The sequence below is a fragment of the Mus musculus genome, chromosome X (assembly GCF_000001635.26).
Source record: "Mus musculus strain C57BL/6J chromosome X, GRCm38.p6 C57BL/6J".
Lineage (NCBI taxonomy): Eukaryota > Metazoa > Chordata > Mammalia > Rodentia > Muridae > Mus > Mus musculus.
Genome location: NC_000086.7, coordinates 152,526,472 through 152,598,560, shown reverse-complemented (window position 1 = coordinate 152,598,560; position 72,089 = coordinate 152,526,472). Strand labels below are relative to the sequence as shown.

General features: G+C 41.2%; 1 protein-coding gene and 2 pseudogenes across 4 annotated transcripts; 1 reads left to right on the top strand and 2 right to left on the bottom strand.

The window, feature by feature from the left end:
- Positions 32,760–33,349, bottom strand: Gm8475 (predicted gene 8475; annotated as a pseudogene).
- Positions 34,363–61,033, bottom strand: Cldn34a (claudin 34A). 4 transcript variants are annotated; one of them, XM_006528963.3, is made up of 3 exons: positions 60,897–61,033; positions 55,782–56,014; positions 34,363–35,249 (listed from the first exon to the last, which is right to left on the bottom strand). In XM_006528963.3, exon 3 carries the CDS (start codon positions 35,225–35,227, stop codon positions 34,592–34,594), a length of 636 nt encoding a protein of 211 aa, XP_006529026.1. In that variant the 5' UTR covers positions 35,228–35,249; positions 55,782–56,014; positions 60,897–61,033; the 3' UTR covers positions 34,363–34,591. The 4 variants fall into 4 exon arrangements, with proteins under 4 accessions (XP_006529026.1, XP_006529023.1, XP_006529024.1 ...); XM_006528960.3 differs by lacking the exons at positions 55,782–56,014; positions 60,897–61,033 and adding exons at positions 35,765–35,823; positions 43,958–43,988; XM_006528961.3 differs by lacking the exons at positions 55,782–56,014; positions 60,897–61,033 and adding exons at positions 35,765–35,823; positions 36,054–36,286.
- On the top strand, positions 53,309–54,407 carry Gm7158 (predicted gene 7158; annotated as a pseudogene).
- Positions 61,034–72,089: the final 11,056 nt, after the last annotated feature.

The following is a 72,089-nucleotide window of genomic DNA, read 5'->3' as shown; positions in this document are numbered from 1 at the left end:
CCAAAAAAAAAAAAAAAAACCAAAAAAAAAGAAAGAAAAAGAAAGAAAGAAAGAAAGAAAGAAAGAAAGAGAGAGAGAGAAAGAAAATGTGATATATTTTGTAAATGTGGTTCATTTACACAATGGAGTATTATGAAACTTTTTTTAAAACATGAAATTTGCATGCAAATGGATGGAACTAGAAAAAAATCATCCTGAGTGAGGTAACCCAGACTTAGAAAGACAAACATGGTTTGTAATCACTTATAAGTGGATATTAGTCATTAGGTGATAACCAAGCTACAATCGACAGATCCAGAAAAAAATAGGTAAATAGGAAGAATGCATGGATCTTAATGGGAAGGGGAAATAAAATAGATTTTACAGGTGGACTGTGTGTGGGTGGGGAAGGGAGTAGGATGGAGTAGGTGTGGAAATGGGATGGAGGAAGAGAGTACAGGGGTAAGCAGCTGGAACTGGGGTGCATTTTGGGGCACTGTGGGAACCTAGTGCAGTAGAAACTCCCTGGAATCTATTGGGGTGATCCTAGTGGGAACTCCTAATAATGTGGGATACATAATCTCAACTGGTCTTCTCTTGTATCCAGGCAAGGCTGGGCTGGGTTGTATTTGGTTGAGGGAGGCCCTGTAGAAATCTCCAAATAACCCAGGCTGATGCTACAACACAGGGTCTCAAAAAAACTCATAGCAGGTGCCCCATTGTTGAGGACAACATCCACACAGCCCACTGAACAAAGAGAAGTTGAGCTGGTGCTTGCATGGATCCTTCATCCCTAAGTTCTAGTCCCTTTGATGCAGGAGGGTATACCGCGGGCTATTGAAATGGAAACCTGGACACCAACCTAGTCACAAAACCTTTGACTAATAATCTGTCCTGCCTGAAAGATGTTCTGGGATGAACAATGATGGTGTAGAACATGTGGGAGTGGCCAACTGAAGTGGAAATTTCTGGTTTCTTTGGAGACTCAGTTGTGTCATGTGATGTTTTTCTGGAAACTGTCTTAGGAGAGATGTTTTTGCTGAAGCCAACAAGCGGAAGGACGGATGTTTTGCTGAGAACAGACATGTGTTGTTTCTCTGGAAGCTGCCTGGAAAAAGAGCATGTAATGCTTTGCTAAAGCAGATGCTTGAGAGAACATATGATGTTTGGAAAGGATATAAATATAACCCAACAACCTTACCACTCTTTGCTGATCATCATCTATAGTGACTTCATCGAGAGAAATGCACCAAAGAACTTATGGTGGTGTTCCAACAGATTATTGCTGCTTCTGCAGACTCAAGCTGATTGGCAGAGCCTTGCTGTTTCTTCTAGATCAAATCGCTGTTGTGGGTTTGTGAATGGTGTTTGCAAGTGGATCAAGCTACCTCTGCTGATTTATGTGAACTGTACTGCTGATATTCTGACAATGCATATTGGATTTTCCCCAAATAACTATTTCTAAACAGGTCCACATCCTTCTTTGCCCTATTAGCCTTTCCTTTCTACCACCTCTGATGGGTGGTGGGCTATAAGGGAGGTTAAAGCATTTAAGTACACTTATTAAATTAGGTTTTGAAAAATATAAGCCTACAGCCAACTAATGTATGATTTAAATTGAGGCCTATTCCACATGAGGGAGCCAATTCCCTACACTGTTATATGGCTAAGAACCAGAATTTGGATAATCCAGAGACCTATAGTAGAACAAAACATGACTGGTATAAGAAGTGAAATAATTCCTAGTGATTATTATGCTATACTTAAAAATTGGTACTTTTTCCAGTTGTCAAGAGGCTTCTTCTGGCAATAGATGGAAGCAGATGCAGAGACCCACAGCCAGACATTATGAGAAGAGAGTCTATATCAGAAGTCTCTGTTGGGTCCCTCTGTTTGTAGCTTGGGGAACGACCTGGAAGAGGGGGAGGAAAGATTGTACAAGTCTGAGGACAGGAAAAATACCAGGAGAATGTGACCCACTGAATTAAATAGCAGGGTGTATAGGGGCTCACAGAGACTGAAGCAGCAAACACAGGGCCTGCATGGATCTGTACCAAGTTCTCTCCTCACAAGTTGTATCTATTAGTTTGGTGGGTTTTGTGGAACCTCTAAGAGTGGAAGCAGGTGTGACTCTGGCTCTTTTGCCTGCTTTTGGGACTCTTTCTACCTCCTGTTGGATTGCCCTGCCCAGAGTCAATGTGAGGGCTTCTGCTTTGTCTTGCTGTGTTTTGTTTTGTCATGTTTGGTTGTTTGGTTGCTGACTCTTGGAGACCTGTTTGCTCTTTTTTGATGGGAGAGAGAGAGGGAGTGGATCCACGGGAGTGAGGGGCTGAGAGGAGTGAAGAGAGGGAAAACTGTGAACAGGATCTATTGCATGAGAAAAGAATCTATATTCTATAATAAATAAATTATACTTAATTGAAATATTTACATTGCTTTTCCCCCTCTTCTTCCTCCCCAAGTCTTCCCACGTTTCCACCACATACTGTCAAGTTGATAGCCTCTTTTTCTTTGATTATTATTGTTACATATGCATGCTTACAAAAATATAAAAACACGACCTGCTGAGTTGGTTTTTGTTGTTTGTTTGTATATGGTTTAGGAACAAAAAGTTAACATTCTTAAAAAGGAAAAGATGCAAAAGCTTAGTTTTCTTGGATTCTTTCCATCATTTATAAGAGTTCCTCTACTTTTCCACTTACTAAGAGGTAACAAGATTAGTATATTAAATCAAAATAAAATAACATGGAATATGGGGCACTCCTTTTGATGAAGACCAATGATTTTTGTCAGAGGACATGAATGGAATACCCAATCTTAAAAAGAATTACAGTCATTTTACACACAAAATTCTTTGTATTTTTATAATTATTTTCAGATAATATGTTTCAGGGCTCAGGGAACCTTGTGGAAGAGGAGGTGAAAGGAGTATAAAAGTCAGAAGGAATGGAAGCCATTAAGGAAACAATGCCTTCTAAACACCAATACACACACACACACACACACACACACACACAGACGAACTCATAGAGAAGAGACTGTGGTAGCATGTTCAGGGCCTACACAGGTTCAAGATAGATGGAGTCCCTGCACTGAGAGGTAGAAGTGAACATGGGCTTCCATCCCTAAACAAGACACTGTCTCCAAAAATTGACATTGCTTGCAAAAAAAAAAAAAAAAGAATTTTCTCCAATAAAGTTTCAATAGGTATATAAACCATGCTTAAGGGTATTCTCAGAAGAGTAGATAACTAACTCAATGGCATTTTTGGAGATTCCTTGACTCATAATATCATTTCAGTGCTTTTTCTTTTAAAAATATTACCTTTTCAAAAAACTTTTATTTTACTTTTACTCTACAGGTCCTGTATTCGTGTGTGTGTGTGTGTGTGTGTGTGTGTGTGTGTGTGTGTATGATATTATGAGATTTATCAGAATGGCTTACAGGCTGTGGTCTAGCTAGTCCTACAATGCTGTTTCACAACAGAAAGTCCAAGATTCCAGTAGTTGTTCAGTCCACAAAGTTAGATGTCTTCATTGTAGTTCCAGAATTCCCAAAAAATTAGGCTCTAATACCAGTAAAGGAATTGACTTGCCAGCAAGAGTTTCCTTCTCCATATTCTTTATATAGGCTGACAGCAGAAGGCATGGCACAGGGTAAAGGTAAATCCTCAAAAGATCTGGCCGAGCCAGCTGTGGAGATGCACACCTTTAATCCCAGCACTCGGGAGGCAGAGGCAGGCAGATTTCTGAGTTCGAGGCCAGCCTGGTCTACAAAGTGAGTTCCAGGACAGCCAGGGCTATACAGAGAAACCCTGTCTCAAAAAACAAACAAACAAACAAACAAACAAAAGATCTGGCTGAAAAGTAGGTCTTCCAGCTTCAATTATTTAGTTAAGAAAAAAATTCCCTCACAAGTGTACCCAGCCATTTGGGCTTTACTTAATTCCAGATGGTCAGATGGTCAGTCTCATCCTTGACAGTCATGCTGTTTGTGCTTTCTCCTTATCATTTTTACTTCTCTCTAACTATCATCACTCTGAACTGCTGAGTTCATTCAAAGAATGCTGAATATGGTTGGTGTCTGCTGGTATCAATTCTGCATTCCTACCTGAGCTGGGGGTTAACTTAGAGCAAACAAATCATTAACAGCAGATCTGTGGAGAGCCGTGAGCAATTGCCATCACGAGCCTCCACTGTGCCTAACTGGTAAACAAGTAATGTGCGCAGGTGCAAGAGTAAATTCGTGCCAAGTCACTGCCTATCCCGGGGCGTAGTAGTGGGGTGATGAGTGAGCAGCTAATCAGGAGCTGACTCGTCACATGGAGGGGGTATATAAGCAGCATCATTTTCCTTGTTCGGGGTTCTTCTTTCGCCTATGCAATCAATGCTCTCCCAATAAACGTGTGCAGAAGGATCCTGTTGCAGCGTCGTTCTTCCTGGACAGTTGAGCATGCGCAAGACAGATCCCTTTTGACAAAATGAATTACAAATGCACCCTTATAGTATAGAATATAAAACCTATCAGGTACTCCATCGAAATATCTCAAAACATTTTAGACTTTGAGCTTTGAGATGATGATGATGATGTGTGTGTGTGTGTGTGTTTGAGAGAGAAAGAAGGGGAGAGGGAGGGAGAGGGGAAGGAGAGCGAGAAGGAGAGAGAGAGAGAGAGAATGGGAGAGGAAGGGAGAGGGGGAGGGAGAAGGGGAGGGGAGGGAGAAATAGTTTTGGTGGAGATTTTATTCCTTTTTTCTTTTTTTTAAAACTTTTTTATTAGACATTTAGTCTTAATAGGAGAGGCAAAGAGGTACGTATTTTATATTTTCCACACAAGTTTATTATTCACTCTTAATTTCATAGGATGCTAATGTCAAAGTGACCCAATGATGTGTGTAAGCTTTGCTGAATACCTTAAATGCCTGGAAGCCCCCATGTGTGTCTATGAGGGCTTTGGAGGCTGTACTGCCAATATATCTACAACTACATGGGTATTTTCTTGAAATTGAGTATACAAATTAATCTCATTGTATTGTTCCTATCTATAAAATAGGGATGATAATAGTGTGAGTATCATTGGAGGTTCAGGAATATCAGATGGGCTAATGTCCCTGAAGTATTTAAATGACTCTCAAGATAATCAAAGCATAATGTAGGAAGGCAAAGTTTGTGAGAGTCTATCAGCCAGCCCTTGTTCTGAACTGAAATATCTGCTTAACAGTACTTCTTTTATTCAAGGTACTTCTCCTCTTCTTGTGATTCCATCTGTGGTTAACATTTCCTGCTACTGTGTAGTGAATTTGTAATTCTGTCATCTTCCAAATAGATCACTTCATCTACAAAACAAAAAGGTAAACATTTAAAATAAGTTACATGGAGACTTTCTAACTGGGTCTTTAAGAAATGTTTGCCTCCACTCTAGGTTTTCAGACATGGGGATAGCAAAATTCTGCCAGGCTAGCTCATTATCTGGCATGACAGCATTCTCCACCCCTGTTTCCAATTGTGCTTCAAAACCGACAGCTCCTGCAGTCCACTGCCTCAGAATGGCCTTGCTAAAGAAGAGAGGTATTACTCAAGCTAACATCAGTTGCATCCCCATCTTGCTGATATAACTTTGCAAGTAGTACAGTTTGTGTATTGTTCAAGTTAGGAGGCACATTCCACAGAGAGTGTGGAGTAGTGGGCAACTGATAGGGAAGAAAGGTTTTCTGGCTAGAAGATCCAGTTTGTAGGCCTGCACATCTTTTGCATAGGCAGTGGCAATGGCATTATTTCCATATGCCTAATAGCTAAAGAACTATGCGTCCTTCCTTTTTGCTCAATGAATCAGTGGGATCGCTCAGTGTGATTTTTCTCATTTTCATTATTGCTACATCCAAAGATTTGAGTTGACCAATGATCTCAATAAGTTGCCTCATAGTGTTAATGGGAAGTGTAAGTATTGTGCCAAAGAAAATACTTCAATATATTTTATATGTGGCACCCACATAAAACCAATTATCTCAAGGTTGAATGCTGAGTAAGAAATGCCTACAAAATGGACATATTTATGATTCCTCATCTTCTACATCCAGATTTTAGTTTTGTGGGACTGGGGAGTAAGCTCGGTGCCGCACACATGTTAGTTAGGTATTCACTACGCCACCAAGATATATCCCCCAATAAGTTACAAATAGATGCTTAAGATTGTGCTCACTCTTATTTGAGAAGCACTTTTACCTACTGAATGATCTTACCAGCCCAGGACAACTTTGTGGAATCAGTTCCTGCTTTCCACCATGTAGGCTTCAGATTATAGAGACTGAGAGCAAGTGCCTTTATCCACCCAACCATTTCACCTACCTAGGATTTGTTTCTTAAGCATTTTTAATGGGGTGCTGAGTGTGTCATGGGGTGCTGAGTGTGACCTTGGATGCTGACTGTATCTGGGGTGCTGAGTGTGTCCTGGGTGATGAGTAAGTTCTGGGTGCTGAGGGCATCCGGAGTACTGAGTGTGTCATGGGGTGTTGAATGTGTCCTGGGGTGCTGCGTGTGTCCTACAGTGCTGAGTGTTTTCTGGGGGTGCTGACTGTGGCTTGGGGAGCTGAGTTTGACCTGGGTGCTGAGTGTGTCATGGGTGCTGAGTGTGTCTTGGGTTCAGAGTGTGTCCGGGGTACTGAGTGTGTCCTGGGGTGCTGAGTGTGTCCTGGTGAGCTGAGTGTGTCCTGAGGGGCTGAGTGTGTCCTGGGGTTCTGAGAGTGACCTGGGTGCTGAGTGTATCCTGTGTGCTGAGTGTGTCCTGGCTGCTGAGTGTGTCATTAGGTGCTGAGTGTGACCTGGTGTGCAGAGTGTGTTCTGGGTGCTGAATGTGTCCTGGGTGCAGAGTGTTTCTGGCGTACTGACTGTGTCCTCGTAGGCTGAGTGTATCCTGGGGTGCTGAGTGTATCCTGGGGGGCTGAGTTTGACCTGGGTGATAAGTGTGTCCTGGGTGTTGGGTGTGTCCTGGGTGCTGAGTGTGTCTGGGGTACTGAGTGTTTCCTGGTGTGCTAAGTTTCTCTTGGGATGCTGAGTGTGTCCTGGGTGCTGACTATGTCCACGGTACTGAGTATGTCCTGGTGTTCTGAGTGTGTCCTGGGGTGCTGAGTGTGTCCAGGGGTACTGTGTCCTGGGTGCTGAGTGTGAACTGGGGTGCTGAGTATGTCCTGCGGTCCTGAGTGTGTCCTAGAGTGCTGAATGTGTCCTGGGGCGCTGAGTGTGTCCTGGTTCCTGAGTGTGTCCTGGGTGCTGAGTGTATTCTGGCTGCTTGTCGCATCCGCTCTCAACCAGCAAGAACAACACGACCACCAGTTCTTCTAACAGCAGTTTATTCAGCAAGCTTCAGTCTTCATCTCTCTCGCTTCATCTTTTTTCTCCCCCGAACCCCGGGCCTCTCACTCTTATATACTCTCAGCCCCCATCCACTCACTGCAGGTCACGTCACCTCACCAGGCACGCAGCTTCAGCCAATTAGGGCGGCAGGGGCATGTCTCCACCAAATATGGACTTGTTTACACTGCCAGCATCATGGTGCACCTGCGCAGCTCTCATGGTCGTGGTTTATTTTCAGGTGTATGAGGAAGTCAGGTGCAAGTCATAAGACTTAGCTGCAGTCCCGGGCGCCATCTTGGGACTGCTGCCACACCCACTCCTCACAGCTGCTGAGTGTGTCCTGGCGGCTGAGTGTGTCCAGGGTAGTGAGTATTTCCTGGAGTGTTAAGTTTCTCTTGGGGTGCTGATTGTGTCCTGGGTGCTGCGTGTGTTCTGGCTGCTGAGTGTGACCAGGGTCCTGAGTGTGTCCTGGGATGCTGTGTCTGTCCTGGGGTGCTGAATGTGTCCTGGGGTGCTCAGTGTGAACCGGGTGCTGAGTGTGTCCTAGGTGTTGAGGGTGTCCTTGGTGCTGATTGTGACCTGGGGTGTTGAGTGTGTTCTGTGGTGCTGAGTGTGTCCTTGTTGCTGAGTGTGTCCTGGGTGCTGAGTGTGTTCGGTGTACTGAGTGTGACCTAGGGTGCTGAGTGTGTTATGGGTGCTGAGCATGACCTGGGTCCTGGGAGTGTCCTGGGTGCTGAGGTTGTCCTGTGTGCTGACCGTGACCTGGGTCCTGAGCGTGTCCTGGCTGATGAGGGTGTCCTGGCTGCTGAGTGTGCCCTGTGTGCTGAGTGTTTCCTGGGTACTGAGTGTGTCCTGGGCGCTGAGTGTGACCTGGGGTGCTGAGTTTGTCCTGGGGTGCTGAGTGTGTCCTGGGTGCTGACTGTTTCCAGGATACTGAGTGTGTCCTGGTGTGATGAGTGTGTCCTGGGATGTGAGTGTGTAGTTGCTGCTGAGTGTGTCCTTGTGTGCTGAGTGTGTCATTGGGTGCTGAGTGTGTCCTGGGGTGCTGAGTGTGACCTGGGTTGCTGAGTGTGTTCTAGGTGCTGATTATATCCTGGGTGCTGAGTGTTTCTGGGGTACTGACTGTGAACTGGTGTGCTGAGTGTATCCTGGGGTGCTGAGCATGTTCTGGGGTGCTCTGTGTGTCCTGTGGGGCTGAGTTTGACCTGGGTGATAAGTGTGTCCTGGGTGCTGAGTGTGTCCGGGGTTCTGAGTGTTTCCTGGTGTGCTAAGTTTCTTTTGGGATGCTGAATGTGTCCTGGGTGCTGATTGTGTCCAGGGTACTGAGTATGTCCTGGTGTCCTAAGTGTGTCCTGGGATGCTGAGTGTGTCCTTGGTGCTGAGTGTGACCTGTGTTGCTGAGTGTGACCTTGGGGGTTGATTGTGTCCTGGGTGCTGTGTGTGACATTGAGTGCTGAATGTGACCTGGGGTGTCGAGTGTGTCCTGGCTCCTGACTCTCCTGGGTGCTGTGTCCGGAGTACTGAGTGTGTCCTGGTGTAATGAGTGTATCCTGGGGTGCTGAGTGTGTCCTGGGTGCTGAGTGTGACCTGGGGTGTTGAGTGTATCCTGGCTGCTGAGTGTGTCCTTGGGTGCTTAGTGTGTCCTGGTGTGCTGAGTGTGTCCAGGGGTGCTGAGTGTGACCTCGGCTGCATAATGTGTCTTGGGTGCAGAGTGTGACCTGGAGTGCTTAATGTGATTTGGGGTGTTGAGTGTTTCCTGGGGTGCTGAGTGTGTCCTGGGTGATGAGTTTTTCTGGGGTACTGACTGTGTCCTGGCTGGTGAGTGTGTCCGGGGTACTGAGTATGCCCTGGTGTGCTGAGTGTGACCTGGGGTGCTTAATGTGTCTTGGGTGCTGAGTGTGACCTGGGGTACTTTGTGTGACCTGGGGTATTGAATGTGTCCTGGGGTGCTCAGTGTGTCCTGGAGTGCTCAGTGTGAACTGGGTGCTCAGTGTGTCCTGGGTGCTGATTGTGACCTTGAGTTCTGAGTGTGACCTGGGAATTGAGTGTGTTCTGTAGTGCTGAGTGTGCCCTTGGTGCTGCGTGTGACCTGGGTGGTGAGTGTGTCCTGGTGTGCTGAGTGCGTCCAGGGGTGCTGAGTGTGACCTGGGATGCTTAATGTGTCTTGGGTGCTGAGTGTTACCTGGGGTGCTGAGTGTTTCCTGGGTACTGAATGTGTCCTGGTTGCTGACTGTGTCCTGGCTGCTGAGTGTGTCCTGGGCGCTGAGTGTGTCCGGAGTACTGAGTGTCCTGGTGTGCTGAGTGTGTCCTCGGGTGCTGAGGGTAACCTGGGTTGCTGAGTTTGTCCTGGAGTGCTGAGTGTGTCCTGGGGTGCTGAGTGTGACCTGGATGCAGAGTGTGACCTGGGGTGCTGAGTGTGTCCTGGGTCCTGAGTGTGTATTGCCTTCTGAGTGTGTCCTGGGTGCTGAGTGTTACATTGGGTGCTGAGTGTGACCTGCGGTGTTGAATGTGTCCTGGGTGCTGTGTGTGACATTGGGTGCTGAGTATGACCTGGGGTGTTGAGTTTGTCCTTGTTCCTGATTTTGTCCTGGGTGCTGTGTCCAGAGTACTGAGTATGTCCTGGTGTGATGAGTGTGTCCTGGGGTGCTGAGTGTTTCCTGGTTACTGAGTGTGACCTGAGTTGCTGAGTGTGACCTGGGGTGTTGAGTGTATCCTGGGTGCTGAGTGTGACCTTGGGTGCTTAGTGTGTCCTGGTGTGCTGAGTGTGACCTAGGTGCTGAGATTGTCCTGGGTGCTGAGTGCGTCCAGGGTACTGAGTGTGTCCTGGAGTCCTGCATGTGTCCTGCAGTGCTGAGTGTGTTCTGGGGTGGTGAGTGTGTCCTTGGGGTCTGAGTGTGACCTGGGGTGCTCAGTGTGTCCTTGGTGCTGAGTGTGACCTCGGTTCCTGAGTGTGACCTGGGGTATTGAGTGTCCTGGGTGCTGAATGTGACATTGTGTGCTGAGTGTGACCTGGGGTGTTCAGTGTGTCCTGGCTCTTGAGTGTGTCCTGGGTACTGTGTCCGGGGTACTGAGTGTGTCCTGGTGTGATGAGTGTGTCCTGGGCTGCTGAGTGTGTCATGGGGTGCTGAGTGTGACCTGGGGTTTTTAGTGTATCCTGGGTGCTGAGGGTGACCTTGGGTGCCAAGTGTGTTTTAGGTAGCTGAGTGTGTCCTGGGTGCTGAGTGTGTCTTGGATTCTGAGTGTGTCTGGGGTACTGAGTGTGACCTAGGGTGCTTAATGTGTCTTGGGTGCTGAGTGTGACCTGGGGTGCTTAGTGTGACCTGGGGTAATGAGTGTGTCCTGGGGTGCTCAGTGTGTCCTGTGGTACTCAGTGTGAACTGGGTGCTGAGTGTGTCCGGGTTGCTGAGGGTGTCCTGGGTGCTGATTGTGACCTTGGGTTCTGAATGTGACCTTAGGTGTTGAGTGTGTTCTGTGGTGCTGAGTGTGTCCTTGTTGCTGAGTGTGTCCTGGGTGCTGAGTGTGTCCGGAGTACTGAGTGTGTCCTGGTGTGCTGAGTGTGCCCACTGGTGCTGAGTGTGACCTGGGGTGCTTAATGTGTTGGGTGCTGAGTGTGACCTGGGGTACTGAGTTTGACCCTGGATGCTTAGTGTGACCTGGGGTATTGAGTGTGTCCTGGGGTGCTGAATGTGTCCTGGGGTGCTGAATGTGAAATGGGTGCTGAGTGTGTCCTGGTTGCTGATGGTGTCCTGGGTGCTGCTTTTGACCTTGGGTTCTGAGTGTGACCTGGGCTGTTGAGTGCGTTCAGTGGTACTGAGTGTGTCCTTGGTGCTTAGTGTGTCCTGGGTGCTGAGTGTGTTCAGTGTACTGAGTGTGACCTGGGTTGCTGAGTGTGTCTTGGGTGCTGAGCGTGACCTGGGTCCTGAGGGTGTCCTGGCTGCTGAGTGTGCCCTGTGTTTTTATTGTTTCCTGGGTACTGAGTGTGTCCTGGCTGCTGAGCATGTCCTGGCTGCTGAGTGTGTCCTGGGTGCTGAGTGTGACCTGGGGTGCTGAGTGTGTCCTGGGGTACTGAGTGTGACCTGGATGCTGAGTGTGTCCTGAGGTGCTGAGTGTGTCCAGGTTACTGAATGTGTCTGGTTTGCTGAGTATGTCCTGGGTTGCTGAGTGTGACCTGGGGTGCTGAGTGTGTCCTTGGTCCTGAGTGTATCCTGCCTGCTGAGTGTGTCCTGGGTGCTGAGTGTGTCCAGGGTACTGAATGTGTCTGGTGTGCAGAGTGTGTCCTGGGTTGCTGAGCGTGTCCTTGGTGCTGAGTATATCCTGGCTGCTGAGTGTGTCCTGGGTGCTGAGTGTGTCCTGGGTCCTGAGTATGTCCTGCCTGCTGAGTGTGTCCTGGCTGCTGAATGTGACCTGGGTTACTTACTGTGACCTAGGTGTTGAGTGTGCCTTGGGGTGCTGAGTGTGTCCTGTATGTTGAGTATGTCCTGGGTGCTGAATATGACATTGGGTTCTGAGTGTGTCCTGGGTGCTGAGTGTGTCCTGTGTGCTGAGTGTGTCCTGTGGTGCTGAGTGTGTCCTGGGGTCCTGAGTGTGACCTGGGTGTTCAGTGTGTCCTGGGTGCTGAGTGTGTCCTGTGGTTCTGTGTGTGACCTTGGGTGCTGAGTGTGTCCTGGCGCGATCAGTGTTGTAGGGAGACCATAAGCTTGAGGTGTCCATCCCCACTGAGATGGACCTTAGATACCTTAGTAATGTTTTAGTGCAGTACCACCAGACATATGCCCTGGCCATGAAAACAGTGATCATCTCCTCAAAGGTATATGAGTAAGCTCTGTCGTGGTGGTTTACCATAAATAAAAGTGTTGAGTGGATGGATTATATATGCTAAACCAACAAAGAATTGTAAATTATGCTAGGGACACTATCAAGGGCATAGCAGATCATATGGATGAGAAGCACCTGAAAAAATGTTCAACATCCTTAATCATCAGGGAAATGCAAACCAAGACAACCTTGAGATTCCACCTCACACCAGTCAGAATGGCTAAGATAAAAAACTCAGGTGACAGCAGATGCTGGCAAGGATGTGGAGAAAGAGGAATACTCCTCCATTGTTGGTGGGATTGCAAGCTTGTACAATCACTCTGGAAAGCAGTCTGGCGGTTCCTCAGAAAATTGGACATAGTACTACCGGAGGATCCTGCAATACCTCTCCTGGGCATATATCCAGAAGATTTTCCAACTGGTAAGAAGGACACTTGCTCCACTATGTTCATAGCAACCTTATTTATAATAGCCAGAAGCTGGAAAGAACCCAAATGTCCCTCAACAGAAGAATGGATACAGAAAATGTGGTACATTTACACAATGGAGTACTACTCAGCTATGAAAAACAATGAATGTATGAGATTCTTGGACAAATGGATGTATCTGGAGGATATCATCCTTAGTGAGGTAACCCAATCACAAAAGAAGTCATTAGATATGCACTCACTGATAAGTGGATGTTAGCCCAGAAACATAGAACACCCAAGATACAATTTGCAAAACACAAGAAAATCAAGAAGAGGGAAGACCAATGGGTAGATACTTCATTCCTCCTTAGAATAGGGAACAAAATACCCATGAAAGGAGTTACAGAGACAAAGTTTGGAGCTAAGACGAAAGGATGGACTATCCAGAGACTACCCCACCCAGGGGTCCATCCCATAATCAGCCACCAAACCCAGACACTATTGCATATGCCAGAAAGATTTTGCTGAAGGGACCCTGATATAGCTGTCTCTTGTGAGGCTATGCCAGTGCCTGGCAAATACAGAAGTGGATGTTCACAGTCATCTATAAGATGGAACACAGGGCCCCCAATGGAGAAGCTAGAGTAAGCACCCAAGGAGCTGAAGGGGTCTGCAACCCTATAGGTGGAACAACAATATGAACTAACCAGTAGCCCCAGAGCTCATATCTCTAGCTGCACTTGTAGAAGAAGATGGTCTAGTTGGCCATCACAGGGAAGAGAGGCCCCTTGGTATTACAAACTTTATATGCCCCAGTACAGGGGAATGCCAGAGCCAAGAAGCGGGAGTGGGTGGTTAGGGGAGCAGGGCAGAGTGAGGGTATAGGGAACTTTTGGGATAGCATTTGAAATGTATATAAAGAAAATATCTAATAACAAATAAAAAAAGAAATGCATGGAAAAATAGCCTAGCCCTAGACATGATGGTAACAAAAAAGGGGGCTCTATGTCATGCGCTTATCAGTATTGTAGTCTCCTTCCTAATTATATGGTTCCTGATGTCACCACTGCACAGGCTTCTCGGGAACTAGCTACTTTTCCAGTAACTCAACTCATTTTATCTTATTTATTCAGAAATAAACTATCCTTTCTTTAATCTATGGAATGACAGTTTGGAAATTGAAAAGGGATAATGACATCAACACTAGAAGTTATGAATACATGTGGGAAATGTAAACAAAATTGTACTGATCTTTTTCTATCAAAGGTTTGAATAAAACAAACTTCACTAAAAATGGTAAATTGCAAATATTTGAATTCCTCCAGGCTCAGCACTTCATGAAATTAAAATATATGCTACTTTCATTTCGCCTTCAAGTTGCACTGTTCTTATGCCAACCACCTAAGACCATGCTGCTGAGCACTAACCACTGGGAATGAAGCAGAATTAAAAAAAAAAAAAAACTGTTGGGACTCCTGCTAGGCAGGCGGCCTTCTACAGAAATATAACTTTTGACTTTCCAAGATACATTGGATTGTGTGGTCATTTTCTTGATACTCCAAATGCATTTCTTAGCTCTTCTCTTCCCACCCCCTTACATACACCCCTTCACAGCCTGTCCAGCATAGGGACACTATTCCAGGAAACACATAGATTTTGATCCTATGTCCCTAAGCAAGGGACTCAAATATCTGCTAGTTTTAGTGGTTGCAGATGGAATCATTCCCACTGAAACAGAAAGGGCATCAGAGGCAGCTATTGTCTTTATAGAACTAATTATCTGTCACTAAGGGCTCCCCTAGTCCCTTCAATCTTATAATGCCCTTGCTTTCATTTCTAGCATCACTTAAGAAATTAGTGTAGCTCTCAAAATTAAGTATTATCTCCATGCAACCTATAAGAAATTCATTTCATATTTGTATCTAAAATAAACTCTCTTATTTCCTTATAGGTGAGTACTATGTTTTGCTTCTACAGTGCTGTCCAATGAGGGGCTTTAAGGAAGACCTATTTTAACCAGAGTTGCTACTTGAATAAACACTAGATAGCACCCTATACCCCTTGTGGCCAAACATCTGGCATTGCCTTCCCAGTTGATTATGGTAAGTTTTTAAGGGTTTAGACTTCCCTTGAACAGTTAGAACAGTACTTTGATCCAAAATAAACTTGCTCAGCCTGAAGATAGCTAAATCATCTGTGTACCGAGTTTGCTCCCAGGAAGAAATTTATCAGGGAATAGATGTTCTAGTTTTGTTTCGTTTCGTTTCTTTTCTTTTTCCAGGATAAAACCTGACAAGAAACAAGTTAGGGAGGAAAAAGATTGCTTGGCTTCTACTTCTGAGCTATAATCCATCATCAAGTAAAGTTAGGGCAGGAACTCGAATTTGAAACCTTGAGGCAAGAATCATGGAGGAAGGTGGAATGCTCTTTGCTGGCTCTCTCTGGCATCTTTTTTTCTTTTTTATACAGTCCAGGCCTACTTGCTTAGGGATGGTGCTACCCACAGAAGTCTGAGACATCCTGCATCAATTAATAAGATGATTTCTCACAGATATGTCCATAGGGAAATCTGATCTAGGAAGTTTCTTAATGGAGGCTTTCCTCTCTGATGACTTCAGGTGGTGTTTGGTTGACAGTTGAAGTTAACGAAGACAAGTATTTGCCTACGGCCTATCCAAAGAGGAAAGACTATTACAAAAGTTCTGGTGTAATACAGTCTAGGAAAGCTGTTGATTAAACTGGATGGGGGCAAATAGGAATTGAGAATCTGAGTATATACAAATATAAAAGAAAACATCCTTCAGGTCTAATACTATGAACAAGAAGGTGTAAGGATTGGAAAACAGAGTGGATCAGAACCTATGCATCATTTATGAATCTTAGACCCTGAACTTTCCTGTAGGATCCATCTACCTTTTTGTTTTTACTGTTATGGCAGGGGTGTTATATGAAGAGCTACAGGGACATAGTAGCTCAGTAGCCAGATGTTAATTGATGGGCATCAGTATGGCTTTTTTTTATTAGAGGAAATTAAGAATTTTAATTTCTGAAGTAACAGCACTCTATCCATTTTACATAATATTATGAAAATCTACATTTTGGAAAATTTAGACACAGAAGGGAATTATGTAGTTCAGTTTTCTCTCTGGAGAGATGAAAAGCTTTTTTGGCTCTGAAGTATTTGATAAAAGTAGTACATAAGGGCTGGTGAGATGGCTCAACAGTTAAGAGCACCGACTGCTCTTCCGAAGGTCCTGAGTTCAAATCCCAGCAACCACATGATGGCTCACAACCATCTGTAATGAGATCTGATGCCCTCTTCTAGTGTGTCTGAACACAGCTACCGTGTACTTAGATATAATAATAAATACGTCTTTAAAAAAAAAGTAGTACATAATTTGTGCCCTTCTGCCACCCAGTCTTTTCTGCTGGGGCAGACTCTTGAGTGTTCTGCTCCAGTGAAGACACCATATCCTGATACATCCTAGAGCTGCACTTAGAGCAGTTGGTAAGAACCCCCTTCCTCTGGAGTCCCAGAGCTGCTGAGAGTCCAGTGGACTTGGGACCCATCACTCACCAAAACCCCAGATCTCCCGAATACCACTCCCCTTCTGTCCCTTTTGCCCCTTCCTCCCGGTCTTTTCTGCTGGGGCTGACTCTTAGCTGGTCTGCTCCAGTGAAGACACCATATCCTGATACATCCTTGAAGACCCACTGCACTCAGAGCAGTTGAGGACCCACCGCACTCAGAGTAGTTGAGGATCAGCTTCACTCAGAACAGTTAGACAACAGCTCGACTGCTCCACTTTAGACCCAACAGTCTGAAGGCCTCCCAGGAGATCTACTGCAGCCAGGACAAACAGATCAGCAGCTTCTCTGCCCCTGTGAAGAGCCCCCAGTTGGAAGGCCCTACAGGTGGTCTGCTACAGCCAAGGCTGCCGGCCTACCAGGAGACCTGAAACAACCCAGGAACAAAAGAGGCAGACTCCAGACAGTCACCCAGAACAAAAGACACCAGGAATATCCAGATGGTAAAAGGAAAGACCATAAGCATCAGAAGCTAATATACGTGAGCATCATCAGAACCCAGTTCTCCCACCACAGCAAGCCTTGAATACAACAACACACCTAAAAATGAGGAAGCTGACCTAAAATCCTTTCTCATGAAGGCAATATAGTCCTTTAAGAAGGATATTGCTTCTGGTCTGGGCTGGTGCCTTGAGCATACCTTGGGCACAAACTCCACAGCCAGTCCCACAACACCCAGAGGAAGCTCCACTCCCAGGCACTCTCATGCCCAGGATCATAGGATCAGAGGTGAGGAGGACACAACATCCACCCCAACACAGGAAGTAACAGGGAACAGTGGGACCCAGGCACTCAGGAACTCCACCTGACCAGGGGTACGGGTTCCTTCCAGTCTGGGCCTGTGCCCTGAGTAGACCTTGGGCACAAACTGCAGTCAGTCACACAACACCCAGAGAAAGCTCCACTCCCAGGCACTCCAACACACCCAGGATCATAGGATCAGAGGTGCCCTGAGGAGACCTTGGGCACTAAATCTACAGCCAGTCCCACAATATCCAGAAGAAGCTCCATTCACAGGTGCTCTAACATGCCCAGGATAACAGGATCACAGGATCACAGGAGCTTGGTCACACCAGGATCTCAGGTCATTTCCAGCTGTGACACACCTAGGAGCTCAGGATCACAGAATCACAGGATCACACAGACAGCTGAATTCTGAGGAGTTCTGACACAACCAGGATCAAAGGAAGGACAAGCTTCAGTCAGATATAGGGAGGACATGTAGCACTAGAGATAATCAGATGGCTAGAGGCAAGCATAAGAACATAAGCAACAGAAACCAAGGTTACTTGGCATCATCAGAACCCAATTCTCCCACCATAGCAAGTCCTGGACACACCATCGCACCGGAAAAGCAAGAGTCATATCTAAAGTCACTTCTAATGATGATGATAGAGGACTTTAAGAAGGACATAAATAACTTAAAGAAATAACAGGAGAACGCAAGTAAAGAGCTAGAAGTCCTTAAAGAGGAAACACAAAAATCCCTTAAAGAATTACAGAAAAAAACAATCAAACAGGCAAAGGAAAGGAACAAACCCACCCAAGACCTAAAAATGGAAATAGAAACAATAAAGAAATCATAAAGGGAGACAACCCTGGAGTTAGAAAACCTAGGAAAGAGATGAGGAGTCATAGATGCAAGCATCAGCAACAGAATACAAGAGATAGAGAATCTTGGGGGCAGAAGATGCCATAGAAAACATTGTCACAACAGTCAAAGAAAATGCAAAAAGGTCCTAACCCAAAACATCCAGGAAATCTAGGATACAATGAAAAGACCAAACCTAAGGATAATAGGTATAGAAGAGAGTGAAGATTCCTAACTCAAAAGGCCAGTAACTATCTTCAACAAAATTATAGATGAAAACTTCCCTTAACCTAAAAAAAAGAGATGCCCATGAACATACGAGAAACCTAGAGAACTCCAAATAGACTGGACCAGAAAAGAAATTCCTCCTGTCACATAATAATGAAAACAACAAATGCACTAAACAAAGAAAGAATACTAAAAGCAGTAAGGGAAAAAGGTCAAGTAACATATAAAGGCAGACCTATCAAAAGTATATCAGACTTCTCATGAGAGACTACAAAAGCCAGAAGATCCTGGGCAGATGTCATTTAGACCCTAAGAGAACACAAATGCTAGCTCAGGCTACTATATCCATCAAAACTCTCAATTACCATAGATGGAGAAACCAAGACTTTCCATGACAAAACCAAATTTACACAATATCTTTCCACAAATCCAGCCCTACAAAGGATAATAAATGGAAAATTCCAACACAAGGAGGGAGACTACATCCTAGAAAAAGGAAGAAAGTAATTTCCAACAAACCCAAAAGAAGATAGCCACACAAACATAATTCCACCTCTAACAAGAAACATAACAGGAAGTAACAATCACTTTTCCTTAATATTTCTTAATGGACTCAATTCTTCAATAAAAAGACATAGACTAATAGACTTGGTACATAAACAGGACCCAGCATTGAGCTGAATATAGGAAATGCACCAAAGTGACAAAGACAGACGCTACCTCAGAGTAAAAGGTTGGAAAGCAATTTTCCAAGCAAATGGTCCCAAGAAACAAGCTGGAATAGCCATTCTAATATCAAATAAAATCAGCTTCCAACCAAAAATTATTTAAAAAGATAAGGAAAGACATTTCATACTGTTCAAAGGAAAAATCGACCAAGATGAACTCTCAGTTCTGAACATCTATGCTCCAAATGCAAGGGCACCCACATTCATAAAAGAAACTTTACCAAAGCTCAAAGCACACATTGCACCCCACACAATAATAGTGAGAGACTTCAACACTCCACTCTCAGCAATGAAAATATCATGGAAACAAAAACTAAACAGAGACACAGTAAAACTAACAGAAGTTATGAACCAAATGGATATAACAAATATTTATAGAACATTTCATCCTAAAGCAAAAGAATATAACTTCCTCTCAGCACTTCATGGTACCATCTCCAAAACTGACCATATGGTTGGTCACAAAACAGGCCTCAACAGATACAAGAAGATTGAAATAATCCTATGCACCCTATCAGGTCACCACGAACTAAGGCTGGTCTTAAATACCAACAAAAACAATGGAAAGCACACGTACACATGGAAGCTGAACTCAATGATAACTTTGTCAAGGGAGAAATAAAGAAAGAAATGAAAGGCTTGATAGAATTTAAAGAAAATGAAGGCACATCATACCCAAACTTATGGGACACAATGAAAGCAGTGGTAAGAAGAAAACTCATAGCTCTAAGTGCCTCCAAAAAGAAACTGGAGAGAGCTTACACTAACAGCTTGACAGTACACCTGAAAGCTCTAGAACAAAAAGAAGCAAATACACCCAAGAGGAGTAGATGGCAGGAAATGATCAAACCCAGGTCTGAAATTAACCAAATAGAAACAAAAAGAACTATACAAAGAATCAACAAAACCAGGAGCTTGTTCTTTGAGAAAATCAACAAGATAGATAAACCCTTAGCCAGACTAACCAGAGGACACAGAGACAGCATCCAAATTAATAAAATCAGAAATGAAAAGGGAAACATAACAATGAAATATATCTTAAAATAATTATTCTGTCTGTTGAATAGTATCAGTTGAAAATATTAAAATCATGTTCTACAAAATAAGAAAGAAAGTCCTTTGCAAGTTAAGATGATGATCATAACTATATGTTTATGGTAATGACTAAAACAGGAACTAGATGATTAAAATATGTCTACATTCTACTGTGATATAAAACCTAAGACTTTTCAGGAAGGTATGATAGTAAACAGACCCACAGGTCAATATGTAAAATCCAAACACTTGCCTAGTCTTCATGTAAATTTATTATAGAAAAATGTACTATTTCATTTAGTAAAAGAAGATGTATTTAAGTAAGTAACATTGGAAAAATTCCTTTTGGAAAAGGGTAGTTTCCTATATAAATGTTATAGTAAATTGAAATATAAACATATAAAACATTAGATAATGAAATAATGTGTATTGGAGAATAATTTTCTTTTTTGGAGAGTAATTTTCTAATCTTGGAATACGAAATTTCTTTATAATTATGACACAGAAAATAAATGCTAAGGGAATAAAGCTGACAACCAACAAATGAGCAAATTTTCAAAAATAATAAAAGAAATCAAATGAACAATAACCAATTTCAAATGGGTCAATATCTCCAGATACCATGGAAATGCAAATTAAAAGTGCTCTAAGATGCCACCTCAGAATGGATGTCATCGGCATATCTGAGGGCAAGTGTTAAAGAGGGTGTAGAGAGAAAGGTACACTTGCTCACTCTTTGTGAGGGTGCAAATTAATACAGCCATTGTGGAACTATGTTTATATATTTCTAAAGAAATTAAAGATAGAATGACCATGTGACCACACTGTTTAATGTTTTCACATATACCCAGAAAACTCCACACCATATCATAGAGATATATGTACCTTGTCCCACATTTATTTACTATAGAAAAATACTAGAATCAGCCTAGATGTTCATCAACAGGTGAATTGATATGAAAAAGCACATATGAGTACTGGTGAGCACGGAGAAAAAGTAAGCTTTACAAATTTGCAGGAAAGTGGACAGTTTCAGAATGTATGACATTCAATGTTTTCCATCATGTTTGGAATCTAAACACATTCAGAATGTATAATATTAAATGTTCTCCTTTGTGTGTGGGACCTAGATGCATTTAAAATTTATAATATTGAACGTTCTCCATTGTGTGTGGGATCTAGCTGATAGCTTGTATTTGTGTGTAAATAAGTGTACAAGTGAATGCAGAATAGCATGATGAGAGAGAACAAGAAAGGCAAATACAAGGGAATGAGGAAGTACTGGATACAGGTTACAGATACAAGTTATGAAAGGATATAAAACTAATTGTTTTTCTAGATCTAATTCTGTTGTGGAATTTGGGGAGGGGGGATGTTGTTGATTAAAATTGAATGTGAAGCTCCAGATTGTCCACTCCAGATTCCAATTATAAAGGTATAGAACTTCATTGAGTTGCACATGCTTTGGATCCAGTTAATATTAAGATATGATATGTTATTTGCAAGTTTTTATAATAAATTTTATTTGTCACACACACACACACACACACACACACAAGGATTATTTGAATAACTCACTGAAAGAAATACAGGAAAACACAAGTAAACAGGTGAAAGTATTGAATAAAGCAATCCATGACCTTAAAGTGGAAGCAGAAACAATAAAGAAAACACAAATGGATGCAAACCTGGAAATGGAAAACTTAGGAAAGTGGACAGGAATTACAGATATAAGTATCACCAACAGAATACAAGATATAGAAGAGAGAAAATCAGGTGTAGAAGATACCGTAGAAGAGATTGACACAACTGTCAAAGAAAATTCAAAATGTAAAAAACTCCTAACCTAAGCCATCCAAAAAAAATTCAGGACACAATGAAAATACAAAATCTAAGAATAATCACAATAGAGGAGAATGAAGATTCCCAGCTCAAAGGACCTGAAAATGTCTTCAACAAAATCATAGAAGAAAACTTCCCCAACCTAAAGAAAGAGATGGCCATAAAGGTACAAGAAGCCTATAGAATATCAAATAAATGGGATCAGAAAAGAAAATCCTCTTGTCACATAATAATCAAAACACTAAATGCACAGAACAAAGAAAGAATATTAAAATCTGCAAGGGAAAGGGGACAAGTTACATACAAAGGTAGACCTATAAGATTTACACCAGACTTCTCAATGGAGACTATGAAAACCAGAAGAGCCTTGTCGTAGGTCATGCAGACTCTAAGAGAACACAAATGCCAGCCCAGGCTACTATACCCAGCAAAACTCTCAATCAACATAGATGGAGAAACCAAAATATTCCAGGACAAAACCATATTCAAACAGTATCTATCTACCAATCCTGCCCAACAGAGGATCCTAGAAGGAAAACTCCAACACAAGGAAGGTACTTGCACCAAAGAAAGGACAAGATATTAAGCATCTCACAACAGAGCCAAAAGGAGAGAACCACAAGCACATACAGCCACCTATAAAACAAACATATAAGGAACCAACAGTCATCTCTCTTTAATATCTCTGAATATTAATGGACTCAACTCACCTATAAAAAGACATAAGCTAACAGACTGGATATGCAAACAAGATCCAGCATTTTGCTACATACAAGAAACACACTTCAATAACAAAGACAGGCACTATCTTAGAGTAAAAGGATGGAAAAAGGTCTTCCAAGCAAATGGTCCCAGGAAACAAGCAGGAGTTGTCATCCTAATAGCCAATAAAATAGATTTTCAATCAAAAGTTATCAAGTGTGATAAAGAAGGACACTTCGTATTTATCAAGGGGAAAATCCACCAAGAGAAAGTCTCAATTCTGAACATCTATGCCCCAAATGCAAGAGCACCCACATTCATAAAAGAAACTTCACTAAAGCTCAAAACACACATTGAACCACAAGCAATAATAGTGGAGAGACTTCAACACCCCACTTTCACCAATGGACAGGTCATTGAAACAAACTAAACAGAGACACAGAGAAACTAAGAGGGGTTATGATCCAAATGGATTTAACAGATATCTACAGAACATTTCACCCTAAAACAAAAGAATACACCTTCTTCTTAGCACCTCATGGTACCTTATCCAAATTTGACCATATAATTGGTCACAAAACAACCCTCAACCAATACAAGAAGATTGAAATAATGCCATGCATCTCATCAGATCACCATGGCCTAAGGCTGGTCTTCAAGAACAGCAAAAACTACAGAAAGCCCATATACATGTGGAAACTGAACAACTTCTTAGTCAATGATAACTTGGTCAGGGAAGAAATAAAGAAAGCAACTAAATACTTCCTGGAATTTAATGAAAATGTTGACACATTACCCAAATTTATGGGACACAATGAAAACAATGCTAAGAGGAAAATTCATAGCACTAAGTGCCCTAGTAAAGAAACTGGAGAGATCCTACAATAACAACTTAACAGCTTATCTGAGAGCTCTAGAACAAACAGAAGCAAACTTACCCAAGAGGAGTAGAAGGCAGGAAATAGTCAAACTCAGGACTGAACTCAACCAAATCGAAACAAAGAGAACAATACAAAGAGTCAACAAAACCAGAAGCTGGTTCTTTGAGAGAATCAACAAGATAGATAATCCCCTAGCCAAATGAAATAAAGGGCCCAGAGGCAGTATCCAATTTAATATCAGAAATGAAAAGGGAGACATAACAACAGAAACAGAGGAAATTCAAAAAATAATCAGATCCTACAATAAAAGCCTATAGTCAACACAACTGGAAAATCTAGATGAAATGTATGGTTTTCTAGATAGATGCCACATACCAAAGTTAAATCAAGAGCAGGTAAACTATCGAAACAGGCCCATATCACACAAGGAACTTGAAGAAGTCATTAAAAACCTCACAACCAAAAAATCCCCAGGGCCAGAGTGGTTTAGTGCAGAATTCTACCAGACCTTCAAAGAAGACCTGATACCAATTTTCCTCAAACTATTCCATGAAATGTAAAGGGAAGGAACACTACCTAACTCATTCTACAAAGCCACAATTACTCTGATACCTAAACCACACAAGGACCCAACCAAAAAAGAGAACTTCAGAACAATCTCGCTTATGAATATCAATGCAAAAATACTCAATAAAATTCTTGCAAACTGAATCCAAGAACACATTAAAACCATCATTCACCACGATCAAGTAGGCTTCATCCCAGAGATGCAAGGTTGATTTAATATACAAAAATCCATTAACGTAATCCACTATATAAACAAACTCAAAGAAAAAAAAACACATGATCATCTCCTTAGATGCAGAAAAAGCATATGACAAAATACAACACCCCTTCACGTTAAAAGTACTGGAGTGAACAGGAATTCAAGTCCCATACCGAAACACAATAAAAGCAATTTACTGCAAACCAACAGCCAATATCAAATTAAATGGAAACATACTTGAAGTAACCCACTGAAATCGGGAACAAGACAAAGATGCCCACTCTCCCCATATCTATTAAATATAGTACTCAAAGTGCTAACTAGACAAAAATAAAAAAGAGATCAAGGGGATACAAATTGGTAAAGAAGAAATAAAGGTATCACTACTTGCAGATGATATGATAGCATACAAAAGCTACCACAAAAATTCTACCAGAGAACTTCTCCAGCTGATAAACAACTTCAGCAAGTGGCCAGATATAAAATTAACTCAAATGAATCAGTAGCCTTCTTTTATAAAAATGATAAACAGGCTGAGAAAGATATTAGAGAAACAACTCCCTTCACAATAACCACAAATAGTATAAAATATCTTGGGGTAACTCTAACCAAACAAGTGAAAGACCTGTATGACAATAACTTAAGTCTCTCAAGAAAGAAATTGAAGAAGATCTCAGAAAATGGAGAGATCTCCCATGCTCATGGATTTGCAGAATTAACAAAGTAAAAATGGCCATCCTACCAAAGGCAATCTGTAGATTTAATGCAATCCCCTTCAAAATTCCAACATAATACTTCAAACACATGGAAAGAGCAATTCTCAAATTCATCTGTAAAGGCAGAAAACCTAGAATAGTGAAAACAATTCTTAACAATAAAAGAACAGTTGGATAAATCAAGCTTTACTACAGAGCAATAGTGATGAAAACTGCATGGTATTGGTACAGAGACAGACATGTTGATCAATGGAATGGAATTGAAGACCCAGAAATAAAACCACATGTGAGGAGCCGCCCTCACATTTGCCATTATAAGATGGCACTGACAGCTGTGTTCTAAGTGGTAAACATAGTCTGCACACATGCAGGGGCAGTTTTCCCACCATGTGTTCTGCCTTTCCCGTGATGACAACTGGGCCGATGGGCTGCAGCCAATCAGGGAGTAATACATCCTAGGTGGAGGATAATTCTCCTTAAAAAGGGATGGGGTTTCGCCACTTGTTTGCTTGCTCTCTTGCACTCTGGCTCCTGAAGATGTAAGCAATAAAGCTTTGCCGCAGAAGATTCTGGTTTGCTGTGTTCTTCCTGGCCGGTCGTGAGAACGCGTCTAATAACAATTGGTGCTGAGACCCGGGACGGGACGAGAAATTCCGGGACGAGAAAAAAAACTCGGGACTGGCGCAAGGAAGATCCCTCATTCCAGAACCAGAACTGCGGGTCGCGGTAATAAAGGTTCCCGTAAAGCAGACTGTTAAGAAGGATTCAACTGTATGAATTCAGAACTTTTCAGCTGGGGAACGAGAGTACCAGTGAGTATAGCTTTACGAGGTAAGCCTGGCCTTGAACTTTCTAAGGAAATTCAAGACAGTCTATCAGAAGTAAAGTGGAAAATGTTTGGCCTTGAATTTTTTCTAGTGTTAGAAGCCCTTTTGTTCCTTTTCACATGTTATCAAGTGGTTAAGGCAGGGCGGATTCTGGACGAAATTCAAGACAATCTATCAGAAGTAAAGCGGGGAGAGAGAGTAGGAGCAAAGAGGAAACATGGTGCACAAAATAAGTATACAGGCCTTTCCAAGGGTCTTGAACCCGAGGAAAAGTTAAGGTTAGGTAGGAATACCTGGAGAGAGATTGGAAGGAAAGAGGAGAAAAAACAAAAGAAGAAAGATCAATTAGCGGAGGTTTCTAGGAGAAGGAGCCTATACCCATCACTAGATGAGTTTAAGGAGCTAGTTCTTAGTAGCTCTGAATCAGATAAAAAATTTAGCTTCTCTGAAGAAACAGACTTGGAGGAGGAAACAGCTCATTATGAGAAAAAAGGGTACCAGCCAGGTAAAGTGCTAGCTAATCAGTTAAGGAAGCCAAAAGCGGCTGGCAAAGGCCAGCTTGCTGCTTGGCCTCTTGGCAGTCGGCTTCAAGGTCATAGTGCACCTCCACCCTATGCTGAGCCCCCGCCCTGCGTAGTGCATCAGCCCTGCGCAGAGAGGCAATGGACAGAGAGGCAATGCACAGACTCGTTTATTCCAAAGGAGGAACAAAGGAAAATACAACAGGCATTTCCGGTCTTTGAAGGAGCCGAGGGTGGGCGTGTCCACGCTCCGGTAGCGTATATACAGATTAAAGAGCTTGCCGAGTCGGTCCGTAACTATGGAGTCAGTGCTAATTTCACTATAGCACAAGTGGAAAGGCTTGCGAATCACGCTATGACTCCTGGTGATTGGCAAACGGTTGTAAAAGCCGCTCTCCCTAGTATGGGCAAATATATGGAATGGAGAGCGCTTTGGCACGAAACTGCACAAGCGCAGGCCCGAGCAAACGCAGCTGCTTTGACTCCAGAGCAGAGAGATTGGACTTTTGACTTGTTAACGGGTCAGGGAGCTTATTCTGCTGATCAAACAAACTACCATTGGGGAGCTTATGCCCAAGTTTCTTCCACGGCTATTAGGGCCTGGAAGGCGCTCTCTCGAGCAGGTGAAACCACTGGTCAGTTAACAAAGATAATCCAGGGACCTCAGGAATCCTTCTCAGATTTTGTGGCCAGAATGACAGAGGCAGCAGAGCGTATTTTTGGAGAGTCAGAGCAAGCTGCGCCTCTGATAGAACAGCTAATCTATGAGCAAGCCACAAAGGAGTGCCGAGCGGCCATAGCCCCAAGAAAGAACAAAGGTTTACAAGACTGGCTCAGGGTCTGTCGAGAGCTTGGGGGACCTCTCACCAATGCAGGCTTAGCGGCTGCCATCCTTCAATCCCAAAAATGCTCCATGGGCAGAAATGATCGGAGGACATGTTTTAACTGCAGGAAGCCTGGGCATCTTAAGAAAGATTGCAGAGCTCCAGATAAAAAGCGGGGAACTCTCACTCTTTGCTCTAAGTGTGGCAAGGGTTATCATAGAGCCGACCAGTGTCGCTCTGTGAGGGATATAAAGGGCAGACTCCTTCCTCCGCAGTCAGAGAGGCGACCCAGGAAGACCCACAAGGGTAGACCTGCATGCCGCCTCCGACTTCCTATTAATGCCTCAAATGAGTATTCAGCCGGTGCCAGTGGAGCCTATACCATCCTTGCCCCCTGGAACCATGGGCCTTATTCTCGGCCGGGGTTCACTCACCTTGCAGGGCTTAGTAGTCCACCCTGGAGTTATGGATTGTCAACATTCCCCTGAAATACAGGTCCTGTGCTCAAGCCCTAAAGGCGTTTTTTCTATTAGTAAAGGAGATAGGATAGCTCAGCTGCTGCTCCTCCCTGATAATACCAGGGAGAAATCTGCAGGACCTGAGATAAAGAAAATGGGCTCCTCAGGAAATGATTCTGCCTATTTGGTTGTATCTTTAAATGATAGACCTAAGCTCCGCCTTAAGATCAACGGAAAAGAGTTTGAAGGCATCCTTGATACCGGAGCAGATAAAAGTATAATTTCTACACATTGGTGGCCCAAAGCATGGCCCACCACAGAGTCATCTCATTCATTACAGGGCCTAGGATATCAATCATGTCCCACTATAAGCTCCATTGCCTTGACGTGGGAATCCTCTGAAGGGCAGCAAGGGAAATTCATACCTTATGTGCTCCCACTCCCGGTTAACCTCTGGGGAAGGGATATTATGCAGCATTTGGGCCTTATTTTGTCCAATGAAAACGCCCCATCGGGAGGGTATTCAGCTAAAGCAAAAAATATCATGGCAAAGATGGGTTATAAAGAAGGAAAAGGGTTAGGACATCAAGAACAGGGAAGGATAGAGCCTATCTTACCTAATGGAAACCAAGACAGACAGGGTCTGGGTTTTCCATAGCGGCCATTGGGGCAGCACGACCCATACCATGGAAAACAGGGGACCCAGTGTGGGTTCCTCAATGGCACCTATCCTCTGAAAAACTAGAAGCTGTGATTCAACTGGTAGAGGAACAATTAAAATTAGGCCATATTGAACCCTCTACCTCACCTTGGAATACTCCAATTTTTGTAATTAAGAAAAAGTCAGGAAAGTGGAGACTGCTCCATGACCTCAGAGCCATTAATGAGCAAATGAACTTATTTGGCCCAGTACAGAGAGGTCTCATGCTGGTTAATCAACTCATAGATCTTGTCCAGATACAACTAGATGTATTATGACAAATAACTCAGCAGGGATGTGAACAAAAGTTTCCGAGATTGTGTGTTACTTCCATTCAGTATGAGAAATTTACTAGGGCAGCTAATTTGTTAAAAGGTCTTTCTCAGTATATGTTACAGAATTGGATGGCTGAATTTGAACAGACCCTTCGGGAATTGAGACTTGCCATCATTCAGGTCAACTCCAAGCGCTTGGACCTGTCCCTGATCAAAGGATTACCCAATTGGATCTCCTCAGCATTTTCCTTCTTTAAAGAATGGATGGGGGTGGGATTATGTGGAGATACACTTTGCTGTGGATTAGTGTTGCTTCTTTGGTTGGTCTGTAAGCTTAAGGCCCAAACTAGGAGAGACAAGGTGGTTATTGCCCAGGCGCTTGCAGCTCTAGAACATGGTGCTCCCCCTGATATATGGTTATCTATGCTTAGGCAATAGGTCGCTGGCCACTCAGCTCTTATATTCCCATGAGGCTAGTCTCATTGCACGGGATAGAGTGAGTGTGCTTCAGCAGCCCGAGAGAGTTGCAAGGCTAAGCACTGCAGTAGAAAGGCTCTGCGGCACATATGAGCCTATTCTAGGGAGACATGTCATCTTTCAAGAAGGTTGAGTGTTCAAGTGTCCTTCCCCCAGGAAAAACAACACGGGACCAGACCAGGACCCCTCTGGGTGATGAGCCTGGGAGGAGGTTATGTGTACGGCTCCTTTACCTGCACACTGGGGATTTGACCTCTATCTCCACTCTCATTAATATGGGTGGCCTATTGCTCTTATTAAAAGAAAAGGGGGATCTGTGAGGAGCCGCCCTCACATTTGCCATTATAAGATGGCACTGACAGCTGTGTTCTAAGTGGTAAACATAGTCTGCACACATGCAGGGGCAGTTTTCCCACCATGTGTTCTGCCTTTCCCGTGATGACAACTGGGCCGATGGGCTGCAGCCAATCAGGGAGTAATACATCCTAGGTGGAGGATAATTCTCCTTAAAAAGGGATGGGGTTTCGCCACTTGTTTGCTTGCTCTCTTGCACTCTGGCTCCTGAAGATGTAAGCAATAAAGCTTTGCCGCAGAAGATTCTGGTTTGCTGTGTTCTTCCTGGCCGGTCGTGAGAACGCGTCTAATAACAACCACACACTTATGGACACTTGATCTTTGACAAATAATCCAAAAATATACAATGGAAAAAAGAAAGCATCTTCAATAAATGGTGCTGGTCTAACTGGCTGTCTGTATGTAGAATAATTAATATAGACCCATATTTGTCACCTGGCACAAAGCTCAAGTCCAAGTAGATCAAGGACCTCAACATAAAAGGAGATAAACTATCTCTAGTAGAAGAGAAAGTGGTAAAGAGCCTTGAACTCATTGAAACAGGGGGAAATTTCCTAAATAGAACTCCAGTAGCTCATGCTCTAAGATCAAGAATTGATAAATGGGACCTCATGAAAGTGAAAACCTTCTGTAAGGCAAAGGACATACTCAATAAGACAAATTGGCAACCTACAGATTGGGAAAAAAAAAACTTCATTAACCACACATCCAATAGAGGGATAATATCCAAAATATATAAAGAACTCAAAAAACTAATCACCAAAAAACCAAACAACCCAATTTAAAAAATGGGGTATAGAACTAAAGTGAGATTTCACAACTGGGGAATCTCAAATGGCTGAGAAGCACCTAAAGAAATGCTCAAAATCCTTAGTGATCAGAGAAATGCAAATCAAAATGACCCTGAGATTCCACCTTTCACCAATCCAAATGGCTAAGATCAAAACCACAGGTGACAACACATGTTGGAGAGGATGTAGAGAAAGAGGAACACTCCTCCATTGCTGGTGGGACTGCAAACTGGTACAACCACTCTGGAAATCAATCTGGAAGTTCCTCAGAAAATTGGAAATAGATCTACCTGAAGACCCAGTTATACCACTCTTGGAAATATACCCTATAGATGCCACACCACACCACAGGGGCGCATGTTCCCACTATGTTCAAAGCGGCCTTATTTGTGATAGCCAGAAGCTGGAAACAACCCAGATGTCACACAACAGAAGAATGGATACAGAAAATGTGGTCCATTTACCCAATGGAATACTACTCAGCTATTAAGAATGAGAACATCCTGAGTTTTGCAGACAAATGGATGGAACTAGAAAATATCATCGTAAGTGAGGTAACTCAGACCCAAAAGGACATGCATGGTATGTACTCACTAATAAGTGGGTATTTGCCAAAAAAGTGCAGAATTCCCAAGATACAGTCCACAGAACTCAAAAAGGTCAACAAGTTGAAGTCCTCAAGTAAGGACGCCTCAGTCCCACTTGGGAGAGAGAAGAAAGCAATCACAAGTGGGGAGGGAGGAAGGGACCTGGGAGGCAAAGTGGATGGGGGTAGGAATGAGAGGGGAGGGGAACCTGATCTGGTATTGGGTAAGGGTAAAGGACTGAAGCCCTGAGCAACCTTGGTAGATAGAAAGTTGGGGGGGGGACCATCCAGAATGTACCAGAGAACTGGGAGGTGAGAGATTCTCAGGACTCAAAGGGGGGGGGGCCTTAGATGAAATGCCTGACAGTATGGAGAGGGAACTTATAGATCCTACTTCCAGCTGGAAGACAGGGCATCAAATGAGGGAGAAGGGGGCCATCTCACAGTCACAACTCTGACCCATAATTGTTCTTGTCTGAAATACAGGGATGGAAAAAGAGAGGAGCCTGAGGAAAAGAAGGTCCAGCAACAGGCCCAAAGTGGGATCCAGCTCAAGGGGAGGTCCCAAGGCCTCACACTATTATTGAGGCTATGGTGAGCTCACAAAAAGGGACCTAGCATGACCACACTCCAGAAGACCCAACAAGCAGCTGAAAGAGTCAGATGCAGATATTTGCACCCAAACAATGGACAAAAGCAGCTGACCCCTGTTGTTGAACTAGGGAAGGCTGAAAGAAGCTGAGGAGAAGGGCAAAACTGTAGGAGGACCAGCAGTCTCAATTAATCTGCATCCCTGAGATCTCTCAAATACTGGACCACCAAACAGGCAGCATACACCAGCTGATATGAGGCCCCCAACACACATACAGTAGAGGACTGCTGGGTCTGTGTACATTCAGAGATGATGCACCTAACCCTCAGGAGACTGGAGGCCACAGAGAGTTTAGAGGTCAGGTGTGGTGGGGGTGGGGGCATCCATGTGGAGACAGAGAGGTGGGGAGGAGGTATGGGATGTGGAACAGTCAAAGGATGGACAGGGGGAGGAATGAAATATGGTGTAAAAAATTAATTAATTAATTAATTAATTAATTAATTAAAAGAACTCACACTACCTAAGTTTAAAACTGAACCTCCAAATTGATTTTAATATACCAAGGGCTATTGTGAGGAGGAAGTGAGGTAAAAAGACATGGAATATAACAAGTTCATAAGTATTAATTTTGATACCTATGTGATGAGATTCAGACTTGTTTGTCAGAATCAGCAGTATAAAAAAATGAATGATATATTATCCCTTTCTAATTACTTTTTGTATTATTTATCCAGAGAATAATTATCTTAAGTGCAGTCAACCAAGAGGTCATGTGTTTATGTACAGGCACCACATGCCATAACTACCAAGTGAATATAAAATGAAATAATAAAATTTGCCTCCATGTGGTGAAGAAAAGTAGTACATAATTTTTTGTATCTACAGAATACTGCTATTAGTTGGACTTCCAAATTTGAGTCTCTAGCACTCTGTAATCCAGACAAGGTTTAACCCTACATCTTGCATGCCTTCATTAAAGGACTTAAACACACAATCCAGGAATTCCTTATGCAAATTTATACATTTTTAATTGGTTGCACATATTAACATTATAAGATTCTTTTCTAAGAAACATTACATAATAAATGGATGCTGTTAAAAACGTTCTGATTAGTTAAAATTAGCAATTATTAACAGATACATACAAAATAGCCTGTTCAGAATGGAGCGTGGGCACCAGTCTTCCCACAGGATCTTCAAGGAGGGGTAGGGGTAAATAAAACACAAGACTCTTCAAAAATCAGATAAGTAGATACATATGAACTGTAAACTGTTTCTTCAGTCTCCAGTGGACAAAACAGTAATGTTTCCATGCCCACTGCACCTCAGAGTGCCCAGGGTCTCCATCATATGCCATAAAGAGGATTCATGGTGAGCAGCTCGCTCTCTCTCTCTCTCTCTCTCTCTCTCTCTCTCTCTCTCCTCTCTCCTCTCTCTCCTCTCCTTTCTCTCTCTCTCCTCTCTCTCTCCTCTCTCTCCTTTCTCTCTCCTTTCTCTCTCTCTCTCTCTCTCTCCTTTCTCTCTCTCTCTCTCTCTCTCTCTCTCTCTCTCTCTCTCTCTCTCTCTCTCTCTGTGTGTGTTAGATAACTGTGTTTGGCAGAGTTTCTTTTGGCAGCTGTTGTTCTGTTTGGAGGAGGAGGAATGCAGATTGAAGGCCTAGGCATGTGTTCTTGGTCTGTAAAGAACTTTATGCTCTGTGCTCACTGCCCCTTCAATAACTTCAGCTCTTCAGAGGCTTTGGCTTGGTCATTCTTGTCCAGCGTGATGGATTCAGGGAATTCATGGTACAGCTCCACTTCTGATTCCTGCTTAAGGGTATTCTGAGCAATTGTCTGAAAGGCCTGCTCCACATTGGCACCGATCTTGAAGTACTGAATGTTGTTTGCTTGTTTTTGTAGCACCAAACCTGTGTGCTCTCTTTGTGGTCACTTGCCTTGTCTTTGAGGCCAATCTTGTTTCCAAACACAACAAAAGGGAAGTTCTTGGGATCCCAGGGGCTAGCCTGAATAAGAAGTTTGTCTCTCTAGCTGTCAAGGGTTGTGAATGTGTTGGAGGCAGTCACATCAAACACCAGAATGCAATCTGAACCTCTGTAGAAGGCCACACCAAGAAATTGGAACCATTTTTGACCAGATGTGTCCCAGATATGCATGGTAAAAATTCTGTAATCCACCATCACGTCCTTGGTGAGAAAGTATGTGGCTTTGTACTGGCTACTGAGCTTATGCACATGCTGGTTCCTGAGATATGCCTTTCCAATACCATAATCTCCCAGAATCATGCCCTTCAGCAGCACTTTCTTCCTACAGGTCATCCTTTAAGTGTGCGGTCCACAACAGCAAGCAGAGACACAGAAGTCCAACTCCAGTTCCAGTGAGCTCCTTGGAGCTTCCCAGTCCCAACAACAATAGACAATGCCACTCCATCAGGCTTTATCATTAGTCTTTTAATTATCTGGGAGTTTAAGTGTATTAGGGACTTCAAGGAAACTAAATGATTAGGGTCCTTACCAGTAATTGTGACAGAAATGGCTGTTAGTGAGTGCTCAGGAGTGGAAAAATTCTAGAATTTAGGAAGAGTTTTTTGGATGATGTATGGGTCTATACACAGACTATGGGGTGATGTTGTCTGAGTCTCCAGTCAACTCTAGACCATTACAGGATAGAGCACTGACAGATAAGAACATAATAAGAATCACTGGATTAACCATGAGACTTAATGGGCCTGAGCTTTAGACATGATATCCCTATTAGGAGAGAAATAGGGCAACAATGTAGAACAAGAAATGAATGAGTGAAAGGATATTTGTTTATCATATATAAAGTTTTAATAGTTACTCATGAAGCTTTTATGGCTAAGGAACAAAATGAAGTCATAATCTAAGGCATTTTTCAATGCACTGGTGTGAATATTAGCTAGTTGAATTACAGCAAAGCAGGGAAATCTCTGCTATCGATTTCATGTCATCAGATGATATTCTTGATTTTCAGTTAGTGGTACCTAGTGGCCTGCTAGCATGATAGGTCTGTTAGGTCAGACACAGAGGGAAATGATTGCTTATTAAAGGAAATATAGATATATTCACACTCTTGAGTTTCATAATATCCAGGGGATGTTTCTAACACTGATCTGTCAACTTGATACATTTGGGAAACTTCATATGGCAGAGATGCTATTATTATGACATGGTAAATATGGCAGCTTTTGTTTTTAGACTTGAAATCAGAGGATAATATGAAAGATTAATGTGATCTAACATTTATTTTCATATATACTATGTATATTAATTATTTTCCTCCACTGAAATCAATTAAAACTGAAATTTCATAAGATCAATTGACAAGTGGGTAAGTTTATTTTAATGTAAGTCCATAATCTGACCATTGAAGTAATAAAACAAATGAGACAGAAAAGATAATAAAGAGGCATTTGGCCATTTTCTGTCACAGGCCATTTGGGCATTGTTGAGTCCTTGGTTTTCAGATAGACATCTCAAAAATCCTTGCTGAACCAACATGAAGTTTTTGATTTTTTTCAAGGTGGTGCACATTCACTTTCAGATTTTAGGAAGGACTTGTATGTTTAAGGGAAAGGAGTAAGAGATGAAAATCACACCACTACACAAGAACAGGATGGCTGCTAGAAATGCCAGTATCATAGCAATGCCAACCTGCTGAGTATGTGGGTAAAAGGGCATGTGGAAAGATGGTGGAAAAGCAATCCCCTCCTTGTTTATGATGGAGAAATAATTGCACAAGACAGCAAGGAAGACAAAGCTACTGCCAATGATGTTCAGAACTGCTGAAAGGCCAAAGGCATTGTAGGTGACAGTCTTCTCTTGTTTTCCCGTGTACACATTTCTAAGAGCATAAACAGCAGCTGCTTTTGCAACCAGCAAGAAAAGGCTGGTAGTCAACATCAGGTGCTGAGAAACACGAATATCCAAAGGAATGAAGGTGTCATGGTAGCTGTAATGGTAACACATTCTAATATTGCTGACGTTGTCATAGTGGTAGATGCAGGTTTTCCACACTCCAACAAAGGCCATACTAGGATAAGAGATCAGAGGTTCCTTTGCATACCACACTCGCCACTGTGGGAGGCCCATGGAGGTGATGCAAATAATCCATCCTATGGTGGACATAGCAAAACCTCCTACCTGGCGACTGGAACCTTTGTTGAACAATATCATGATGACAGTGAACACTGGACACCTGCAAAGAGATACAAGATAAAATAAAGACAGGCTCCTCAAGCCTGGGGCACTGTCAGTTGGGTAACTAGTAACAGGAGGGAATAAGGTTTATGTTTGAGAAAATGGGCCTTTGTTCTCGAAACTGTTATTGGGAATGTGGCCTGAGCAAACTATGAGAAGATCCTTCTAGAAATATTTACTATGGCTTGACAGTAAATTCTAACAGTTCCATTTCTGACTGCTGGTTCAGATAGACAATGAAGTTTGAATATAGATATTCAGCTGCAAAGATGATCACCAATGTGAAATATTGGGAAGTGTCAAGACCAGCATAACTTATGTTTTAAGTTCCAGGCCAGCCAGGGCTTCATAGTGATAGATATATATTAATATATATTAATACATATATTAATATAGCAAAATTAATAGATGATGAATTAGTTAATAATTAATTCATTAACAAAAAGTAATAGAAGATTCTGGTAAACAAATACAGTTTACTGCTCAGTGTATATTATCTTGGAGAATACTTACCACATGTCAAAAGAGATGAGAATTTAGGAACCTAAGAAAATGTTCACCTTGAAGCAAATCTAAAATACATAGAAACCAGTATGTGGTTAGAGCTCCATCTTCCCTCCAGTCTGCATCTACACCTGCAGCAGTGATGAATCAGCCCCACCCCACAGCTCTGCCTGCCTCCCAAGAGGCTGACTCTACAGGTGATACACATACTCCACTCCAAACCCCCACTCCTGCTGTAACCCCAGCAAGCCTAGCATCCCTGGGCTCTGTTGGAGCTCCATCTTCCTTCCATCCTCACCTACACCTGGAGCAGTCTTGGGTCAGCACAGTGCACCCCATCCCACAGTTCTGCCTGCCTCCCAGGAGGGCTGCTCTAACCTGACACACACAATTCTAACTGCCTCCTAGGAGTCCTGCTCCAACCTAGGATACCCAGGCTAACCAACACCAGAGACAACCAGAAGGTGAAAGGCACATGCAAGAACATAATCAATAGTAGCCAATACAATATGTCACCATTAAAACCCAGCACTCCTAGAATATCCAGTAAGCCCTGGATATTCCAACACAGCTGAAGAGCAAGACTATAACCTTAAATCCCATCTCATGAAGATGATAGAGGCCTTTAAAGAGGATATAAATAATTCCCTAAAGAAATACAGGAAAATTCAATCAAACAGGCAAGGAAGATGAATAAAATGGTCCAATACCTAAAAAGTAAATAGAAGCAGTAGAGAAAACACAAATGGAGGCAACCATGGGGTGGAAAGCCTAGGGAAGAGAACAGGAACTACAGATGCAAGGCATCACCAAGAGAATACAAGAATTGGAAGAGAGAATCTCAGGTGTAGAAGATACCATAGAAGAAATGGATACATCAATCAAAGAAGATACCAAATGTGAAAAGTTCTTAACTCCCTTCTCTGATCTCTGATTGGGTTAAAGACTAGATAGTTATACTCTCACAAATTCAACCTAAGTTGTTTAGCATTTAAGAAGATGTTCTAGATTTGAAAAGATTTTTTTTTATTAGACATTTTCTTTATTTACGTTTCAAATGTTATCCCCATTCCTGGTTTCCCTTCTGAAAATCCCCTATCCCATCCCCCCTCCCCCTGCTTCTATGAGGGTGTTCCCTCCACCCATCCACCCATCCACCCATCCACCCATTCCTGATTCCCCATCCTGACATTCCCCTACACTGGGGCATCGAGCCTTCACAGGACCAAGGGCCTCTCCTCCCATTGATAACCGACAAGGCCATCCTCTGCTACATATGGAGCCATAGGTGGCTCCATGTGTACTCTTTGGTTGGTGGTTTAGTCCCTGGGAGCTCTGGAGGGTCTGGTTGGGAGGTACTGTTGTTCCTCCTATGGGGCTGCAAAAACGTTCAGCTCCTTAGGTCCTTTTTCTAACTCCTCCATTGGGGACCCCATGCTCAGTCCAATGGTTGGCTGTGAGCATCCACCTCTGTATTTGTCAGGCTCTGGCAGAGCCTCTCAGGAGACAGATATATCAGGCTCCTGTCAGCAAGCACTTCTTGGCATCCACAATAGTGTCTGGGTTTGAAAGGATGTTTTAGGATGAAAATATAAGTTAGGATAGAAAATGATTTAGACACAAAACTCTAAACTCACCAAGAGAGGATGGATGATAGAATACTTTATTTAAGCTGCCAAATATAAGTGGACTGGACATTGTGAATGTATATTATATCTTATCATTTTCAAATCTTTCAAAATTATTATAATTGTTTGCAATTTATATTTGAAAGAAAAAGAGCCTTTTATTGAACTAAAATGGAGAATTGTATAGAGAGAAGACTAATCATAAAAGACTGGCATGGGTAACACTTAATGATTCACTGGCAACTGAAAATCAAATGAAAGAGCTAGAACCCTACTCATTTTCACTCTGACCTCATCACTGCTTGGAAAACTCTCCTAGGAATTCAAACTTTGTAGTTTAGATTAGATCATTTAATTGTACATAAGAATCTCAAGGAAAACATTCCTAATAAAGGGGAATACTTTAAGAATATACTGATCCATGGTTTCCAACTGGAAACTTGAAAATGGGTGTTATTATTTTTTCTACTTGTTTTAAAGGACATTTCAACTTTCAAAAATTAAATGAGTCAGATGTGGTGGTGCACAACTATAAATACTTGAGAGGCAGAGGTCATAGGATCATGGCTTGAGTCCAGCCTGGGATATTGAATATTGAAGTATTGTAAGACATATTTCAAAATAAAAACAATGGCAACAACAATAAAGCCAAATGAAGGCTTACTATATAGCTCAACTGGTTGACCTTTATATGCAAGACTTTAGATTTTTATAGCACTGTAAAAATAGTTATGCTTAGTATATTCATAAAATAGAAATTTGATACTGTATTTGATACTGTATTCATTTTAAAGTAAATAAACAATTGGCAATATTGCCAAAATACAATGCTCATTAATATAAAAAAAAGGTCCTAACTCAAAACAGTCTGGAAATTTAGGAGACTATGAAAAGATCAAACCTAAGAATAAGAGGAATAGAAGAGGATGAAGATTCAATTTCAAAAGGGCCAGAAAACATCTACAAAAAAATCATAGGAGAAAATGTTCCTAACCTAAATAAAGAGATGGCAATAAATGTACAAGAAGCCTACAGAACATCAAATAGATTGGACTAGACGAGAAAATCCTCTTGCCACATAATAATTAAAACACTAAATGTACAGAAGAAAGAAAGAATATTAAGACCTGCAAGGTAAAACTGCCAAGTAATATATAAAGGCAGACCTATCTGAATTACACCTGACTTCTCAATAGAGACTCTAAAAGCGAGAAGATCTTGGACAGATATCTTGCAGACCCTAAGAGACTGCAGATGCCAACCCGACTACTATACTCAGCAACCCTCTCAATCACCATAGATGGAGTAACCAAGATATTCCATGACAAAACCAAATTTAAACAATGTATTTCTACTAATCTAGCCCTAAAGAGGATACTAGAAAGAAAGCTCCAACCACAAGGAAGGTAACTACACCCAAGAAGACACAAGTAATTGATCATCTCACAGTAAAACCAAACGAAGAGAATCAAACACACACACGCACATGCACAGGCACACACACACACACACACACACACACACACACACACACGCACGCACAGCCATCAGTGGGAGGAGAGGCCTTTGGTCTTGTGAAGGTTCTATGCCCCAGTATAGGGGAATGCCAGGGCCAGGAGGTGGGAGTGGGTGGGTTGGGGATAAGGGGAAGAGGAAACTAGGAAAGGGGATAACATGTAAATGATGAAATGTAAATAAAGAAAATATCTAATTAAAAGAAATAAAAGAAGGAAGAGAAAGAGAGAGAGAGAGAGAGAGAGAGAGAGAGAGAGAGAGAACTCTCTACTCAAAGATCCTTTGGTCAGAGAAGAAATAAAGAAAATGAAGACTTTCTAGAATTCAATGAAAATGAAGGCACAACATGCCCAAACTTTTGGGACACAATGAAAGCAGTGCTAAGAGGAAAAGTCAGAGAACCAAGTAGCTTCATAAAGAAATTGGAGAGATCTCATAGTAGCAAATTAACAGCACACCTGAAAGCTCTAGAACCAAAAGAAGCAAACACACCCAAGAGGAATATTATGGGAGAAAATAGTCAAACTTAGGGCTGAAACCAACCAATTAGATACAAAGAGAACAATACAAAGAATCAACAAAACAAGCCAGGTCGTGGTGGCACACGCCTTTAATCCCAGCACTCGGGAGGCAGAGGCAGGCAGATTTCTGAGTTCAAGGCCAGCCTGGTCTACAAAGTGAGTTCCAGGACAGCCAGGGCTATACAGAGAAACACTGTCTCAAAAAACCAAAAAAAAAAAAAATCAACAAAACCAAGAGCTGTTTTTTTGACAAAAATCAACAAGATAGACAAACCCTTAGCTAAACTAACTAAAGGCAGAGACATTCAAATTAACAATATCAGAAATGAAAATGGAGACATTACAATAGAAACTGAGGAAATTTAAAAAGTCATTAGGTCTTACTTCAAAAGCTGTACTCCACAAAACTGGAAAATCTAAATGAAATGGATATATTTCCAGACAGATACCACATACAAAAATTAAATCAAGATGAGGCAAACTATCTGAACAATCCCATAACCCCCCAAGGAAATAGAAGCAACCATTAAAATCCCCCTCAAAAGCCCAGGGCCATATGGTTTAAGTACAGAATTCTACCAGACTCCAAAGAATAATACAAATATAAATAGAAACAGAAGGAATGCTACCTAATCCATTCTATGGGGCCACAGTTACCCTGACACCTAAACCACAGAAACACTCAACAAAAAGAGAACTTCAGACCAATTTCTCTCAAACCAAATCGAAGAACACATAAAAAGCATCATTCATCACAATCAAGTAGGCTTCATCCAAGGGAGGCAGGCATGGTTCAATATACAAAAATCCATCAACATAATCTACTACATAAACAAACTGAAAGAGAAAAAAATCACATGGTTATTTCATTAGATGCTGAAAAATACTTTGACAAAATCAAACACACATTCATGTTAAAAATTTGGAGAGATCAGGGTTTCAAAGCACATACATAAACATAATAAAAGCAATGTATAGCAAAGCAACAGCCAACATCAAATTAAATGGAGAGAAACTTGTAGCAATCCCACTAAAATCAGAGATTCCCTATTTATTCAATATAGTACTTGAAGTTCTAACTAGAGCAATAAGACATCAAAAGGAGATCAAGGAGACATAAGAAAAGGAAGAGTCGGGGGCTGGTGAGATGGCTCAGTGGGTAAGAGCACCCGACTGCTCTTCCGAAGGTCAGGAGTTCAAATCCCAGCAACCACATGGTGGCTCACAACCATCTGTAACAAGATCTGACGCCCTCTTCTGGAGTGTCTGAAGACAGCTACAGTGTACTTACATATAATAAATAAATAAATCTTTAAAAAAAAAAAAAAAAAAAAAAAAAAAAAGAAAAGGAAGAGTCGACCTTAGGCAAGAACTTAGCAGACATCTCACAGTCCCCAGAGGACTCTCCTGGGATCACTGGAGAGTGGAATGCAACATCTGTTCCAAAGCAACGGGGAGGGGCCTGTGCCAGCAGGAACAGGGACACAGGAAATCCGCCCAACCAGTGGCTGGGTTCATTCAGGTCGGCACCAGTCCTAGGTCACCTTAGGCACAAACTTAGTGGGTGGTCCCCAGAGGACTCTCTATGCCGCATGCGTCCTAGCACACCCAGGATCTTAGGATCAGTGAGGAGAGTCAGCCTCCTAAGAGGGCTCTGACCCCAGGACTCAGGTGAGAGCACCTGTATCTTGTATCCCAGGTCTCTCAGAGACCAGTCCACTCAGAAGAGCACACAGGCTGGCTACAGAAGCACCAGAGCTTCTTGGACAGGGTCCCTTTGGGCCTTCATCTTCAGCCAGGAGGCAGATCTGAGCACCAAACCTCTGTGCACCTTCCTTGCAAGAGGAGAGCTTGCCTGCAGAGAGTGCTCTTACCACTGGGATTCAGGAGAGAGTTGTACTCCCAGGAGTGCTAACAGAGGCTAACAGAATCACAGGAGGATCAAGCTGCAGCCAGAGACAGCTAGAACATCTTACAGCAGAGATTACCAGATGACAATAGGCAAACGTAAGAATCTTACTAACAGAAACCAAGACCACTCAGCATCATCAGAACACAATACTACCACCACAGCAGGTCCTGGATACCCCAACACACCGAAAAGAAAGATTTGGATTTAAAATCATATCTCATGATGCTGGTAGAGGACTTTAAAAAGGGCATTAATAAATCACTCAAAGGAATACAGGAGAACACTGCTAAAAAGGTAGAAGTCCTTAAAGAGGAAAAACAAAAATTTCTTAAAGAATTACAGGAAAACACAACCAAACCATCCAGTGATGGAATTGAACAAAAGCATCTAAGATCTAAAAAGGGAAGTAGAAACAATAAAGAAAACCCAAAGAGAAACAATTCTGGAGATAGAAATCCGAGGAAAGAAATCAGGAACCATAGATGTGAGCATCAGCCACAGAATACAAGAGATGAAAGAGAGAATCTCAGTTGCAGAAGATTCCATAGAAAACATGGACACAACAATCAAAGAAAATGCAAAATGCAAAAAGATCCTAACTCAAAACATCCAGTAAATCTAGGATACAATGAGAAGACCAAACTAAGATATAGATGAGAATGAAGATTTTCAACTTAAAGGGCCAGCAAATGTCTTCAATAAAATTGTAGAAGATAACTTCACAAACCTAAAGAAAGAGATGCCCAAGAACATACAAGAAGCTACAGAACTCCAAATAGACTGGACCAGAAAAGAAATTCCTCCCGACACATAATAATGCACTAAATAAACACAGAATATTAAAAGCAATAAGGGAAAAAAAGGTCAAGTAACATATAAAGGCAGACCTATCAGAATTACACCAGAATTCTCACCAGAGACTATGAAAGCCAGAAGATCCTGGACAGATGTTATACAGACCCTAAGAGAACACAAATGCCAGCCCAGGCTACTATACCCAGCAAAATTCTCAATTACCATAGATGGAGAAAGAAAAGTATTCCATGACAAAACCAAATTCACACAGTATCTTTCCATGAATCCAGCCCTTCAAAGGATAATAAAGGAGAACTCAAATACAAGGAGGGAAATTATGTTCTAGAAAAAGCAAGAAAGAAATCCTTCAACAAATCTAAAAGAAGACAGCCACAAGAACAGAATCCCAACTTTAACAACAAAAATAACAGGAAGCAACAATTACTTTTCCTTAATATCTCTTAAAATCAGTGGACTCAATTCCCCAATAAAAAGACATAGACTAAGAGACTGGGTACATAAACAGGACCCAACATTTTGCTGCATATAGGAAACCCACCTCAGGGACAAAGACAGACACTACCTCAGAGTAAAAGGTTGGAAAACAATTTTTCAAGCAAATGGTCCAAAGAAACAAGCTAGAGTAGCAATTCAAATATTGAATAAAATTGATTTTCAACCAAAAGTTATCAAAAAAGACAAGGAGGGGCACTTCATACACATCAAAGGTAAAATCTTCCAAGATGAACTCTCAATTCTGAATATCTATGCTCCAATTGCAAGGGCATCCACATGCATTAAGGAAACTATAGTAAAGCTCAAAGCACATACTACACCTCACACAAAAATAGTAGAAGTCTTCAACACCCCATTCTCATCAATGGACATATCCTGGAAACAAAAATTAAACAGAGACACATTGAAACTAACAGAAGTTATGAAACAAATGGATTTAACAGATATCTACACAGCATTTTATCCCAAAACAAAACCTTCTTCTCAGCACCTCATGGTACCTTCTACAAAACAGACCATAAAATTGGTCACAAAACAAGCCTCAACAGATACCAAAATATTGAAATTATCCCATGCATCCTGTCAGATCACCATGGAATAAGGCTGATCTTCAATAACAACATAAATAATAGAAAGCCAACATTCACATGGAAGGTGAACAACACTCTATTCAATGATAGCTTAATCAAGGAAGAAATAAAGAAAGAAATTAAAGACTTTTTAGAGTTTAATGAAAATGAAGCCACAACATACCCAAACTTATGGGACACAATGAAAGCACTCCTAAGAGGAAAGATCATAGCTCTGAGTGCTGCGAAAAAGAAACTAGAGAGAGCACACACTAGCAGCTTGACAGCACACCTAAAAGCTCTGGAACAAAAGGAGGCAAATTCACTCAAGAGGAGTAGACAACAGGAAATAATCAAACTCAGGGCTGAAATAAACCAAGTGGAAACAAAAGAAACTATACAAAGAACCAACCAAACCCGGAGCTTTTTTTGTTTGTTTGTTTTGAGAAAATCAACAAGATAGATAAACCCTTAGCTAGACTAACTAAAGGGCACAGGGACAGCATCCTAATTAACAAAAACAGAAATGAAAAGGGATCATAGCAACAGACCCTGAGGAAATCCAAAAAAAACATCATCAGATCCTACTACAAAAGGCTATACTCAACAAAACTAGAAAACCTGGATGAAATGGACAACTTCCTAGACAGATACCAGGTACCAAAATCAAATCAGGATCAGATTAACGATCTAAACAGTCCCATTTCCCCTAAAGAAATAGAAGCAGTCATCAATAGTCTCCCAACCAGAAAAAGCAGATGACCAGATGGGTTTAGTCCAGAGTTCTATCAGACCTTCAAACTATTCCACAAAATAGAAACAGAAGGTACTCCACCCAATTGGTTCTATGAAGTCACAATTACTCTGATACTTAAACCACCTAAAGATCCAAACAAGAAAGAGAACTTCAGAGCAATTTCCCTTATGAATATCGATGCAAAAAATCCTCAATAAAATCCTTGCAAACCAAATCCAAGAACACATCATAACAATCATCCATCATGACCAAGTAGGCTTCATCCCAGGGATGCAGGGATGGTTTAATATATGGAAATCCATCAATGTAATCCACTATATAAACAAACTCAAAGACAGAAACCACACGATAATCTCATTAGATCCTGAGAAAGCATATGACAAAATCCAACACCCATTCATGATAAAAGTCTTGGAAGGATCAGGAATTCAAGGCCCATAACTAAACATAATGAAAGCAATCTACAGCAAACCAGGAGCCAACATCAAACTAAATGGAGAGAAACTCCAAGCAATCCCACTAAAATCAGGGACTAGACAAGGCTACTCACTTTCTCCCTACCTATTCAATATAGTACTTGAAGTCCTAATCAGAGCATTTTGACAACAAAAGGAGATCAATGGGATACTAATTGGAAAGGAAGAAGTCAAAATATCACTATTTGCAGATGATATGATAGTATATATAAGTGACCCTAAAAATTCCACAAAAGAACTCCTAAACCTGAAAAACAGCTTCAGTGCAGTAGCTGAATATAAAATTAACTCAAACAAATCAGTGGCCTTTCTCTACACAAAAGATAAACAGGCTAAGAAAGAACTTAGGGAAATAACACCCTTCACAATAGTCACAAATAATATAAAATACCTTGGTGTGACTCTAACTAAGGAAGTGAAAGATCTGTATGATAGGAACTTCAAGTCTCTGAAGAAAGAAATTGAAGATCTCATAAGATGGTAAGATGTCCCATGCTCATGGATTGGCAGGATTAATATAGTCAAAATGTAGATTGCCGAATGCAATCTAAAGGTTCAATGCAATCCTCATCAAAATTCCAACTAAATTCTTCACTGAGTTAGAAAGAGTAATTTGCAAGTTCATCTGGAATAACAAACACCTAGGAGACCTGACCTCAAGGTGTACTACCGAGCAATTGTGATAAAAACTGCATGGTACTAGTACAGCAATAGACAGGTAGAACAATGGAATAGAATTGAAGACCCAGAAATGAACCCACACACCTATGGTCACTTGATCTTTGACAAGGGTGCTAAAACCATCTAGTGGAAAAAAGACAGCATTTTCAACAAATGGTGCTGGCACAACTGGTGGTTAACATGTAGAAGAATGCGAATTGATTCATTCCTATCTCCTTCTACTAAGGTCAAATCTAAGTGGATCAAGGAACTCCACATAAAACCAGAGACACTGAAACTTATAGAGGAGAAAGTAGGGAAAATCCTTGAAGATGTGGGCACAGGGAAAAAAAATTCCTGAACAGAACAGCAATGGCTTGTGCTGTAAGATCGAGAATCCACAAATGGGACCTTATAAAATTGCAAAGCTTCTGTAAAGCAAAAGACACTGTCAATAAGACAGAAAGGCCACCAACAGATTGGGAAAATATCTTTATCAATCCTAAATTTAATAGGGGACTAATATCCAAAGTATACAAAGAACTTAAGAAGCTGGACTCCAGAAAATCAAATAACCCCATTAACAAATGGGATATAGAGCTAAACAAAGAATTCTGAACTGAGGAATACTGATCATACTGAGAAGCACCTGATAAAATGTTCAACATCCTTAATCATCAGGGAAATGCAAATCAAAACACCCTGAGATTCCACCTCACACCAGTCAGAATGGCTAAGATCAAAAACTGAGGTGACAGCAGATGCTGGCGAGGATGTGGAGAAAGAGGAACACTCCTCCATTGTTGGTGGGATTGCAAGCTTGTACAACCACTCTGGAAATCAGTCTGGTGGTTCCTTAGAAAATTGGACATAGTACTACCGGAGGATCCCACAATATCTCTCCTGGGCATATATCCAGAAGATGTTCCAACCGGTAAGAAGGACACATGCTCCACTATGTTCATAGCAGCCTTATTTATAATAGCCAGAAGCTGGAAAGAACTCAGATGCCCCTCAACAGAGGAATGCATATAGAAAATGTGGTACATTTACACAATGGAGTACTACTCAGCTATTAAAAAGAATGAATTTGTGAAATTCCTAGGCAAATGGATGAACCTGGAAGGCATCATCCCGAGTGAGGTAACCCAATCACAAAAGAACTCACACAATACGTGCAAACTTCATATGCCTCAGTACAGGGGAACAACAGGGCCAAGAAGTGGGAGTGGGTGGGTGGGGGATTGGTTGGGGGTGTGTGTGTGGGACTTTTTGGATAGCATTGGAAATGTAAATGAAATAAATACCCAATTTATTTAAAAAAAGGGAAAAAAAAGAACTCACACAATATGTACTCACTGGTAAGTGCATATTAGTCCAGAAACTTAAAATACCCAAGATACAAGATACAATTTGCAAAACACATGAAACTAAAGAAGAACGAAGACCAAAGTGTGGGTGGACACTTTGCCACTTCTTAGAATTGGGAACAAAAGACCCATGGAAGGAGTTACAGAGACAAAGTTTGGAGCTGAGACAAAAGGATGGACCATCTAGAGACTGCCATACCCAGGGATCCATCCCATAATCAGCCTCCAAACGCTGACACCATTGCATACACTAGCAAGATTTTGCTGAAAGGACCCTGATATAGCTGTCTCTTGTGAGACTATGCCAGGGTCTGGCAAACACAGAAGTGGATGCTCACAGTCAGCTATTGGATGGATCACAGGGCCCCCAATGGAGGAGCTAGAGAAAGTACCCAAGCAGCTAAAGGGATCTGCAACCCTATAGGTGGAACAACAATATGAACTAACCAGTACCCCCCCCCCCGGAGCTCGTGTCTCTAGCTGCATATGTATCAGAAGATGGCCTAGTCGGCCATCAGTGGAAAGAGAGACCCATTGGTCTTGCAAACTTTATATGCCTCAGAACAGGGGAATGCCAGGGCCAAGAAGTGGGAGTGGGTGGGTAGGGGAGTCGGGGGGGGGAGGGTATGGGGGACTTTTGGAATAGCATTGGAAATGTAAATGGAGAAAATACCTAATAAATAATAATAATAATAATACAAAATAAAAATATAAAATAAGAAAAATGGAAAAAAAGAAAAAGAAAAACAAACAGAAGGAAGAAGAAGAAGAAGAAGAAGAAGAAGAAGAAGAAGAAGAAGAAGAAGAAGAAGAAGAGTCATTGCCATATTTAGATGTAGATGCTAGCAGAGATGTCATCAACACACTAGGAAAAATCCTGGTTAATTCATCAAGATGTGCACAAAGACCCAGGTGTATGGAACAGCTATTGAGGTTATAGCTGGGACAAAATGGAAAACCCAAAATACATCAATGAAGCATATGTGGTTACCATTGTATATTCCCACATACTACACAGCCACATTACATTATGTAGAATTATATCGAAAGGAACTTCTCCAAACTGCTTAATTTAAAGTGGAATTAAAAAATGTATCATTTGCCTAATCCTTTTTCTATTTGACAAAAAGGGGAAGAGATGAAAGCTAAAAATTATTTTAGAGAAGGAAGAAAATAATTGGTAGCAATATAGTGTTTTCTTTATCTTTTTCCTTGTATTTAAGACAGTTTCACTATGCAGCTCATGGTCAACTTGAAGTTCTGATTCTCTAAACTCTGACCCGAGGGGCATGAGATTTCAGGCACGTGTTACCATACAATTCCTAAGCACCCATAGAAATCTAATGTAGTGACTGTATCTGAAAATGTTTTATATTGTTTCTTTAATGTTTTATTTTTGTAATTTAATGTTTTAATGTTCAGTCTATATTTCTGTGCTAACTAATGGTTGCCTTTTTAAACAGTAAAACAACACTGGTATGAAGTTTTCTCCAGTGTGTACACCATTACATGAAGGTTCAGACAGCCACAGACACCCTGGACAGATTCCCCTGAAAATAAGAAGGGCAACTATATGAAGAACTTAGTTAGGCACAGTGTCTTTCTGAGGCCTGGGTTCCAAACACAGTAGCTTGTTCTCTCGTATCAAAACAACACATCTCTAATTGTGAGGATGTTCATGGTAGATCATCAGCAGGGCCGAGTCACTTTCTCAGGCCATACAACTGTGAAGTGAAAAGTACTTGGCATCAGACTAGTTTCTCAGGGTTTGAAAGTATTTGCAACTGGACATGTGATTTGCTTCAACCAATAGAAAGTTTCCAGGTATGAAATGTTCAAATCTATGACAAATATCTTTATGGTTGGGCTTGTGCTCTGTTTTACCTGCTAAGAACATGCCTAATTCACACAACTGTTTCTAACAACAAGATGAGGCCACATGGCATAGAGTGCAACTTGTACCACCTGCGGAGCCTATGAGCTCATAAGTTAATTAATACCTTATACTGTGCACTGCTGATAACATAATTATTACACATCACAGATTTAGACAATTACCTAATACAATCTGTGCCCCCTCACCATTGTCCTACTGCAAATAATAAATATATGATCAATAGCAGAGATTGCTTAAATAATTTAAGTCTCTCTCTTATAGTAGGGCTCTTCCTCTTCCTCCTGCTCTTTCTTCTTTCCCTTTTTTGACCCCTTTCTCCTCTTCTTCTTATTGCCGTCTTTTACCCTAACCTTTTCACCTCTTTCTACACTGCGTCTTGTTGTATGGCCCAGGTTGGTTCTGAATTCTCATCAATGCTCTTCTAGTATTTCAGATGTATGCTAACATGCCTGGTTTAGGTTATCCTTTTAGTGGAAAAGAATAGGAGATTCTTGGTTTAAAATAAAAACAAAACTTTTCCTCAGCAGGTTTTTGGACAATCAGCTTCGCATTTTGTAATGTGACCCATGCTCATGGGAAGGACTGACCACATGGAAGGAAGAGGAAGCTGTGGTGGCAGAGCAAGGACTTTGCAAGGTAAAAACTAGATTCATTTAACAAGAATCAACACTTTTGTGAAGGCTTTCATCCAACCAGTATTGGTAGGCTGTCAACACGCCATTTGTGTTCTCCAGTCTTGAACCTTGTCAGCCTTGACTCAACTGTTTTGAGGGAGTTATCATCTTCACCAAAGCCTCTGGCACCAACTTTGGCTTCTCTGGCTCAAGAAGGAGACAACATAAGCCTGTATACCCACACATGAATGTAATTGTGTGTGTATGTTTTGGGAATGCTGCAGTTACTGACGAAAAAAGAAACTCTCAGTACCTGGTCCAAACTCAGGAGAAAATGAAACAAATGATCTCTTGATAGGCCATGTAGTGGTATATAAACTTCAGGGCTAGGGCTTCTGGGGACTTCCTCACTGTTCTCAATGTATTTGGTTACAGAACCATCTTTTTCTGAGGAACTACACAAGGTCTATACACATTTAAAGTTAGGTCATAACCAAGCCATTGGTGGTTGAACTTTTTTATGCACTTCCGTGAACGTATATATCCTTTTTGGGAAAGTATCTCATAAAATCCTCTGTCCACTTTTTAAATTGAGCTGCTTGTTTTCCTACTTGGGTTTTGGGAGTGCTTTAGGTATCCAAGAAACAAAGCCTTTATCAGATGCATGTAGCCATGAAGAAGGTGTGCTAACACATGTTGGTGATCCCAGCACTCAAGAGGTGGAAACAGGAAGATCAGATCAAGACCTTAGTTTGGTCACACAGGAAGACTGATACGAAGCTAGGCTACATGAGACCCTTCTTATTAAAATAAGCCAACAAATCAAACACATGGCTTTCACATTTTTTCCCAGTTTCTATTTTGTCAACTGGAAATTAATAGGATGCCAATGTTTTCCTAGTGGATAAAACTCTATTTAGCATCTTCCATTTTAATTGATTAGAGGGGCATAGAACTTTGAAATTCTGCTTCAAATGTAGGTGCTAGTCAGTCCCTAGGACCTTTGACAAACTAGTGTGCTAACTTGTTTTTGTATCAGCTTGACATAAGCTATGATCATCTGAGAAGAGGAAACGTCAACTGAGGAAATAACTCAATCAGATTGGCCTGTAGGCAAGCCTGCTAGTGATTTTATTGGTTAATGGCTGAAGTGAAAGAGCCATGGAGGAGGGGTAATTTTGCCCCTGGGCTGGTGGCCCTGAGTTGTGTAAGAAAGCAGGTTAAGCAAGCCATGAGAAGGAGCAAGCCAGTAAACAACACTCCTCCATGGGGATTGCATTAGTTTCTGACTCCAGGGTCCTTACTTGAGTTCCTGCCCTGACTTCCCTAGATGATGGACTACAAGTGTAAGATAAAATAACCTGCCCCCAAGTTGCCTTTGGCTGTGGTGTTTTCTCCCAATAATAGAAAAGTAACCAATACATACAAGAGGGGGTCTTACATGCACTTGTGTGGTATGGTAATAGCAGGGAGGTAAATGCCACCAACCATGATAAAGGATCACATAAACAAAATAATGTTTTAAGGAAGGTAACTTCAAAATATTCCATTTGGTTCAGGAAACCAAGAATAAATGGACACACTTTTTCTTTTCCTTTCTTTTGTTTTTCTGTGATAGGATCTCAGAGTATATAGCACGGAGTGGCCAAGAACTTACTATGTAGACCAAGCTAGCCTCAGAACTCATGGCTATCCACTGCATCAGCTTCCCAAGTACTAGGATTAAAGGCATTTACCACCAGAACTGGCATGGGCATACTTTTAACCAAGTGTGTTACTTGGCTGGAAAATATTGTTTAAACTGTGACAAAGGAAAAAAAAACTTTATTTTGCATGTGTCTCAATATGTACAGGAGCTATTTAACAATTGTAATTGAATGTACTTAAAACATTGGTTGTTCATTTCACAGTTGGTTTTTAACCACTATGAAATCATTCATGTTTCTCACACATTAATAAGTTACCATCATCACTGATTTTTGCTTAGAGAACAACTTGATTGACACAATGAATGCTCACACAGTTGAATAAAAAAGGACAAAACAGCTCATGCCTGGCTGAACACAGAGGTGTAGCCAGTGTTAGCTTCTTCATGAGTTCTTTCTTTCACCCTTCTCCACCTTTTTCTACCCTTTTAATTCCCTAACACTAGAGAGAAGAGAAAAAAAAAAGATAGAAAAGAAAGGTGATGCGGTTATCATTAGACTACTTCCTGCTGACTAGGGACATTGAGTTCCCTGGGGCAGGTTTGATTTTCACCATTTAATTTTTTTCTTCCTCTTCCTTCTTTTCACATGACCACTTAAGAAAATTGTGACCAACAATAACCCACAGCAACCAAACAACAGCCCACCCCACCTCTCAGGGCCCTAGCATTTACGTATTCTAAAAAGTCCTCAGAATACAAAGCATCACAAAATCACAGTAACGATCTGCAGCTGGCAAAAATCACACCCCTGCTAAAGCAAGACAAACAAGACAAATCATAGTTAGCTGCTGTGGACAGTGAAGCAACTCTTTATCCCACACCTAGGATTAAAACAAAACATATTCTTATAATATTCTGGGGTTTTTTTTTTAAAAGAAATAAAAATTCTCATTACACAAAGGTCTCTCCTCTTCTTCACCTTAGGGATGTGCTGTGTATCTAGACATAGGAAGAATGACAGTCTTATGTCAGCAAAGGACTGCTCATATGTTGTACTGTTGATCCATCTCTCACCCATCCTAGGGATCTTGCCAGTCAGCAGAGAGCTCATATCCTGGGTAATCCATGTAATAATAAACACTGCTGAGCAATCCAACAGAAACACAAAGCTAAACTACCACACATTGATGGGATGTTACCACCTTTCTAGTACTCTCTAGGAAATTAACACATAGGCTGGAGTTCTCTCAGGTACTCCCAGACATAGAGTCATGTACCTTTGGGGACCAGCCTTGCTTCTTTATTCCTTTTACCCACATCTTTGTTCCACATGAAAAGCATAACCATTCCAGATTGTAATCTAAACAATGTAATGCACTATTTCTGATTGTCACAAAGAATTCCTGTACACAGTCCACCTTAGTTGCCTCAGGATTAAAAATACTTTTTAAAAGTTTTAAGAGTTATTTATCTTTATTCCATCTCTGTAAATATTTTGCCAACATCTTGTGTACCTTATAAATGCCTAGTGCCTGCTGATGTCAGAAAGAAGTTTTGGATCTCTCCTAGCCAGTGTTATATGCTATGAAGAGACACCATGAACAAGGCAACTCTCAAAGTATTTCATTGGGACTTGCTTACAGTTTTGGAGATTTAGTTGATTATCATCATGGAAGAAAGCATGACACCATGCAGGAAGACATTGTGCTAGAGGAGTAGTCGAGAGCTAATGTGATGAGGCAAAACAATGTAGAGGTTCCTCCATCTTATATTCTTGATAATGCCATTTCAAGTTTAACTGGAATTTCATCTCCTTGATGGAGAATACCATGGAAAACTATCCAACTCTGCTCAAGAAGCCAAAGGTCAGGGTGCCCTAGTTAACTTATCTTAGTTTCTGTTAAAACTTCCTCTTTGTATGAATCCCCTCCCCCCAAATAACTGCTTATCTAAGTTTCTGTTAAAATGACTTGCTTCAAACTGCTTCCTTCTTCAAAGCCCCAACATATGGTTGCCAAACAGATTGCCAGATTGTGGTTTCTGCCTTTAAAAATGCTATGTTCTGAACACTTATGGCTATACCCAGAGAAATCTCAGTGAGCAAGCTTCTCTCATGTTAGAGAAGATTGCAAAGTGAGCTAAGCATTTAGAGAGCTTGTGAATAGAGGTAGAAGTGCTCGGGAAGCAAAAAGAGCCAGTGGGGGTATAATTGCTTATATTCTCACACTCATGGTGCTCTCCATGTTGCTATTGAGGCATGATAGGAAGACGGGAACTATTATGGGAACATGAGAAGGGAGAGCCATCCCTAACCCAAGAATCTAGTTGAAGCCTTTGCTAGCAGAGAAGCAAGAATTCCAGCATAATTAACATCTGCTGCAGATGTCTCTCCTTTCCCAGATACATACCTGCCATTTTCTAGGAATCTCACCACAGATCTCATTTATAGGCAAAGGCCATGTGCTCAAAGCCCTTGTAAACCTTCATGGTTCCCTGCTTTACCTTATCAAGTGATCATACTATTCAAGGCAGCTCTAGCAGCACCCTATGCACTCACACACTGAGACAGAGAGAGACAGAGACACACACAGAGAGAGACAACAAATTAATAAACCAAAAAGAGTAAGGTCTAGGTGTCTATGGTCTGGTCCGAAGCATCCAGCTGCCCGGGACTAATACCCGATGTATGGCACCACAGGAACCGGCTCCTGGACCCAGATAAAGGGCCCCCTCCACTCCTCTTGGCCAGGCATAAGATCCCCTGCTTCGAGAATGGCTACCAGTCGATATGAACCTGTGGCTGAAATTGGTGTCAGTGCCTATGAGACAGTGTACAAAGCCCGAGATTCCTACAGTGGCCACTTTGTGGCCCTCAAGAGTGTGAGAGTTCCTAATGAAGGAGCAGCTGGCTGGGGCCTTCCCATAAGCACAGTTCGTGTGGTGGACTTATGAAGGAGGCTGGAGACCTTGGACATCCCAATGTTGTACGCTGGTGGATGTCTGTGCTACTTTCCAAACTGATCAGGACATCAAGGTCACCCTAGTGTTTGAGCACCCTAGTGTTAGACCAGGACCTAAGGACATATCTGGACAAAGCACCTCCGCCAGGCTTGCCAGTTGAGACCATTAAGGATCTGATGTGTCCATTTCTAAGCGGCCTAGATTTTCTTCATGCAACCTGCATTGTTCACCAGGACCTGAAGCCAGAGAACATTCTAGTGACAAGCAATGGGACGGTCAAGCTGGCTGACTTTGGCCTAGCCAGAATCTACAGCTACCAGATGGCCTCACGCCCATGGCTGTTAGGCTCTGGTACCCAGCTCCTGAATTCTTCTGCTGTCTGCATACGCAACCCCTGTGGATGTGTGGCGCGTTAGCTGTATCTTCACAGCGATGCTTCGCTGGATGCCTCTCTTCTGTGGAAACTCTGAAGCTGACCAGTTGGGATCTCATTGGTTTCCTCCAGAAGACGACTGGCCTCCAGAGGTGTCTCTACCTCACAGAGCCTTTGCCCCCAGAGGGCCTCGGTCAGTGCAATCAGTGGTGCCAGAGATGGAGGAATCAGTAGCGCAACTTCTGCTGGGAATGCTGACCTTTAACCCACATGAGCAAATCTCTGCCTTCTGAGCCCTGCAGCACTCCTTTCTGAACAAGGAGGAAAGTGACATGGAGTGAGAAGTCTTTCTCAGTCTCGGAGGAGAGAACCCTGCTGAAGCGGCAGCCTCTGCCTTCCCCTGAGGCTGTGGAGTCCTCCAGTTTTTGCAGAGAATATTTTAAGCCTTAAATGACAACTCCCCACCTCTCCTTATGAGATTTAACCCCCCATTCCTCTATACTAAAGGGCAGGCGAATCTGTCTTCTTCCCTCCCTGACTTATATTGGGATCTTTTTTTGTACAGGAAAACAAGACCAAGAAAAATAAAAAATTTTAAAAAAGAGTAAGGTCTATCTAGTCAGGTTTGTCCCCACAACAACCCCACTTCTTGGCAACAAATTCTGTCTTGTTCATTTCCTGGCTGGGGTGATAAAATCCTCTGATAATAGGAACTTAAGGATGAAAAAGGTTGTTTGACTCACAATCCCAGTGATGCATTCTATCACTGTGGGGAATTTCAGGAGTTTGGCACTTGAGGTAACTAGTCACATTGCATCCACTCCACTAGAGAAAAATGATTTTTTCCTTTGCAAGTGAATGTCAGTTGATGATAGCTTCATGGTTAGAGATAAGAACCTCTTCTCCTCTCTCAACACTGGGACCCCATATGGTTTGGACCTCTGCAGATCTTATAATGCTTAGTTACTCTTGCAAATGCAGAACAAAAGAGTTTCTACTATTCACTGTCTATATATCACTGAGTATTGTCTGTTGAAGCAATCTACCTTGGAAGAGGGGGTTTTATCATTAATTTTTTAAATTAGGTATTTTCTTCATTTACATTTCAAATGCTATCGCAATATCATTAATTTTTATTTTTATTTCTTCAAATGCTTCTAATATGTAAGCGTTCATGTGAAAAATATATGTTTCATCCAATAAAATTTGAACATTGGGTTTTCGAGTATATTAAGAGATTATTGCCAGCTATGCTGGTATAGACCTATATAATCCCAGCACTTGAGAGCCTGAGGCAGAAGATCACAAGTCCAAAGGCAACCTGGGTGTCATAGTGTGAGTCTGTCTCTTTTTTAAAAGATCAAATAAAAAGAAGAGGTTAGAAGGAAATGGTCAGCCTTTTTGGTGTTAAAGTGGCAACATGGCTATGGAGGAGGAGTGCCTTCACACTTACAAAATGCATAGTGTCCCTTCTGCTATAGCTCTGAGCTATCCTATGGATGCAAGTCTTATGTAAAAAGGCCAACCGGTGACCAAGGACATCAACAAATTGAGGTGTAATTGCAAGGATGGGAGTTGTAACAAGGACACTAACTTTGTGGGAAACGTGATCCCAAATCACCATGGAAATAGTCAAATCTTCCAAGATGAACGTGTTCCCAAGGAAAAAGAAGGGAAACACGTTCCCACTAAATAAAAGTAAGAGATCCTTAGCTACATCAATGTCCAGAAAAGCTTGAGACCAGTACCAGGTATTGAACAATTTAAATATTCAAAGGGATGAAGGAGTTGTGTTAGGGATATTGGTGACATACTTGGATATAGCTGAAAAAGCTGTTATAGTGGTAGATGCAGATTCTCCATATTCCCACTAAAGCAATGCTGGGCTTGGAGTTCATGGATTCTTGAAAGTACCATACTCATCACTGAGGAAGACCCAATGGAGACACTGCAGAGAATGTATGCTAGGATGGCTGGAGCAAATCCTTTTATCTGGAGATTGGTATCTTTTCTGAGTTGCATCATGGTTACAGTGAACACTGGGAAACTGCAAAGAAATGCAGGAAAACATGAGAATGAGCTCTTTAGGCCTGGGACAGTGCCCCCTGGGGAAGCTGTAACTATAATTTTTTTCTATGCCTATATTTAATGATGGTTCTTAAACACTTTAACCTCCACCAGAAGTAGTAGAAAAGAAAGGATATGGGAGGAGTGGACCTCTTTAGAAATGGTTCTTTGGATCAACTCCCATCTATGTTATCTGGAAATTGACAGTTCAGTTCACAGGTCAGCAGCAGCAGTTCCATACACTCACAAACATTTCACAGATACACCAACAGCCCAGTTCAGTAGAGTCGGGAGAGCAAAAATGATTCAGGAGCCATGGCACTACCTAGCAGACAGCCAGGCCTCAGCCTTGGCACAAATCAACAGGAGGACCTGGAGGGACATCAGGAAAAGTTCTCAACTATGCCTCTCTCAGTGAAGTGAAGAGCAGCAAAGATTTTAGACCAACAATCATTGCACAGCTAGCTTTTAAAGCAAGCCTAGCTCAATCTCCTTCACTGTCCATTGAGTCTTTTATACTCCCTCCAAACATCACGTGTCCTCCATGGGTCTTGCCTCACCACATGTGTCTGTCTTAGCTGACATCACTCTGCCAATCAGCCCGAGTCTGCAGAAATGGCAAGAAACTGCAGCACACCACTAGAAGTTTTTTAGTGCATTTCTCTCTATGAAGTCCCAACAAATGGAGCTCAACTATGCAATGTAAGGTGAACCAATACATGCATGTTGTTAGTGAAGAATCCTTCATCACATGTCCTTTCACGTGCTTGCTTTAGCAGAATATCCTTTCTCCCATGTCTGCTTCAGGAAAACACTCCTTCATGTGTTTGCCTTAGCAAAACACCATCCAACACAACTGACTTTCCAAAGAAACCTTAAGTTTCCACTTCAGGAAGCAAACCAGGAAGGAAGGGTTATAATGAGAAAATGTGGTTTGAGCAAACTAAGAGAAGGACAATATTTACTTGCAGGGAGATAGCCAACACACCCTCTAACGTTTGCCACAAATATTTAGAAAATAGTATGGTCACCACAGCACTATTTTTCATACTGAAAATGAGAGACCACTCTCCAGAGATGTATGCCAACATTATGGATGCAAGTGGAGTCATGCATTCAAATTATAATTTTTGGAGCTCACTGCCTTTCACTTAACTTTTTTTGGGGGGGAGGGGGGCGGGCTCGCCTAGAACTGTGCCCTCAGGATGGCCTTTAATTAGCATTCTTGCTGCATCTCCTTCCCTTCCCTCCCATTCCCTAGTGCTGGCATTAAAGGCATGAGACTTATCAAATCACAAGCATCATTTTCCCAAAGTTCACCCATTTTGTATCACATGCCAGAAGTTTGTTCTTTTTCACTCTATTTTTTCAGGGTATAGATGAAACAGGCTTTCCCTTCTCACTCATCAAGTTTGGACGTCTGGATTAGCTCCAGGTTTTACCTATCATGAATAATATGATAAAAATGAACATACATATATAAAACCTTGTAATGATAGACAATCGTGTTTCTCTTGAGGCTATCTTATAAGAGAAGAACTAAAGAAATGGCATGGTGTCTAGTTCATTTACTAAACGTTTTCACCCAGTGGTTGCACAATTTAATATTTCCAGTAGCAAGACAAGAAGACTCAATCTTGTTCATATCTCAGTACATTGGCTATTTCAAGAAAACATCAATATACCCATGCCAATAAATTATGAATGATTTAAAAACTGCCAATTAATAGAGTATAAACTTTTGGTCCAATTAACTTAATACTTAGTATACATTTTCTTGAAACAGCCTGTTCACTGGACTACCTAACACATATCAAATGTAAGACAATCTAGGAGCAGAGCTGGGATTTAGGAAGATAATGTTCGTCTGTAGGCAAATGTAAAATACAGAGAAAAGTGTAAGTACATGCTTATTATAATGGTTAGTTTGATTGTCCACTTAACCAATTTAGAATCACCCAACTGGAAAGGGAATCTCCGTGAGGAAGTATATTTATTTGTGTTGATTAGGTTGCTTATTGACATACTTGTAAAGGATAGTATTATTATCTTAATTAAATTGGATGACCAACCCATTATGGATGTCATCAGTTCTTAGGAATGGATTCTGAACTGTATCAGAGTAGAGAAAGTTATCTGAATGCTAGTATGAACGCAAGAATTCATTGAGTGGGGACGTAATGTAATTGTTTCAAGTCCCTGCCCTCTTGACTTTCCCACAGTGATGGAACTTGATCCAGCATAACTATATTTCTATTTTTTATTTGCTTGTTTGTTTGTTTTTTCAATTTTTATTAGATATTTTCTTCATTTACATTTTAAATGCTATCCCGAAAGTCCCCCATACGCTGCGCCCCACCCCCCTACCCCCCCCCCACTCCTACTTCTTGGCCCTGGTGTTCCCCTGTACTGGGGCATATAAATAACTATGTTTCTAAATATGTTGCTTTTGTGGTATTATTTTTATCATTGAAATAGTAAGAGAAGCTAAGACATATAGTATAATTGTTAGGTTTTTAAATTTTGTCTATCATGAGATACGTTATATAGATGTAAACAAATAAACAAAAAACAAGGATCAGTTGAATCCTGGGATTGGGATTAAGGGCAATTTTATTTCCTTTTTGCTTTAAGGCTAAAAATCCACCACACTTGGGTTGTTTTATTTTGTTTGTTTTGTGCTTTTGTTTTTCTGGGGCTGGGTTACATGGCATAGGTCAGAATTTTTTCAAAATCAATACATAGTCCACATTGACCTCAAACTCAAAGAAATTTATGTGCCTCAGATTCCCTTATGTTGGGATTATGGCTATGCACTTATATTTGGTGTTCTGGATAGTTCTATATCAACTTGACACAAGCTAAGGTCATCTGAGAAGAAGGAACTGCAATTAAGAAAATGTCTTCATGGTATCTGGCTATAGGCAAGCCTGTAGGGCATTTTCTTACTTACTGATTGTTGTGGGAGGGCTCAGCCCATTGTGGATGATAACATCCTTGAGCAGGTGGCCCTGGGTTCTATAAGAAAACAGGCTGAACAAGCCATGATGAGCAAGCCAGTAAGCAGCACTCTTCCATGGCCTCTGTATCAGCTTCTGCCTCCAGGTTCCTGTCCTGCTTGAATGCTTGTCCTGACTTCCTTTGATGATAGACTACAGTGTGGGAATATAAACCAAATGAGCCTGTTCCTCCACCAGTTGCTTTTGGTCATGGTGTTTCATCATAGTAGTAGTAATCAAGATCTGTTCTCCAGTAGTGGAGACTGAAGTTAGGGCACCATGCATATTAGGCAAGCACTCTACAACTGAACTATTTCCCAACAATCTTGACATTTATGTTTTAAGACAGGTCTTGAATGGTGTCCAGGCTGGCTCTGGTATACCGAGTTGCCTGGAAGAAGCTCTCTTTGCTGTGCTTTGCTTGTTTGGTCTAACAGTGGACTCATTGTGGAGATCAGGCTGGCCTCATCGTGGAGCTCAGACTGGATTTCAAGCCCTATTCCCCTTTCCTTTGCTTTTATGTACCTGGCTACTATGGTACAGCTATGGTAACAGTGTTTAGAAGGAAATGAACACAAATGTTTAATAAATTCACAGGCTGCCTCTGTCATCCAGGGGCAGGTGAGGGAAGAAGTGCAGACTGTTCCTGGGGCAAAAATTCCTATTGAAGAGTTCATTCTGTAATGAACTGGTATCAGCACATGTGTCTCAGGCTTGGTCCTACTTCTAAAACCTCTAACAGAACCAAAAATTCCAGGAATCAAATGGCCTCTCAGAAAAGAGGAGGGATCATGGTTAGATAAATCACAAGGGAGTAAAAGAAAGTCCTCCACTGTATGTAAATGGAGCTAGAAGAACCTATAGGGATCCTTAGAACATGGTAGCATAATGGTAATGACAAAAAAAGAAAATAGTATAATCTTGGGTGCATTTTTAATCCAGTTATATATATTCTTTCTGGAAGGAGGTCTGAGCTTTGAAGCCAGAAATGACAGCTTGAGCAGGTAGTCCAGAGCAGAACATCACTTATTGGGACAGTAGTAGAACAGTTAAAGATCTAAATTCAAAATTCAAGTGTGGCTTCTACTGAATATATTAACTCTTTCACATAATGCTGTTTTTCAACAAAACAACAAAGTTTGAACCCCAGCAACTTAAAGCTCCTTTGTTGGCTAGCTTCTATGGCTGTTGCCAAAATATACCAGAGAATGACTTAATGGGGTCCAGAATTATTAACTTTGGTTTAGTTTCAGAGATCTGAAACCATAGTCCTTGGCTGCTTGGATACAGGATATTCAGTGAGGCAGACTATGACTATGACCATGGTGGGGTCAGGTGACAAAGGCAACTCAAGCCATAGTGATCAGGATTCAAAGACAGAGAAAAGAATATGGATGAGTAAGTAATATCTCCAAAGGCATATGACCTGGGATCTACTTCCTTCTCAAACATACTAGCACCAACAACTAGAGACCAATGCTTTAATACAAGAGCCCTTTGCAGGGACAGGCCACTTCCAGACTATACAACCATATTAAACTGGGGGCTAATATACAGGTGATAGACTATTGTTCCCATTTATAGATTTGGTAAGGAGAAAATTTCTCACATGGGTAGCACATAGAGGAAGCTTGAGGACAAATGAAATACACTGGTCAGAAAGGTCAAATACCACATAATTCAACTAAAGAGGTTCCTGATCAAGTCAACTCTGCCAAGACAGAAAGCAGAATGGTTACGGGTATTAGAAACTGTGAATGTAGTCATAGCCATAGAACCATACACTAAGAAAGGTAAATGGTAAACAGTGATATGTATATTTAGTCACATTGATCAGAGTACAACAAAGATGGATCTACTAACCAATGATGCTGTCCTCATAATAACCAGGGACCAGTGATGTAGCAGAGTGTGCCTCTAACTGAGCCAGGAGGACTGATGAGGACTCAGCTCTCATCGAGTGTCCTTGGAGTCTCATTACTGCCTTCACACTGACCTGTGAGCTCTTGACCTGCTTCGCAATTCTAAGAATTCTATTGTGTCATCAAATTCCAATTCTGAGCTTATCTCCCCATTTTCAGTCACTAGTGTATGAGTGCTGTGATGCTATGAGGGGCTAACCATGCCTGGTCCTTGGGTTTTTGTGTCGTACGATTACTTATATAGCTTTTCTAAGGTGAGGTATTTTTACTAGCAGGCTAGCCTGCTCATGCTCAAGACCAGCTTGGCTGATTCAAACCTGTCTGTCATCCCTTTCTTCACTCCTCCTCTTTAAGGCATATTTTTTAACACCTGTCACTGGAGGTGAGGACCTGTTAGAAATGTCACTGCCATGTAGGCAGGTGCTAGCAGAGGTGACATCAACACTCTTGGAATGAGATTAGTTAATTAATTAGAGATATGTAGAACATTTCATTATGCATTAGCCAGTTGAAGAGCACTGAGGTTGTTTATATTTCCTACTTATTGTGAAGAGAGCAGCAATGAACATGGCTGAGCGAGTATCTTGTAGGATGTCAAGCTGTTCAGACATATAACAAGAAGTGGTACCGCTGTACCACGTGGTAGACTTTAAGAATTCACACTGATTTCAACAGTAGCTACATCAGTTTTCTTTTCTTTTTTCTTTCTTTCTTAGATTTCTTTATTTAAATGCATTTTATTATCAAATATTAATAATATTAAGTATTTTGAGAATCAAAAACATATAAAAATTTTGTTTAATTTTTATATTCATAGCCTTTCATACCCTAAAAATATCATTAATGAACATTTACTACTATCCATAACTGAGGATCCTATATCTAATGTTGAATACTAAATTGTTTCAAAACATACAAAATATTCTTTTGGAATTAAGCATAGTGAGAGAGTATTTAAGATGCATTATACATCGGTGTACATTGTCTATCTATAAGTTTACTTTAAAAAGATTATCAATGTTTCTAGGAGAGAAATTATTTTATCAGTAAGTATATTTTAAAATTTTCAAAATTGCAAAACCTTTTTAAAGGTAAACATTAAAAAATGCTAATTTCAAGCACAGTGAGAAAACGTGTCAATAATATTTCCATGATGTCTGTAGAACATGATTTTAATATTTTCAACTGTTAATATTCAACAAACAGAATTGTTATTTTAAGATATATTTCAGTGTTATACCTACCTTTTCATTTCTGATTTTATTAATTTGGATACTGTCTCTGTGCCCTCTGGTTAGTCTAGCTAATGGTTTATCTATCTTGTTGATTTTCTCAAAGAACCAGCTCCTGATTTTGTTGATTCTTTGTATAGTTCTTTTTGTTTCTATTTGGTTGATTACAGACCTGGGTTTGCTCATTTCCTGTCATCTACTCCTCTTGGGTATATTTTCTTCTTTTTGTTCTAGAGCTTTCAGGTGTGCTGCCAAGCTGCTAGTGTAAGCTCTCTTCAGTTTCTTTTTGGAGGCACTTAGAGCTATGCTCTTAGCACTGCTTTCTTTGTGTCCCATAAGTTTTGGTATGATTTGTCTTCATTTTCACTAAATTCTAAAAAACGTTTTATTTTTTTCCTTGACCAAATTATTATTGAGTAGAGTGTTGTCCAGCTTCCATGTGTATGTGTACTTTCTGTTGTTTTTTAGTATTTAAACCAGTCTTAGACCATGGTGATCAGATAGGGTACATGGGATTATTTCAATCTTCTTGTATCTGTTGAGGCGTATTTTGTGACTGACTATATGGTCAATTTTGGAGATGGTACCATGAGGTGCTGAGAAGAAAGTATATTCTTTTGATTTAGGATGAAATGTTCTATAAACACCTGTTAGATCCATTTGGTTCATAAATTCTGTTAATATCACTGTGTCTCTGTTTAGTTTATGTTTCCCTGATCTGTCCATTGATGAGAGTAGGGTGTTGAAGTCCCCCACAATTATTCTGTGAGGTGCAATGTGTGCTTTTAGCTTTAGTAAAGTTTCTTTTATGAATGTGGGTGTCCTTTCATTTGGAGCATAGATGTTCAGAATTGAGAGTTCTTCTTGGTAAAATATTCCTTCTATGAGTAGGAAGTGTCCTTTCTTATCTTTTTTGATAACTTTTGGTTGAAAGTTGATTTTACTCGATATTAGAATGGCTACTCTAGCTTGTTTTTTTTTTTGAGACCATTTGCATGGAAAATTGTTTTACAGCCCTTTACTCTGAAGTACTATCTGTCATTGACACTGAGGTGGATTTCCTGTATGCAGTAAAATGCTGGGTCTTGTTTATATATCCAGTCTCTTTTTCTATGTCTTTTTATTGGGGAATTGAGTCCATTGATGTTAAGAGATATTAACGAACAGTGAATGTTGCTTCCGGTTACTTTTTATGTTATTTCTATGTTTGTGTGGCTTTCTTCTTTTGCATTTTTTCTTGCTTTTTCTAGAGTGTAGTTTCCCTCCTTTTGTTGGTGTCTTCCTTCTATTATCCATTGTAGTGCTGGATTTATGGAAAGATATTGTGTAAATTTGGTTTTGTCTTGGAATATCTTGTTTTCTCTGTCTATGGTAATTGAGAGCTTTGCTGGGTATAATAGCCTGGGCTGGTATTTGTGTTCTCTTAGGGTCTGCATAACATCTATCCAGGATCTTCTGACTTTCATAGTCTCTGGTGAGAAGTCTGGTGTAATTCTAATAGGCCTGCCTTTATATGTTACTTGACCTTTTCCCCTTACTGCTTTTAATATTCTATCTTTATTTAGTGCATTTGTTGTTCTGATTATTATGTTTCAGGAGGAATTTCTTTTCTGGTACAGTCTATTTGGAGTTCTGTAGGCTTCTTGTATGTTCATGGGCATCTCTTTCCTTAGGATTGGGAAGTTTTCTTCTATAATTTTGTTGAAGATATTTGCTGGCCCTTTAAGTTGAGAATCTTCATTTTCGTCTACTCCTATTATCTGTAGGTTTGGTCTTCTCATTGTGTCCTGGATTTCCTGGATGTTTTGAGTTAGGATATTTTTGCATTTTCCATTTTCTTTGATTGTTGTGCCCATGTTCTCTATGGAATCTTCTGCACCTGAGATTCTCTCTTTTATTTCTTGTATTCTGTTGGTGATGCTTGCATCTATTGCTCTTGATCTCTTTCTTAGGTCTTCTAACTCCAGGGTTGTCTCCCTTTGTGATTTCTTTATTGTTTCTATTTCCACTTTTAGATGTTGGACGGTTTTGTTCCTTTCCTTCACCCATTTGATTATGTTTTTCTGTAATTCTTTAATAGATTTTTGTGGGCTCTTTAAGGGCTTCTAGCTGTCTACCTGTGTCCACCTGTGTTTCTTTAAGGGAGTTATTTATGTCCTTAAAGTCCTCTATCATCATCATGAGACGTGACTTTAGATCCATGTCTTGCTTTTCTGGTGTGATTGTGTATCCAGAACTTGCTATAGTAGGAGAATTGGGTTCTGATGATGCCAAGTAACCTTGGTTTCTCTTGCTTATGCTCTTATGCTTGCCTGTAGCCATCTGATTATCTCTAGAGCTACCTGACCCCACCATATCCTTCCTTTGATCCTGGTTGTATCAGAACTCCTCAGAGTTCAGCTGTCTCTGTGATCCTGTGATTCTAGGATTCTGTGATCCTGAAATCCTGGGTGTGTCAGAGCTCCTGGAAGTCAAACTGCCTCTGGGACTCTTACATCCTGTGATCATGTGATTCTCTGATCCTGGGCATATTTGAGTGCCTGGGATTGGAGCAGCTTCTGGGTGTTGTGAGACTGGCTGCAGAGTTCACACCCAAGTTCTGCTCAGGGCACAAGTCCAGACCAGAGCTACACCAGTTTTCATTCTCACCAATAATTCTCACCAATAGAGAGTGAGTGTTCCCTCTTCCCCATATCCCCCCTATAATACCTCCAGCATTGTTTTCATTTGCTCTCTTGATCTTAATCACTCTGGGTAAGTTAAAATCTCAACATAATTTTAATTTCTATATCTCTAATTGCTAAGGATGATGAACACTTTTTAAAAAGTATTTCTTGGCCATTTTAGTTTCTTCATTTGAGAATACTCTGTTCAGATTCATAGCTGATCTTTTAATTGTGTAATTTGTTTTCTTGGGTCTTTTGTTTTTGAGGCTTTTATACATTTGGATATGAATCTTTGACCAGATCTATAGCTAGAAAAGATTCTCTCCCATTCTGTGAGCTTCCTCATTATTCAGCTGTTATTGTTTTGTTTTTTTTTCTTTAGTGGTGAATAAGCATCTTAGTTTTACAAGTCCTACTTCTCAATTGTTGGCCTTAATTATTAGGCAAATGCAGTCCTATTCAGAAAGTCCTTTCCTACACAGATATCAAGAAGGCTACTGCCTGTGTTTTCTTCTAACAGTTCCAGGGTTTCAGATTTTAGGTGTCAGGTTTGTGTCTTTGATCCATTCTGGAGTTAGTTTTTGTGTAAGGTAATAAATATGGGCCTACTTTCATTGTTCTTCCTGTGGGCATCCAGTTTTTCCAGAACCATTTATTGAAGATACTTTCTTTTCTCCAGTTTAAGCTTTTGGGTACCTTTGTCAATTTCTAAGTGGCTAAAGTTAGGTGTACTTATATTTCAATCTTTAATTCTGTTCCATTGGTATAAATGCCTGTTTCTGTGCCAGAACCGCATTGTCTTTATTGCCATGACTCTGTAATATATCTTAAGATTGGGAACTGTAAATTCTCCAGAACTGGTCCTTTTTAAATTTTAAATTTTTATTTAACATTATTTTTGCATAAACTGTCTTTTTCATTAAATAATTAATTTATTTATTCAGTTTACATATCAATATCAGCCCTCCCTCTCCTCTTGGCCTAGAATTGTTTGGCTATCTAAGGAATTTTGTGCTTTCATATGAGTTTTAAGATAGTTTTTCTATTTTATATAGACTTAAATAAGAATTTTATTGGAATGGCAATGAATCAGTAAATTGCTTTTTATAAAGTGATCCTTGTCACTATAATTCTACCAATCCATAAGCATGACATATCTTTTGATTTTCTAGTGTCTTTCTCTTTTTCTTCAGTACTTTAAAGTGTTTAGTGTGGAAATCCTTCACTTCCTTGTTGTGATGCTTTGAATAAGAAAGCCCTCCCATAGGCTCATATATTTGAATGCTTAGCCACAAGGGAGTGGAACCCTTTAATAAAATTAGAACGATTAAAATTAGAACCTTATTGGGGGAAGTGTATCACTGGGGGTGGACTTTGAGGTTTCAAAATCCCATGACAGCCAGGTCCAGTCCCCCCTCCACTTCTCTGCCTATAGATAAGGATGTAACTTTCAGCTACTGCTCCAATGTCTGCCTGCATGCCATCATGCTATGATAATGGATTAAACTTCTAAAACTAAAGACAATCCCACAATTAAATGCTTTCCTTTTTCTAAGAGTTGCCTTGGCTATAGCATCTCTTCACAGCAATATAACAGTGACTAAGACACTTGGTTAGGTTTATTCCTAGAGACTTTATTTTCTTTAAGCTATTATTAATATGTATATTTTATCTCTTTTTCTGCATGTTGTGAAAGAAAGATGAAAATTTCAAGACCTGTAAGTCATATAAAGTACTCAGAAATTGCTGGTTGTTTGTGAGCCTGGAGGCTGCCTGGGGCTGAGAACAAAGAAAAACAAACCCGGGCATGCCCAGTCATTAAAGCATTCCTGGCAACAGCTTGACCATAAAGATAAAGAGGAATGTGAGGACATAACAGGGCTATCTGAACTGAGTCAACAACCATCTGGCCCAGCACCTCCCTCTGCCCATTGCCCTTTGACGCAGTTTAAAGTCATAAATTATCCAGATACTCTGCTAGCATTGATAAACACCCAACTCACAGAACCCTGACACCCTGACCTGCATGTATCCTTTTGCTGACATGTAATCTTTCTGCTGATGTTTGAATAAGCCAATAGTGTGTTGCTATGCTGAATTCCCCACCCCTAAGCCCTTTACCCCATAAAAACCCTTAGCTTTCAAGTCTCAGGGTCGAATCCACTGTCTCCTGCGTGAGATAGTTTCGACCCGGAGCTCTGCCATTAAACTGCCTTGTGTGTTTGCAGCAAGAAGGATTCTAGTGTTTCTTTGGGTGCACTCTCTCTCCCGAGACTAGAGTGGGGGTCCCCGAAAAGGGGTCTTACATCTTTTTGGTGTATAAGAATACTATTGATTTGTGCAAGTTGACTCTGAATCCTGCCACATTGTTCAATTTCCTTATCATTTCTAGAAGTTTTCTGGTAGACTTTTTTGAAGGGGTTTCTAATATATAGTATCATGTCAACTGCAAATATGGTTAATTTTATTTTTTTTTCTTTTTATATTTATATTACCTTGATTTCCTTTTCTTGTCTTATTGTTCCAGCTAGTATGTTGATTACAATATTGAAAAAGGGATGGAGAGAGTAGACATCTCTGTGGCATTCCTTACTTCAGTGGTATTGCTTCAAGTTTTTCTTCATTTAGGATGATGTTGGCCATGGGTTTCTCATATATTTTTCTCATATATTTCTCATATATTCTCATTTTATTATGATGAGATATGTTCCCTATGTTGTGTATATAAAAGATAAAGAGAGGAAGAACATGTTTTGGTGGAGGTGTACTTAGGTATTGGGGAAGAGTGTGTCTTCTCAGGCCCATGCTGAAGTATCCCCTCCCCCTGAGGGACCAGGCACACAGTGGTATAGTATAGAATAGAGTTTATTCAGAGCATGGGGAGGGGAGTTGAGAGGGTAATAGACACACACACACACACACACACACACACACACACACACACACACAGAGAGAGAGAGAGAGAGAGAGAGAGAGAGAGAGAGAGAGAGAGAGAGAGAGAGAACTCACATACATGGGCATGTATGCGCACACAAGAGGGCAGATAGTCACATGTGCAGGAAAGCAATGTCTCAGCAGACAGAGTCCCTGACAGGGCACAGCACTAGACCTGCTTTTCATATGGCAAACTAGGAGCAGAGCCAATGGTGAGAGAATGGGGGGGGGGGGGTCTACACTACAGATCTCTAGCAAGAAAGTTATTTTTTTTTTTTTTTTTTATTTTATTTTTATTTTTTTTATTTTTTTTTCCATTTTTTATTAGGTATTTAGCTCATTTACATTTCCAATGCTATACCAAAAGTCCCCCTTACCCACCCACCCCCACTCCCCTACCCACCCACTCCCCCCCTTTGGCCCTGGCGTTCCCCTGTACCGGGGCACACAAAGTCTGCATGTCCAATGGGCCTCTCTTTCCAGTGATGGCCGACTAGGCCATCTTTTGATACATATGCAGCTAGAGTCAAGAGCTCAGGGGTACTGGTTAGTTCATAATGTTGTTCCACCTATAGGGTTGAAGATCCCTTTAGCTCCTTGGGTACTTTCTCTAGCTCCTCCATTGGGAGCCCTGTGATCCATCCATTAGCTGACTGTGAGCATCCACTTCTGTGTTTGCTAGGCCCCGGCATAGTCTCACAAGAGACAGCTACATCTGGGTCCTTTCAGTAAAATCTTGCTAGTGTATGCAATGGTGTCAGCATTTGGAAGCTGATTATGGGGTGGATCCCTGGATATGGCAGTCTCTACATGGTCCATCCTTTCATCTCAGCTCCATACTTTGTTTCTGTAACTCCTTCCATGGGTGTTTTGTTCCCACTTCTAAGGAGGGGCATAGTGTCCACACTTCAGTCTTCATTTTTCTTGAGTTTCATGTGTTTAGGAAATTGTATCTTATATCGTGGGTATCCTAGGTTTTGGGCTAGTATCCACTTATCAGTGAGTACATATTGTGTGAGTTCCTTTGTGATTGTGTTACCTCACTCAGGATGATGCTCTCCAGGTCCATCCATTTGGCTAGGAATTTCATAAATTCATTCTTTTTAATAGCTGAGTAGTACTCCATTGTGTAGATGTACCACATTTTCTGTATCCATTCCTCTGTTGAGGGGCATCTGGGTTCTTTCCAGTTTCTGGCTATTATAAATAAGGCTGCTATGAACATAGTGGAGCATGTGTCCTTCTTACCAGTTGGGGCTTCTTCTGGATATATGCCCAGGAGAGGTATTGCTGGATCCTCCGGTAGTACTATGTCCAATTTTCTGAGGAACCGCCAGACTGATTTCCAGAGTGGTTGTACAAGCCTGCAATCCCACCAACAATGGAGGAGTGTTCCTCTTTTTCCACATCCTCGCCAGCATCTGCTGTCACCTGAATTTTTGATCTTAGCCATTCTCACTGGTGTGAGGTGGAATCTCAGGGTTGTTTTGATTTGCATTTCCCTGATGATTAAGGATGTTGAACATTTTTTCAGGTGCTTCTCTGCCATTCGGTATTCCTCAGGTGAGAATTCTTTGTTCAGTTCTGAGCCCCATTTTTTAAGGGGGTTATTTGATTTTCTGAGGTCCACCTTCTTGAGTTCTTTATATATGTTGGATATTAGTCCCCTATCTGATTTAGGATAGGTAAAGATCCTTTCCCAGTCTGTTGGTGGTCTTTTTGTCTTATAGACAGTGTCTTTTGCCTTGCAGAAACTTTGGAGTTTCATTAGGTCCCATTTGTCAATTCTCGATCTTACAGTACAAGCCATTGCTGTTCTGTTCAGGAATTTTTCCCCTGTGCCCATATCTTCAAGGCTTTTCCCCACTTTCTCCTCTATAAGTTTCAGTGTCTCTGGTTTTATGTGAAGTTCCTTGATCCACTTAGATTTGACCTTAGTACAAGGAGATAAGTATGGATCGATTCGCATTCTTCTACATGATAACAACCAGTTGTGCCAGCACCAATTGTTGAAAATGCTGTCTTTCTTCCACTGGATGGTTTTGGCTCCCTTGTCGAAGATCAAGTGACCATAGGTGTGTGGGTTCATTTCTGGGTCTTCAATTCTATTCCATTGGTCCACTTGTCTGTCTCTATACCAGTACCATGCAGTTTTTATCACAATTGCTCTGTAGTAAAGCTTTAGGTCAGGCATGGTGATTCCACCAGAGGTTCTTTTATCCTTGAGAAGAGTTTTTGCTATCCTCGGTTTTTTGTTATTCCAGATGAATTTGCAAATTGCTCCTTCTAATTCGTTGAAGAATTGAGTTGGAATTTTAATGGGGATTGCATTGAATCTGTAGATTGCTTTTGGCAAGATAGCCATTTTTACAATGTTGGTCCTGCCAATCCATGAGCATGGGAGATCTTTCCATCTTCTGAGATCTTCTTTAATTTCTTTCTTCAGGGACTTGAAGTTTTTATCATACAGATCTTTCACTTCCTTCGTTAGAGTCACGCCGAGATATTTTATATTATTTGTGGCTATTGAGAAGGGTGTTGTTTCCCTAATTTCTTTCTCAGCCTGTTTATTCTTTGTGTAGAGAAAGGCCATTGACTTGTTTGAGTTAATTTTATATCCAGCTACTTCACCGAAGCTGTTTATCAGGTTTAGGAGTTCTCTGTTGGAATTTTTAGGGTCACTTATATATACTATCATATCATCTGCAAAAAGTGATATTTTGACTTCCTCTTTTCCAATTTGTATCCCCTTGATCTCCTTTTGTTGTCGAATTGCTCTGGCTAATACTTCAAGTACTATGTTGAAAAGGTAGGGAGAAAGTGGGCAGCCTTGTCTAGTCCCTGATTTTAGTGGGATTGCTTCCAGCTTCTCTCCATTTACTTTGATGTTGGCTACTGGTTTGCTGTAGATTGCTTTTATCATGTTTAGGTATTGGCCTTGAATTCCTGATCTTTCCAGAACTTTTATCATGAATGGGTGTTGGATCTTGTCAAATGCTTTTTCTGCATCTAACGAGATGATCATGTGGTTTTTGTCTTTGAGTTTGTTTATATAATGGATTACATTGATGGATTTTCGTATATTAAACCATCCCTGCATCCCTGGAATAAAACCTACTTGGTCAGGATGGATGATTGCTTTAATGTGTTCTTGGATTCGGTTAGCGAGAATTTTATTAAGAATTTTTGCATCGATGTTCATAAGAGAAATTGGTCTGAAGTTCTCTATCTTTGTTGAATCTTTCTGTGGTTTAGGTATCAGAGTAATAGTGGCTTCATAAAATGAGTTGGGTAGAATACCTTCTACTTCTATCTTGTGAAAAAGTTTGTGCAGAACTGGAGTTAGATCTTCTTTGAAGGTCTGATAGAACTCTGCACTAAACCCGTCTGGTCCTGGGCTTTTTTTGGCTGGGAGACTATTAATAACTGCTTCTATTTCTTTAGGGGATATGGGACTGTTTAGAAGGTCAACTTGATCCTGATTCAACTTTGGTACCTGGTATCTGTCCAGAAATTTGTCCATTTCGTCCAGGTTTTCCAGTTTTGTTGAGTATAGCCTTTTGTAGAAGGATCTGATGGTGTTTTGGATTTCTTCAGGATCTGTTGTTATGTCTCCCTTTTCATTTCTGATTTTGTTAATTAGGATTTTGTCCCTGTGCCCTTTAGTGAGTCTAGCTAAGGGTTTATCTATCTTGTTGATTTTCTCAAAGAACCAACTCCTCGTTTGGTTAATTCTTTGAATAGTTCTTCTTGTTTCCACTTGGTTGATTTCACCCCTGAGTTTGATTATTTCCTGCCGTCTACTCCTCTTGGGTGAGTTTGCTTCCTTTTTTTCTAGAGCTTTTAGATGTGTTGTCAAGCTGCTAGTATGTGCTCTCTCCCGTTTTTTCTTGAAGGCACTCATAGCTATGAGTTTCCCTCTTAGAAATGCTTTCATTGTGTCCCAAAGGTTTGGGTACGTTGTGGCTTCATTGTCATTAAACTCTAAAAAGTCTTTAATTTCTTTCTTTATTCCTTCCTTGACCAAGGTATCATTGAGAAGAGTGTTGTTCAGTTTCCATGTGAATGTTGGCTTTCTGTTATTTATTTTGTTATTGAAGATCAGCCTTAGTGCATGGTGATCTGATAGGATACATGGGACAATTTCAATATTTTTGAATCTGTTGAGGCCTGATTTGTGACCTATTATGTGGTCAATTTTGGAGAAGGTACCATGAGGTGCTGAGAAGAAGGTATATCCTTTTGTTTTAGGATAAAATGTTCTGTAGATATCTGTCAGATCCATTTGTTTCATCACTTCTG